The 56,617-nt window shown below is 46.5% G+C and overlaps 1 protein-coding gene and 1 pseudogene across 2 annotated transcripts; one reads left to right on the top strand and one right to left on the bottom strand.

Annotated features, from left to right (window-relative positions):
• Positions 1-21,141: 21,141 nt before the first annotated feature.
• On the top strand, positions 21,142-49,248 carry CDC25A (cell division cycle 25A). 2 transcript variants are annotated; one of them, XM_040246892.1, is made up of 15 exons: positions 21,142-21,776; positions 22,750-22,823; positions 25,072-25,114; positions 25,737-25,773; positions 26,211-26,309; positions 28,763-28,882; positions 31,156-31,287; positions 32,156-32,230; positions 34,198-34,374; positions 38,248-38,349; positions 40,160-40,222; positions 40,318-40,416; positions 41,314-41,444; positions 42,371-42,482; positions 42,701-49,248. In XM_040246892.1, the coding sequence occupies exons 1-15, from the start codon at positions 21,607-21,609 to the stop codon at positions 42,839-42,841; spliced, it is 1,575 nt and encodes a 524-aa protein (XP_040102826.1). In that variant the 5' UTR covers positions 21,142-21,606; the 3' UTR covers positions 42,842-49,248. The 2 variants fall into 2 exon arrangements, with proteins under 2 accessions (XP_040102826.1, XP_040102825.1); XM_040246891.1 differs by having other exon boundaries at positions 26,208-26,309.
• A 1,702-nt stretch (positions 49,249-50,950) lies between these two features.
• Positions 50,951-54,197, bottom strand: LOC120868461 (annotated as a pseudogene).
• Positions 54,198-56,617: the final 2,420 nt, after the last annotated feature.

Genomic DNA, 56,617 nt, shown 5'->3' with positions numbered 1-56,617 from the left:
CCTAGAGGGAAAAGTGCCTTCCTGACAGGAGGACCAGCCTGAGCGAAGGGGCGACAGTGTGGCCGAGGATGTCAGAATACAGATCCCCTTCCCAGCCCCCTCCCCAACTCACATCCTTGGGAGGCGGGTCTAGCTCCAGGAGGCGGTAGAGATTAGCTTCTGAGGACTTCTCATTGAGCTGATCCACAGCCCGAAGCACGGCCTCCCTGTAGCTGAGGGCCTGGGCGCTGGCTGAGGGCAGCGCTAGTCCCAGCAGCAGTAGCCACAGCGAACACCGTCCCAGGGAAAGGCTGGCCCTCTGGGTCTCCATGGTCCCCAGTCTGCCTCCTCCCAACCTGAGGGACCCTCCTTTATGCCCAGTCTGGGCTCTGATGCAAAAGTTCAACCGGGAGCCTTCCTGACCCTCCCCATTCCTGCCCTCCTCCCAGGGTGTGAGCTGGACTTGCCTCGGCCCCTGCTGTTGCCTCACAGGACTGCAGGGCAGCGAGTGAATTTTGTCTCCTGTGCAAGGTGAAGAAATGGTTTCTCCATCTCCTACAATACCTTGACCTCCCCTGGACCCCATGGGAAATGTCACAGGCAGGCTTGCTCAAGAGGGTTGAGTCCCCAGGAGATGCGGGGACCAGGCAGTGTCTACAACCCCTCTGCCTCCACACTCTGGTCTCCTCAGGATTCAGGGTAAAGGAGTGTATTCACCTTTCCACCTCCAGCTCTAGGCACTCCCTGGCACCCAGTAGACAATCACTTAACACTTGAAGAATGGATAACAGTACCGACCCCTTCTAGAAGTACCCCTTCTACTTACATTTCTTGCCTGTCGCTAGGCAGACATCCATCCCATACTATTCAGTCCTCTGGAACCATCCCTCAACCAGTCAGGGGTTTGGCTCCATTTGTCCCCTCTCCTGGGTTGTTCTCCACCTCCTTTGTCACTCTGAAAATGTCCCATCCCAAGTCCTTAGCAGATATGGCCTGTGTCCCTGATAGCTCCCATCCCAGTCTGAAGAAGAGTCATGTAGGTCACTGACTACACTTTTTTGCCCTCTCTCATGCTCAAGACCCCCCGCAGGCTTGCTTCTCCTTCCTTACTGGATCCAAAAGTCACACTCAAGCTTTGTCTTTATCTATACAGACTCTGGGCATCACTCTGTCCTCCTGAAATTCCCCCTTAGCCGATTCTCCCCAGTGTTGCTCTCCTGGGTCTCCTCCTCCTCCCTGCGGGTTCCTGCTGAGTCTCCTCCAAGGACTCTCCTCTTAGGAGGCGGGGCTGGCTCAGGTGCATGCCGGCTGCTTCTCCCCACCCCGTCCGTCCTCACACGTTCCCGGGGCGGCCCTTCTGAAGACACCAGTTCTCCTGGACCCGCATCACTGCTCTGTATCTCTGAGTTCAAGACACCTATGAACACCCCCAATTGTCCACATGGGACAGTTTGGTTGTGCCTCAGAAAGTGGTGACCCAGATGGATGGCACTGGCTGTGGAGCTTTTGTATTTGATCTTTCCCTGCATCAGTTTCTTTCCCAATGAGGCTTGCCGCCCTACTGTGTCTTCTGACTGTCTTTTAGCTATGGAAAACTTTAGTCAAAGGATAAATTTAATCTGAGAAGTGAGAAATGCTGAAACAAAGGAAAAACAGTCAAAGGAGACTAAATAATGTAGTCATTAAGCATAGTCAAGGACCTTTAGTTCTTTCCCAAGGGCTATAGATAATATTCTGAGTGTATCCTGTGAGCTGTCTTACAGATGCCAAAACCCCAGGTGGAAAAGTTAACTACGTGCTGAGCAGACTGTTCCCAGGACATGAGCTGCCACAGTTCCAAGAACTGACTGCAAAGAAATGGGAACAAATGGACTCTGGAACTGAAGATTAACTGTACCTAAAACAATCAGGATGATGCTGGTCAGACCACTGATGACCAATTTGAAGATGACTGTTAGAGATGACTGTGCTGTTTCTGCATGTAGCCCCCGACCCTTGACTCTATTAATGCTCTCACTGCCCCCCCCCAACCCCCTGCTTGTCTGGGTAGGTGGGGGGGGAGTCCGCCTTTGGACAGATGTCTGCCACCCTCCCCCCACAGTTGCCGGCACCTGAAATAAACCAAACTTTTCTTTCCACCAACCTGGCCTGTTAATTGACTTTTGAGCGGTGAGCAGCTGGAACCCACACACACATTCCTTTCAGTAACAGCTGCATATCAGCCTTGGGGAAAGAAGGAGAGAAATCACCATAACAACTCGTGTATGAACAATCTTCATGTCTGCTGTTACTTTGTGAACCACTCAGAAAGATCACCAGAGATATTCAAACTGCAATCCAAGAAAACCTATTAGATTGCCACTGTCTGCTCTCACTCCACTGGAAGAGGCTTTAAGCCCAACACCTACAAATCTGGAATTATAATCAGCTCCAATTGCTGCTGTTGTCCAGTCGCTAAATTGTGTCTGACCCTTTGCAACTCCATGGACTGCAGTATGCCAGGCTCCTCTGTCCTCCACTGTCTCCCAGAGTTTGTTCAAATTCATGTCCATTGAGTAGGTGATGCTATCTAGTCATCTCATCCTCTGCCTTCTCCTTTTGTCTTTAATCTTTCTTTCCCTGCATCAGGTTCTTTCCCAATGAATCAGCTCTTCACTGATCCAACTGCTGACCTTTGCTTTTTTAAATTTTTTTTGTTTTGATTGTTTCCATAGAAATGCCTCTAGTTGAATACCTGATTGCTTGCACTCTTTAGGCCTATTTGGTGAAGCCACTCGCATCACTGCCTCCTAAAATGAGACACAACCTTTTACCTAAACTGGTCTTTTCTCCAGACTAAGAGACTGTTTCAGTGAGATATGGAGGAATTTACCCTCTCTGGACAGACTCAAACCTGTTTCACAGGATGGCCCCAAATATAGGTCAGTGATCTTGAAGGCCCCGGGAATTTGTTCAAGGATTTACATAATATTGTGGAATATTTTCCTATTTTCATGGTTGAAACCTTCAAGTCCGGGACAACGGCTACAGAGTGGACTTCAGACTATTGCCTAATAATTATTATAAGATTTGTCTCTATAATCCTCTGTAGATGTGTGTTTCTGGGTTTTAACCCCTGCTCTTTACCATATCAACTATCCACCTAGTTAAGGTTCTCACCAACGGCTCTGAAGCCTGGGCATCCCTTGGTGGATTGTAGTGTAAACCCTGACTGTTGATCTTTCTTTTTCCTTTCTTTCTTTTCTTTTTTGTAATGCAAATGCCTACCTTAAGCTCTAACTGCCAGGCATCCACTTCAAAGTTTATCTTCAACAAACACTCTGTCAGCCAAGGAGGAGAATAAAAAAGCCAGGCCAACTCCCCCTACGGAGGCTCCTTTGTGTCTGATTTCTTTAACTGACCCTTTGGGCCACTTGTTTTTTCTCTTGCTGCACTTTAAATGCCTGCACTTGTATTATACATTTACAATAGAAAGTGAGCCCTTAGGACATGAGTTTGAGTAAGCTCTGGGAGTTGGTGATGGACCGGGAGGCCTGGCGTGCTACAGTCCATGGGGTCACAAAGAGTTGGACACAACTAAACTAAGAAACCCTAAGTCACCAGCCTCAACCCAAAAAAACGCAGGACCGCTGGCCCATACTCTCTTTGTCTCTGTAACCTTGATCTCTGTGTGTGGCCCTAGTCATGCCAAATAATTTCCAAGGCCCACAGTAATGAACCTTTTATATTTTTCCCCCAAAGTTCTCTGATGGAGATCGCTGAAGGGCTTCTTGCAGTCATAATCAGAACCCCAAGGGCTAGTCCTGTCCCAACACTGGCTGTTGATAGGCTGAGACCTGCACACAACTCTTGAGACACTTGAGAGTCCTGGGGAGAGTTGCCTTCCTGCAGAGACAGCCAGGCTCAGGCAGGAAAATGTCACAGATCCCCCTTCAGGGGCCTTGGCCAAGGAGGTGCTTTCACTATGCGCAGCTCAGTCCCAGACCCACTTCAGTTCTCCTTGAATGTCTGACCCTCCCAGAAGGCCCACTGCCCGACCCACATGGAGCTCCCATATCTTCCCACTAGCAAACCTGCCCCCTCCCACAACTGCTCCAGCCAGCCCCTTCCTTTTCCATCCTTCCTCCCTCCACAGCCCCTCCGAGAGCCAGAGCTGCATCCTGTCCCTCTGCCTCTGCAAGGCCCTCACTGCGTCCAGCTGTCCAGCTCAGGGGCCATCCCACCAGCCAACCGCAGGGTCCCTATGCAGCCAGCTCTCACCATGAGTTCTGGCCACTGGATCTGCTGAAGTCTGTAAGCCAGCCGACCTCCATGGGGCCTGCCTCAGTCTACTAGAGATGTCGTAACAACACTGACAGCATATTAAAAAGCAGAGACATCGCTTTGCCAACAAATGTCCGTCTCTAGTCATGTATGTATGTGAGAGTTGGACCATAAAAAAGGCTGAGCCCCAAAGAATTGATGCTTTTGAACTGTGGTGTTGGAGAAGACTCTTGAGAGTCCCTTGGATTGCAAGGAGATCCAACCAGTCCATCCTGAATATTCACTGGAAGACTTGATGCTGAGGCTGAAACTCTAAAACTTTGGCTACCTGATGCGAAGAACTGAGTCATTGGAAAATACCCTGATGCTGGGAAACATTGAGGGCAGGAGGAGAAGGGGATGACAGAGGATGAGATGGTTGGATGGCATCACTGACTCAATGGACATGAGTCTGAGCAAACTTCAGGCAACAGTAGGGACAGGGAAGTCTGGCGTGCTGCAGTCCATGGGGTCACAAAGAGTCAGACACGACTTAGTCACTAAATGGCAACAACACAATAACACTGACCTTCCCAAAGGGAAGGGTTCAGGGTCTCAACCAGAACTTTCTGTGATGAAGGAAATATTCTACACCCATGCTATCCAGTATGGCAGCCATTAAACACGGGTGACTACTGAGCACTTGAAATGTATCGCGTGTAACTGAGAAACTGACTTCCTAGTTTTATTTTCATCCCTCTCAATTTAAGTAGCCATCTGGGTATAGGACAGTAGTAAAGATCCTTTTTTCCTTGGTCTTCTTGCAAAATTTTTCTCCTCCTTTATAGCTCCATATTCCAAGGTGTTTATGGCAAAAGCATGGCCTTTGACAACCCCAAACTTTGTCTGGCCTTGCCCACTTAGCTCAGGACAAAAGGAACCTCTCAAGATTTGCAGAAATTGGCTGCTCTCCAGTCCACATGGACCAGAACAAAGCAACTTGCTCAAGACACCAAACTACCCACAGACAGCTGTCAAGCTGAGGTTCCAGCCTCTCCCAGCTTCAATTCACCCTCTCATCCCCCTCTTCTCCTGCAGATCATGGAAGGACAATCAGGAGCCATTTTGAAAAGGGCAAAAGCTATGACACTTACGGGGCTTCCCAGGTGGCTCACTGGTAAAGAATCCGTCTGTCAGTGCAAGAGATGCAGGTTCGATCCCTGGGTCGGGAAGATCCTCTGGAGGAGGAAATGGCAACCCACTCCAGGATTCTTGCCTGGAAAATCCCAAGGACAGACGAGCCTGGCAGACTACAGTCCATGGCGTTTCGAAGAGTCGGACACAACTGAGCACACACGCTCTGACACTAACGTAGATCCCAGAGATTTGGCATCTAGGTATTTACCCTCAAGAAATGAAAGCATTCTTGCATACAAAAACTTGTACAAGAATGTTGATGATAGTCAAAACCCAGGAACAGCCTAGACGTCCTTCAGCAAGTTCATCAACAGTGGACATTCTCATGATGAAATGCTGCCGCTGCTGCTGCTGCTAAGTCACTTCAGTCGTGTCCGACTCTGTGCGACCCCATAGACGGCAGCCCACCAGGCTCCCCCGTCCCTGGGACTCTCCAGGCAAGAACACTGGAGTGGGTTGCCATTTCCTTCTCCAATGCATGAACATGAGAAGTGAAAGTGAAGTCGCTCAGTTGTGTCTGACTCTGTGCGACCCCACCAGGCTCCTCCGTCCATGGGATTTTCCAGGCAAGAGTACTGGAGTGGGGTGCCATTGCCTTCTCCGATGAAATGCTACCTGCCAGTAAAAAAGGAATGAACTGTTGATACACACATCGCGAATGAACCTCATAAACATTATGCTAGATATTGTCATAAATGAAAGATGTCAGGTGCAAAAGACCTCATATTGCACGATTCTATTTATATGAAACCTCCAGAAAAGGCAAAAGGGTAGTGCAAAAAGTAGGAAATAGATCAGTGGCTGCCAGGGCCATGGGTTAGCAAAACGAGATTGATGGCAAAGGGAACGTGTGGGGTGATGAAAACGTTCTACCTCTTGATTTGGTGGTGGCTCAGATTTACATGGTGGCTCAGACAGTCAAGAGTCTGCCTGCAATGTGGGAGACCAGGGTTCGATCCCTGGGTTGGGAAGATCCCCTGGAGAAGAATATGGCAACCCATTCTAGTATTCTTGTCTGGAAAATCCCATGGATGGAGGAACCTGGTGGGCTACAGTTCAGGGGGTCTCAAAGAGTTGGACGGGACTGAGCGACTAACACACACACACACGATTGTATGTATTTGCTACAAGCGAAATAACTACACGTAAAATTGTGCATTTTATAAATGCTGTGCTTAGTCGTTCAGTCATATCTGATCTTTGCTTCCTCACAGACTGTAGCCACCAGGTTTTTCTGTCCATGGGGATTCTCCAAGCAAGCATACTGGAGTGGGTTGCCATGCCTTCCTCCAGATTTTATAAATAGGTAATTTATATCTCTAAGCGCTGGCGTTGGGGTGGGCACTGATCTCTCTCCTCAGCTCTCCATGACCGCAGAGCCCAAATTCACATGAGCTGGCCCTTGAGTCACTGGAAAGGGGTGAAGGTGAGGAAGAGCGGTGGTGCTGCGGCAGCCCCCTCCCTGCCCACTCAGGAAGGCTCTGGGTGTGCCCAGGGAAGGGAGGCCCCGGCCGCCTTCAGACCACTAACTTGGGGCTGGGGCAAGCACCTACCCTGCTGTATTTCCATTATCTCTGTGAAAGCAATTTGGGGCCTGCATTGGATTAAGTGGGTACTTCTCAGAGTATGTTCCATGGACCAGGGGTCAAGCAAGATTCCCAAGAAAAGGATCTTACATTCAAATAAGTCTGTGTAATCTCCCTTGCTGTTTCTTGAAAGTGTTGGTCACTCAGTCATGTCCGACTATTTGCAACTCCATGGACTGCAGCCCTCCAGGCTCCTTTGTCCACAAAATTCTCCAGGCCAAAATACTGGAGTGGGTAGCCATTCCCTCCTCCCGGGGATCTTCCCAACCCAGGAATCAAACTGGGGTCTCCTGCATTGGCAGGCAGGTTCTTTACCATCTGAGCCACCAGGAAGGAGACTCACAATACACATGAGCTTATTAAAGGCACTAATGAGTCCTGAACAAAAGGAACTTGTTTCACTCTGATTGATCCCTTTTCCTCAAATGTAGCCCTTTTTCCAGAGAACACACAAACACCCTACAAGGCCCAGGGCACACCTTGGAGTCTGGATTTTAGTCTCAGAAGATTGAAACTGGTCCATCCCCATCTCCTTCTAGGGCAGGTTTTGCTCAGGGCTGGAAAGGGCAAAGTCCTGGAAACTGTCAATGAAAAGAATCAATAAACAGTCATAAAAAAAATTTTTTTTAATCTATAATAAGAATAGAAAAGAGTTTTATTTGCGAACCAAGGACTACAGCCTGGAAGTCAGCTTCCCAGATTACTCTGAGAAACTGCCCCTGAGAAGCTTGGTTCTCAGCACAGTTTTATATCTTTTCAGAAAAAAAGACCATTAAAGAAGTCAGGAATATATTTCATCAAGGTTTCGAAAAACAAACAAACAAACAAAGAAAAAAAAAACAGACCAAATAAGAAACAAATAAAGCCAACTTTTTGCAAAAAGCAGACCAGCACTTGCACAGCAAGTCAGTATGGCCTTGGCAGGTGGAAGGGGCCTTATCATCAAAGGAGGAGTAAATGCATTGGTGTCCCAGGAAGCGAAGCATTTAAGATTTTGTGTTTTGTTTAGTTTTTTTTTTACCACTTGGCTTTGTGATCTCAGTTACCCCAGCTGCGGCAGTGAAAGCTCAGAGTCCTAACCACGAGGCCACCAGCGAACTCCTCTAAGCTTTATTTTTAACATGGACATTTATTACTTCTGGCTAATGTGCCTTTTTCTTCAATAATTAAAACGGATATACAATATATGTTTGAGAATCCACAAGCAGGCTGCTTTAGTTACCATAAAATTCAAGTTAATTCATGTATAAGTCAGAATGGCTTCCCCATACCTCAATATGTGAAAATTTATTTTATCAAAACCTTGAGCTCGGTGGTCTGGTGGTCCAGTGGCTAAGACTCCACCCTCCCAATGCAGGGCTCTCGGGTCCGATTCCTGGTCAGGGAACTAGATGCCATGTGCTGCAACTAAGATCTAGTACAGCCAAATAAATAAGATAAATAATAATAATAATAAACAATCATGAGCTCTTCCTCCATCTGCCACCCCTCCCCAACAAGGCACTTTGCCTAATGGGGGCATTTGTCAACCAGTCAGCAGCAGGATGGCACAAGAGGCCCTAACTCAACCAGGACAGAGGGAGCCCCAGGGACAATTTCACCTCCCAGAGGCCCAGGGATTGAGAAAGACTGGGACAAGGCAATGTTACCACAGGCCGAGGTTTCTGGTTTCCAGCCTCTTCTAGCCTCAACACAAATTGTTTCCTCTCCTCCCAGAAAATTCTGTTGGGGGATGGGGGTGAGGGGCACGGGTTGGGGAGCAGGGGGTGGTGGGGGGAGGTTGGTCATAGCACCCAGGTGCAAACTGTAAGGAGGTCCCAGCTGCTATCCAGGATCTCTAACATTCAGAGGGAGGGCCCCAGGAAATCTCACAAGGAAACTCTGGAATTGGAATGAAGTCATGCACCCTCACTCCAGAACATACTATGGCTCCCAACTGCCCTGGGGTCCTCCATTGCCTAGCAGCTGCCTCGGACCTAAATTTGGCCTCCCCACCTTCACCTGCCAGGGGTTACCTCTCTCAAAATATCCAGTGCTGGACACTCACTCACACAGTAGGACACTTGAGTGTAAGGTCACACACCCAACAGAACTACACTAGCCAGAGACAGGCTGGGACAATGAGGGTCAGCAATCCCGTTTATTTCCAACTTCTGAAAAGTGTTTTCTTGCTTTATTCTCTCTTGCTAATGCCACCTGTGTTGTACACTGCTCAGGAGTCATTCCTCCAATTTCCTTGAGGTGGTGCCACTGAGACCAAGAGTGATCAAGAGGCTGACTCATAAGGTATAGGGCCAGCTGAGACTAGCAACACAGGCTTGGGGCTCCTACCCCTGAGCTGGCTCCTACCCCTGAGCACGTCCCACCGTGAAAAGGGCTCTAGAAACATCCCCAGAGACTGGGGTGCCTTCAGTTTTTCACACGTGACAAGTCCCTCTAGCTGCCAATACTCATTAATTCTATTCCTAAGAATATTCTTCTGGGAAACAAGCGTCCTCCGGTGGCCTGCTTGAGTACTACACCAATGCTCAAAGGCCGAAAAAGTCAACCTTTTCTGAAGAGAAAAGGGGCCTCATCACCTTGGGCCATAAGTTCAGTTTACTTTCTTTGCGGGGAGAGAAGGGGAGAGGAATAATGGTGTCTCAGAGGCCCTTTCTAACCCTACTGCCTTCAGGATAACATTCACATTCTTAGTTTTCATTTACTCCACAAACATCTCCCCTTCTTTGTTTGAGCAAGGCTCTAAGCTGCTGCTCCTGCTAGGGACAAGAGGCTGCCATGTCTGTGAAGAACTTCAAGGCTTCAAAGCGTCAAGGCTCCCTGTGCCTGCCTCCCACTCCTGATGGGCCCAAATGACTTACTGCATCATGACCTCTTTAAAGCATTAAAAAAAAATTTTTTTTTATCGGAGTACTGCTGATTTACAATGTTGTTAAAGCATCATTTTTTGTTTTTTTGAGCAACTAGAGAGGTGGAAAATCTGGAGCAGGGTGTCCTGAAATCCAAGAGCAGCAAATATTTCTAGATGGGAGTAGTCAACTGTATCCAGGACTCTAACAGGTGACTGCCAGGTAGAGTAAGACAGGCATGCAAGTTGGTGCTGGGTTCAGCAAAGGAAGGTCCCCGGAGAACTTGCCAGACTCCATGTCCGTGAAATTGGGAGGGTGACTGTCTGGTTGGAGTGGGTTCAGGAAAAAATGGGAGGAGAGAGATTAGAGACAGCTTTTTTGCATTTTACTGTGAAGGGGAGGAATGTAGCTGGAGGGGAAAAGTGAAGTCAAGGAAAAGTTGTTTTATTACTAACAAGAAACATTTCATTCAAATATACTATTCATGAAGAAAAGTGAACAGATCTGGAGGAAAATTTCCACAGGGTGAGCACCTTCATGTACAAAGTCATCCTCATGGTCTTTTCCAGTCCCCACCACTCCCTAAAATCACCAGGACCCTTACTTCTATCACTAAGGATTAAAAAGCAGGAATTTCTTGTTCTTTTAAACTTTATGCCACAGAGCCAAAGAGTATGTTCTCTTCCATATCTGGCTTATGTTCATCGCCAATGGTAAGGCTTCACTGCTGTATGAAAGAACCTCTAGTTACCCACTCCATGGCTGACAGGCGCTTAGATTGCTGTCTGCTGGGGCTAAAATGAATAATGTAGCTTTGAATATTTGTGAACTGTACCATGCCTTCTGTGCCAACTCTCGCCTTCCCAAAGCCTTCCTGTGGCTGCTTCCTCACTTCCCTCCTCCACCGCTCACTCAGCAAGGTGAAGCTCTCCATGTGGCCCCGTTCACTGACTCCCTGCAGATACAGGACTGAACCAGGGACTGGCCACTCCTGCCTTGAGTGGCTTCTCCAGCCCCAGCTTCCTGGGCTTCTTCTGCATCCAAGCTACAGTGTTGATGCTTCATAGAACCAGTCTCCTAACACACTCCTCTCACACCCTCTGTGGACTTTACCATCCTTATGCTAATGAACCCCAAATCTATCTCCCCAGTACCAACCCCAGACAGTAGATAAGCCCAAAACTGAGCTCATCAAATTCCACCAAGAACTGGGCCTCCTATTGTTGAAATAATGCTCCCACCCCGCCCAGGTGCTTAAGTCCTTACCTAGAAGTCTTTCTAGACTCCTCCCGTTCCCTCCCCCATCTCAAGGATTCTGTTATCAAAACCCAATGAGCTCCATCTCCTTCCCCAGCTCCCAAGGTCACTCACTCCCCTCCTGCTATTGCAGAACCCCTCACCCCATTTCTGCCTGAATTTAGGATCTTGCCACTCCTCACTGGCTTCCCCTCTCCCCCACTGATCCACCCTGCAGCAATTCTGGTCCACCCTCCACACCCTTTACTGTCCAGAGGAAGAGGCTTCTTTCCTCTCCTTAAAATCACCCCACCTCATCCAACTCCAACTCCCCCCTTTTCCAACAACCTACACCCTCAAGTTTCAGTAGCTTTAATCTCCTTTGGGAAGTCCCTCCACACTCTCCCCTTCAGCCTTCCTCTTAGCTTCACCCCCTCAGCCAACATCCTTTATCATGTTAATGATTTCAAGGAATCCTCTGTGAGACTGCATTGGGCTGAGGTAAGCCTCCTGAGGGTAGTTCAGTTCAGTTCAGTTCAGTCACTCAGTCGTGTCCGACTCTTTGCGACCCCATGAGTCGCAGCACACCAGGCCTCCCTGTCCATCACTCCCGGAGTTCACTCAGACTCTCGTCCATCGAGTCCGTGATGCCATCCAGCCATCTCATCCTCGGTCGTCCCCTTCTCCTCCTGCCCCCAATCCCTCCCAGCATCAGAGTCTTTTCCAATGAGTCAACTCTTCACATGAGGTGGCCAAAGTACTGGTGCTTCAGCTTTAGCATCATTCCTTCCAAAGAAATCCCAGGGTTGATCTCCTTCAGAATGGCCTGGTTGGATTTCCTTGCAGTCCAAGGGACTCTCAAGAGTCTTCTCCAACACCACAGTTCAAAAGCATCAGTTCTTCAGCACCCAGCCTTCTTCACAGTCCAACTCTCACATCCATGCATGACTACTGGAAAAACCATAGCCTTGACTAGACAGACCTTAGTCGGCAAAGTAATGTAGGGATTGTGGCATTTTATTTCCAGCAAAAGGTTTGTCCCAGTAAGGAATGAATAAATGTTTGTTGAATGAATGAATGTGAGAATAGGGATGTTGAGTCAAGTAATAAGCGACACAAAACAAGAGAAGCAAGGAATTTTTCGGAGATTTAAGGTGGAAAATATTTGAAATAGTTAACTGGTTAGGGTAGCTCTCTAAGAGTGGAGTGCCTATGAAGGCAAAAGGAGATGTAGCCTGTTTTTTTTTTTTTTTTGACTATGCTGTGGGCAGTTTTGTGGAATCTTAGTTCCCTGACCTGGGGTTAAATCCAGGCCAAGGCAGTGAAAGCTCAAACTCCTAACAAATGGACCACCAGGGAATTCTGTTTTTTGGTTTTTGTTTTTTCCTTACTGCTTTTGAGATGAAAGGCACCATTATCAGCTTGCTGAGCCTGTCAGCCACTGCCTTTCAAACTGCAGGTCGCAGGCCATCATAACACATTTATTTTAGGGGTTTATCGCTAGGATTTAAAAATTTTTTTCATAGCTAAGATTCTTAAGTGACACAAAATAAAAGAGAAAACAGTGTATTGCAGGTACTATTGAGTACATGATACACTGAAAATTTTTTGATATGTGTGTTCTGGATCCTGGGTCCAACATGTATGGGGGCCCCTGCTTAAAGCAATGGGGTGGGTAGGACAGCTTCAAAGTGGTGGTGAAATGAGGAGATCACATTTGCATTTAGACAGAGCATTTTGGGGTTGAGGGTTTGGGAGTCTAGCCAGATCTGGTCAGCAGCAGGGGATAGGTGAACAGGCAGGGGAAGGTGCCAGGCCTGTTTCCTGCCAGGGGCACTTAGGGAGGGCCACAAGTTCCGTTAGGAAGGAAAGAGAGAAGTAAACAGACTTGAGGCAGGTCCAGCGTACGTTGCCGGTGGGCCATTCTAGGTTAATTCAGATGAGAGGCAGGAATTCAGGAGGGATATGCCTATCAGTAACAGGAATTTGGTAGTTCTCTGCGATAAGACAGGAGGCTGAAGAAGTACAGGAGGTGGGTGAAACTGTTCAGAAACACCCATGAACGAATGGGGGCGGGGCATACTTTCAGCTAGAAAAGTCTGTCAACCCAGAGCAAACATTTAACCAAGAGGCAGGACTCAGACTGTTCTCACAAAACCATCCTATAGGACTTGTTACCCAGCACATCGCAGGATAAACACAAATTATGTATTAGAACAATGTGTGAATTCAGTAGCCTTAGAAGTCATTTTAGAGAAGGAAATGGCAACCTACTCCAGTACTCTTGCCTGGAAAATCCTGTAGATGGAGGAGCCTGGTGGACTACAGTCCATGGGGTCGCAAAGAGTCGGACACGACTGAGCGACTAAACTTACACTTTTAGAAGTCATTTAGTTAAGTGGTTTCCAAACTTGCTTGTATTTCAGAACAATTCATAGAGTTTCCTAATTATACAGATTCCAGGAAGGGCTCCACAGCAAGCCTGCTGTTGCTGCTAAGTCGCTTCAGTCGTGTCTGACTCTGTGCGACCCCATAGATGGCAGCCCACCAGGCTCCCCCGCCCCGGGATTCTCCAGGCAAGAACATTGAAGTGGGTTGCCCCAATGCGTGAAAGTGAAAAGTGAAAGTGAAGATGCTCCATCGTGTCCGACTCTTTGCGACCCCATGAATTGCAGCACACCAGGCCTCCCTGTCCATCACCAACTCCCAGAGTTCACCCAAACTCTTGTCCATTGAGTCAGTGATGCCATCCAGCCATCCCATCCTTGGTCGTCCCCTTCTCCTCCTGCCTCCAATCCCTCCCAGCATCAGAGTCTTTTCCAATGAGTCAACTCTTCGCATGAGGTGGCCAAAGTACTGGAGTTCCAGCTTTAGCATCATTCTTTCCAAAGAACACCCAGGACTGATCTCCTTTAGAATGGACTGGTTGGATCTCCTTGCAGTCCAAGGGACTCTCAAGAGTCTTCTCCAACACCACAGTTCAAAAGCATCAATTCTTTGGTGTTCAGCTTTCTTCACAGTCCAACTCTCACATCCATACATGACCACAGGAAAAACCATAGCTTTTACTAGATGGACCTTTGTTGGCAAAGTAATATCTCTGCTTTTAAATATGCTACCTAGGTTGGTTATAACTTTCCTTCCAAGAAGTAAGCATCTTTTAATTTCATGGCTGCAGTCACCATCTGCAGTGATTTTGGAGCCCCCCAAAATAAAGTCTGACATTGTTTCCACTGTCTCCCCATCTATTTCCCATGAAGTGATGGGACCAGATGCCATGATCTTCGTTTTCTGAATGTTGAGCTTTAAGCCAACTTTTTCACTCTCCTCTTTCACTTTCATCAAGAGGCTTTCCAGTTCCTCTTCTCTTTCTGCCATAAGGGTGGTGTCATCTGCATATCTGAGGTTACTGATATTTCTCCCAGCAATCTTGATTCCAGGTTGTGCTTCTTCCAGCCCAGCATTTCTCATGATGTACTCTGAATATAAGTTAAATAAGCAAGGTGACAAGATACAGCCTTGACACACTCCTTTTCCTATTTTGAACCAGTCTGTTGTTCCATGTCCAGTTCTAACTGTTGCTTCTTGACCTGCATATAGGTTTCTCAAGAGGCAGGTGAGGTGGTCTGGTATTCCCATCTCTTTCAGAATTTTCCACAGTTTATTGTGATCCACACAGTCAAAGGCTTTGGCATAGTCAATAAAGCAGAAATGGATGTTTTTCTGGAACTCTCTTGCTTTTTTGATGATCCAGCAGATGTTGGCAATTTGATCTCTGGTTCCTCTGCCTTTTCTAAAACCAGCTTGAACATCTGGAAGTTCACAGTTCATGTATTGCTGAAGCCTGGCTTGGAGAATTTTGAGCATTACTTTACTAGTGTGTGAGATGAGTGCAATTGTGCAGTAGTTTGAGCTCTCTTTGGCATTGCCTTTCTTTTTTTTTTAATTTAAATTTATTTATTTTAATTGGAGGTTAATTACTTTAAAATATTATATTGGTTTTGCCATACATCAACATGAATCCGCCAAGGGTATACACGTGTTTCTAATCCTGAACCCCCCTCCCACCTCCCTCCCCGTACTATCCCTCGGGGTCATCCCAGCGCACCAGCCCCAAGCGTGCTGTATCCTGCATCAAACCTGGACTGGCGATTCGTTTCTTATATGATATTATACATGTTTCAATGGCACTGCCTGTCTTTGGGATTGGAATGAAAACTGACCTTTTCCAGTGCTGTGGCCACTGCTGAGTTTTCCAAATTTGCTGGCATACTGAGTGCAGCACTTTCACAGCATCATCTTTCAGGATTTGAAATAGCTCAACTGGAATTCCATCACCTCCACTTGGTTTGTTTGTAATGATGCTTTCTAAGGCCCACTTGACTTCACATTCCAGGATGTCTGGCTCTAGGTGAGTGATCACACCACTGTGAATCTCTTGGTTGGGAAGATCTTTTTTGTACAGTTCTTCTGTGTATTCTTGCTACCTCTTCTTATTATCTTCTGCTTCTGTTAGGTCCATACCATTTCTGTCTTTATAGAGCCCATCTTTGCATGAAATGTTCCCTTGGTATCTCTAATTTTCTTGAAGAGATCTCTAGTCTTTCCCATTCTGTTGTTTTCCTCTATTTCTTTGCATTGATCACTGAGGAAGGCTTTCGTATCTCTTCTTGCTATTCTTTGGAATTCTGAATTCAGATGCTTATATCTTTCCTTTTCTTCTTTGTTTTTTGCTATTCCGGGAAAATCCCACATCTTTCTCAGAGCAACTAAGCCTGTACTCCGCAACAAGAGAATCACCGCAATGAGAAGCCCAAGCACCACAATTGGAGAATAGCCCTCACTCAAAAAGCCTACACAGCAAGAAAGACCTAGTGCAGTCAAAATAAATAAAGACAAATTTTACTAATATATTCAAGGGAGACCAGAGACTCTGTATTTTTCAAACAAGCTCCTCAACTGGTAACCATTTAAAAAAAACAGGGGGGGGGACTTCATCTGTTAATATTGAACCAACTCCAACATACATGGAAGAGGAAAAAAGTAAGATTCAGGACAATGTTTATAACATGTTGTTGCCATCTGTGAAAACTGAAAAGTATATGTGGGAGAATATGTACAAGCACGTGTTAGCACAGACACAGGTTCTAGGAGACGCACACAAAAATCTGGCCGCGGTGATGACCAACAGGGAGGAAAACAGGGTACCTGGGGACAGGGATGGGAGGGAGGTTTGATCTAGGCCTTTTTTGGTATCATTTGAATTTATACCATGGAAATGGATTGCCAACTAACTAAGCAAATAAATACATGTCAAAGCTCCCCGGATAATTGTAATGTAGACCTGGGATTTGGGAATCCTTGATTCTAGGTACTCCTCATCTCCACACAGCATCTAAGACACTGCTTATACAGTTTCCTGTGGACTGCTCATTCCATCTTGGAAAACTGTTAGTTCTGATTTCCCTTTTTAGTGTTAAACTGAAACCTTGTCGCCTCCAGGGAGGCTCACTGCTGCCTCAGGTAACCAAGCAGAATAAATCCAATCTGGCTGACCCCACAGTTGGGTGAAAGGAGAATGGGCATATGTAAAACATTAAATCAGCTGGGATTATCTTTTTCAAATAAAATGTAAACCTTTCAATGATTTCCCATTGCCCTTGAGATAAAAGTTGCAGAATGTGGTGAGCCCCTGCAGAGTCTGGGCCCTCGCCATCATCCCCTCCCACTCCTTCTCTGCCACACACAGGGAGGGGACGTCTTCCAGCTTCAGAGCCTTTGCTTAGGGTCTGACCCTGCCTTGAGGGCTTCCGTAGTAGCTCAGATGGTAAAGCATCTGCCTGCAGTGCAGAAGACTGGGTTCAATCCCTGGTCAGGAAGGTCCCTGGTAGGGAAGGTCCCCTGGAGAAGGAAATGGCAACCCACTCCAGTATTCTTGCCTAGAGAATTCCACGGACAGAGGAGCCTGGTGAGCTAGAGTCCATGGGGTCATGAAGAGTCGGACACGACTGAGTGACTAACACACACACTCTGCCTTGAATACACTCTCTTCCCTTCCTAAAGGCTTATCTTCCTGGACATTTTCTCAAGGACTCCCTGATGGTACTATACCAGATCAAATTCCCTTCTTAAACACTCTCAAATCAGTCATACTTTTTCTCCACAGCCCGTATTCAACCTAGGTACTGAAGTGTTCCCAGAATCAAGCACAATAGTAAAGGAAATGGCGGGGGGGTCCCTACCCTTTAGAGTTTATACTCCTGTGAAGAAGGCTGAGTGCCGAAGAATTGATGCTTTTGAACTGTGGTGTTGGAGAAGACTCTTGAGAGTCCCTTGGACTGCAAGGAGATCCAACCAGTCCATCCTGAAGGAGATCAACCCTGGGATTTCTTTGGAGGGAATGATGCTGAAGCTGAAACTCCAGTACTTTGGCCACCTCATGCGAAGAGTTGACTCATTGGAAAAGACTCTGATGCTGGGAGGGATTGGGGGCAGGAGGAGAAGGGGACGACCGAGGATGGGATGGCTGGATGGCATCACGGACTCGATGGACATGAGTCTGGGTGAACTCCGGGAGATGGTGATGGACAGAGAGGCCTGGTGTGCTGCGATTCATGGGGTCGCAAAGAGTCGGACACGGCTGAGCGACTGAACTGAACTGAACTGAAGGAAAGGAGGAATGCACCCTGATCAAATTATCACAGAAACAAATGTAAACACTAGGTGCCTGGAGGGTGGATGGTTAACAGGGGAATGTATCAGTAAGGGTATCTGAGGGTGGAGCTTTCCTGAAAAGGTGAGCAGCAGCTGGGTGAAGAAGGGTATTCCAGGGAAGTCTCCAAGGAAGAATTAATCCTGTCTGTTTGGATCTGGAAAATTGGCAGGCGGTCAGTAGAGATTCAGTGAGTGAGCAAACATCGACTTGCCTCAAAGCAGAGCTGGATTAGAAATCAGACCTCTCAATTCACAGCAAGGTGTTCTTCCCGTCCCCCAGTGCTGCTCCAGGACTTTGGGGAGCATGCCTGAGAGAATGGGGAAAAGCATGTGGTTCAATTATTCTTTTCCTTTTGCTTTCATTTCACAATCCATGGACCCAAACATAATAAAATCACCCTCAACACTTCATCAGTCTTTTATTTATTTTTTTTCATCAGTCTTTTAAAAAGGAAAAAAAGAAAATGAATAGTTCTTTAACATTTCTGACACTGTTTTCATTCCAATATTTGGATTTGATCCCATTCAGGAAACGTCTGTCTGCTCAGCTAAGGTCTTTCCATTCCTTTACCCATGAAACAAATATTGATTGTAGAATAACAATGCATACCTATACAAAAAGTTCAAAATGTTGACCACTGTTCCTTTGAAGTTGGTAGAATTACAGACGATTTTTTGAAGTATAACTATTTGTATTTTCTAAGGCTGTAATTATTTTATAGTATTTGCATAATACAAACCTTTGAAACACAAAGCTTTTTGTTTTTTTAGTTGAAGTATAGTAGATTTACAAAGCTATGTTAGTTTCAGGTGTATAGCACAGTGATTCAGCTATTATATATGTGTGTGTGCATGTGTGTGTGTGTGTGTATTATATATATCCTTTTTCAGGTTATTACAAAACATTGAGTATAGTTCCCTGTGCTATACAGTAGGTCCTTGTTGGTAATCTATTTTATATATAGTAGTGTGTGTGTATGTTAATCCTATCGCTCTAATTTATCTCATGCCCCAAGGAAAAGCTTTTTTAAAAAATATTTGAGCTTATGGTAGGCCAAAAACAGAGGTAGTGGTCATCAGTTCAGTTTAGTTCAATGGCTCAGTTGTGTCCGACTCTTTGCGACCCCATGAATTGCAGCACACCAGGCCTCTCTGTCCATCACCAACTCCCAGAGTCCACCCAAACCCATGTCCAACGAGTCAGTGATGCCATCCAACCATCTCATCCTCTGTTGTCCCCTTCTCCTCCTGCCCTCAATCTTTCCCAGCATCAGGGTCTTTTCCAATGAGTCAGCTCTTTGCATCAGGTGGCCAAAGTACTGGAGTTCCAGCTTTAGCATCATTTTTTCCAATGAACACCCAGGACTGATCTCCTTTAGGATGGACTGGCTGGATCTCCTTGCAGTCCAAGGAACTCTCAAGAGTCTTCCCCAACACCACAGTTCAAAAGCATCAATTCTTCGGCGCTCAGCTTTCTTTATAATCCAACTCTCACATCCATACATGACCACTGGAAAAGCCATAGCCTTGACTAGATGGACCTTTGTTGACAAAGTAATGTCTCTGCTTTTTAATATGCTGTCTAGGTTGGTCATAACTTTCCTTCCAAGGAGTAAGCGTCTTTTAATTTCATGGCTGCAGTCACCATCTGCAGTGATTTTGGAGCCCCCCAAAAATAAAGTCTGACACTGTTTCCACTGTTTCCCCATCTATTTCCCATGAAGTGATGGGACTGGATGCCATGAACTTCGTTTTCTGAATGTTGAGCTTTAAGCCAACTTTTTCACTCTCCTCTTTCACTTTCATCAAGAGGCTTTTTAGTTCTTCACTTTCTGCCATAAGGGTGGTGTCATCTGCATATCTGAGGTTATTGATATTTCTCCCAGTAATCTTGATTCCAGCTTGTGCTTCTTCCAGCCCAGCATTGCTCATGATGTACTCTGCATGTAACTTAAATAAGCAGGGTGACAAGATACAGCCTTGACACACTCCTTTCCTATTTTGAACCAGTCTGTTGTTCCATGTCCAGTTCTAACTGTTGCTTCCTGACCTGCACATAGGTTTCTCAAGAGGCAGGTCAGGTGGTCTGGTATGCCCATCTCTTTCAGAATGGTCATAATCTTAACCAAACACCCAAAATATTTAAATACACAAGCTAAATAAACAGAGTATTTACTCTAAACATGCTACCTAAAGACAAGTGCTTTTCAGGACTGACAGCTGTACCCCTGCCTCTCTCATAAAATTATTCATTCTAGGAATCATTACTGGTGCAAGGGATATTGCAACAAATCTGGTCACCTATAAAGTGGGGATAATTTCTCTCTCATAGAACTGTTGTAAGAATTAAACGAATGAATAAAGGCCTTCTAACAGTGGGACGTAAGCACTAGATAAGTGTTTACTATTATTATATTTGTTGCTGTTTAGACACAAAGTGAAGTGAAGTATTAGTCGTATCTGACTCTGCGACTCCATGAATTGTAGCCCGCCAGGCTCCTCTGCCTCCTCCTGCCAGGCAAGAATACTGGAGTGGGTTGCCATTTTCTTCTCCAGGGGATCTTCTGGACCCAGACGTAGAATCCAAGCCTCCAGCATTAGCAAGCAGATTCTTTACCACTGAACCACCAGGTGTTGCTTATCCAGGCACTCCGAATGAAGCAAGAAAGGGTGCGAGAGAAGGAAATGGTTCTGAGAAAATATACCAAAGCTAAAATAGAGGTGAGCAAACAATGCCGAGGCCCACAACGCAGGCCATAGGGTTGTCTTGTAATCAGCAGCTCAAGGCCAGGACAGCCGGGTGGACAGGAGCCTCAGGGCTCAAGAATTGGGCCCTGTGTTCGTGAGGCAAGGCCCAGTCCTTGGGTCATCCGGTTCTCTCCCTCTCTCGTGATAAAACTGGGGCCTGGAGGCCCGGAGCGGAAGAGGGGACGGAACAGCTTTTTCTACCCTCCAGATTTCCTCAGCGTGTGGAACACAGAATAGAGGCCGATAGGGCTTTGGCCCAACGCGGTAAGGGCCGACTATCTGCCGGGGCGCTGTAGGAACTACGCTTCCCACCATGCAACGCGTCAAGAGGGGCCTTCCGGTCTCTCCCGGCATCTCGCAGGGTCAGCTGGGAGTTTTCATTGACCTCTTAGCTCCTCGGATTCGGAGGGCCCCTCTAGGCCCCGCCCCTTTCTGAGAGGGGGCCGACCTCACAGTGTCCCGAGAGCTGCTTCCTTCTTCCCCTCTCATTGGTCCAGCCTAGCTGCCATTCTTGTGCGAGGAGGAGAAGTTGGTTACTGATTGGTGGATTCCGTTTGGCGCCAACTAGGAAAGGGGGCGGGGGAGCGGCAGGCCGCAGTGAGCAGCTATTACCGCGAAAGGCCACCTTGGCAGCGACGGCCCGGGAGGGAGGTGAATGTCGGCCTGGTTGTCTGCACTCCCGGGCAAGAGAGTGAAAGAAAAGTGAAGAGAGTGTGAGCCCTGGTCGTTGCCTTGCAGCTCTAGCCGCTCTCCCTCCCCGACGCGCTCCGTTTGTTTGGATTTAATCTTCAGGTTGCCGGCGTCCCCCGCCCGCCAGCCTCGCGGAGTGAGGGGACGCACCCGCGCCTGTGGCTGGCGCCTGCCGAGTCTGGACACCCGCCTGTCCGCGCCTCTTGCCCGCGGCAGCCGCATCCCTGAACCGCGGGGTCGTGTTTGTGTTTGACCCGCGGGCGCCGGCTGCGGGGCGCGCGGCCGAGGCCAGTGCCAGCGGGGCGGGGCGGGCGCGGCGGAGGCGGAGGAAGAAGGAGCGGGATCCTAGGAGGCCCGGCGCCGCCATGGACCTGGGCCCGGAGCCCCCGCACCGCCGCCGCCTGCTCTTCGCCTGCAGCCCCCCGCCCGCACCGCAGCCCGTCGTGAAGGCGCTGTTCGGCACGCCAGCCGCCGGGGGCCTGTCGCCTGTCACCAACCTGACGGTCACCATGGACCAGCTGCAGGGACTGGGCAGGTGAGGAGGGACCGAGGAGCGGTGCCTCAGGCGTTTGGCCTCCGAGACGGCTCTCGGGTAGATCAGGCCAGAAAACCGGCCGCGAGGGTAGCGCTTGCGTCTCTGCCGCTCGGGGGCGGCCCCACCGACGGGGGCCCGCCATGTGCACCCTCCCCCCAGGCCGAATGTTGGGCGGGAGAGGCCGTTCGGACCCTCCGGGGCCGCCCTCAGCCCCGAGACGGGCCGGGTAGGGAGTGGGGTACGCCTGGGCTCCCCACCTTCGCCACCCCTTTTTAGATTGCTCTGTGCTCTTCTGTCCTTACCTCAAGAAGCTCTTTGAAATCTGCCTCCACGGGGAAAAACAGGCCCTCCTAGTCCTCACTTCTATCCTTTGCAGAACCACCTCCTAGTTATCTTTGCTTTCTGTGAGTTCTGTTTCCTTCTCAGCCAAGGGACGTGTCATTTTATTTCCTTGCGTTTGCAAAAATCGTCGCAATCCCTCTCCCCGTGCATATTTCTGCTTTGTGCCCCCACCCAGCCCCATGCTCTCCTAAGACCAGGTCTTTTAACTCAGCTTTCCACTCCTAAAATTTTCCTGCACTTTTTCCTTATTAAAAAAATGCATCCCACCTTTTTTTTGTTCTGTTTTGTTTTTGGTAAAGCTGCTTTCTCATCAGTCTTGGACGTCCCATTTTCTAAAGAAGCACATGTCTTTTCCAATCTCTGAAAAGCAGGAACTTGTCCTGTTCATCCCCGCTCCTAGCTCAGTACCTAGAACACATGCTCTCATTTCAGGAAATAGTCCAGTAGTCATTGTCCTCCTCCTATCTACAGTGTGACCAATGCCAACCTACTCTTTTCTCATCTCCTTTTATATGTAAGTGCTAACTGGGTGTTCTGGGTGGCCAAGTGTTTTGTGGTGTGGCCTAGAAGTAATGATGGCAACTTGCCATGTCATGGGCTATCTCCTGTGAGTTACTTTTCTTGGTTTCAGTGAGTATGAACAACCCATGGAGGTGAAAAACAGCAGTCTGCAAAGAATGGGCTCCTCCGAATCAACTGACTCAGGTATTCTTTTAGTCTTTATCATGTGTCTGCCTTGTGGGGAGCAGTGCTTGGAATTTGCTGGAACATTTGCTTTTACCTAGAAACTCAGTTTGGTGAGTTAAGGTAGCAAACAGAAGTCTGGCATTGAGTGACAGACAGCTGTTAGAACAGTACAAAGGAGCCCCTGTGGCAGTTGATGAAGAGAGGAAACTGTCAAGTGGCCGCACGGAGGTGGTTTATGCCTGGTGTTGAAGATGAGAAGTGGTATGAAATTAACCATACCACTCTTTAAGTGGCATTCGGGAAATCTTATTGGTTAAAATTCTGCATCAAGTTATTGGAAGTATAATGAAATTATTTCAGTGAGCCTGCTCTGGAGAAACTGCCAGTACGTCTTATTCTAACCATAAGTTCATGTTAGCTTCCCTGGTGGCTCAGTGTTAAAAAGAATTCGCCTGCTAGCGCATGAGATGTGGGTTCAATCCCTGGGTTGAGAAGATTCCCCTGGAGAAGAAAATGGCAACCCCATTCCAATATTCTTGCCTGGAAAATTCCATGGGCAGAGGACCCTGGTGGGCTGTAGTTCGTGGGGTTGCAAAAGAATCAGACATGACTTAACCACCAAACAATAACAAAGTGCATGTTGGGGCAAGGTTTATTTGCACAGATGCTTTAGAGTAAAGAACTATAGGAACAAAAGTATTAAGATGTAAGCTTCTTAAGAACCAGGGGTAGGATTGTTATTGTGGTAGTGTGGCAAGGAAGAGTGTCCTGCCAGGAGCAGTAACACCTAACTTTTTGTATGATTATTTAGACATCGTGGAGGAGAAGTGTGTGCTAGGCAGGCCCTGATGGCTCTGGACCATGCTAAGCAGCATCTCCTTTATTCTTTTGCCTTTGAGTTGAACACCTCACTTGGTGTTATCTTGTTGAAGGCAATCAATGCTTGCTTGTCAAAGGACATAATAATATTTTCCAACCCCCTGAATTATGTACATGATATGACAGGATATAAGATATTTTAAATAAAAAACTATTCCAGAAAACAAATATTCTCCTTTCCATGGTTGGAACACACAGAAAGTTAGCCTGGGTAACCTCTAACTGAATTAATAATCAGGATTTAAGACCTTTTTTTCTTTTTTTGAGGTGTAGTTGATTTACAGTGTTGTGGTAGATTTTGGTGTACAGCAAAGTGATTTAGTTATACATATATAGTTCTTTCTTATTGTAGGTTATTCCAAGATATCAAATATAGTTTCCTGTGCTATGTAGTAGAACCTTGTTGTTTTATCTATCTTATATATAGTAGTATTATACACCGCACTGTCCCCTTTACCCTTTGGTAACCGTAAGTTTATTTTCTAGTCTGTGAGTCTGCTTCTGTTTTGTAAATAAGTCATGAGGTTTGGTTTAATTCTGTCTCATATCCTATTGTCCAAGATGGTGTTTGCAAGGAGGAAAGCATGAGTAGATATACTATGAAAATGTTTAGACTTGTGCAAATATGAAGTTTTGGCAATCATGGAGATTAAGCTTCAATTCCGGCAAAAGTCCAAGCCATGAACCTTAGTTGACTGCCTTAAAGAAACAATACTAGTAGTTTTATGTACTTATTTTAATGAATAAGTGGTGTTAGAGTTACAGTTTAGTCGCTCAGTCATGTCCGACTCTTCGCGACTCCATGGGCTGCAGCACGCTAGGCCTCCCTGTCCATCACCAACTCTGGGAGTTTACTCAAACTCATGTCCATTGAATCGGTGATGCCATCCAACCATCTCATCCTCTGTCCCGCCTTTCTCCCGCCTTCAGTCTTTCCTAGCATCAGGGTCTTTTCAAATGAGTCAGCTCTTTGCATCAGGTAGCCAAAGTATTGGAGTTTCAGCTTCAGCATCAGTCCTTCCAATGAATATTCAGGACTGATTTTCTTTAGGGTAGACTGGTTGGATCTCCTCTCAGTCCAAGGGACTCTTAAGAATCTTCTCCAACACCACACTTCAAAAGCATCAATTCTTCAGCACTCAGTTTTCTTTATAGTCCAACTCTCACACCCATACATGACTATTGGAAAAAGCATAGCTTTGACTAGATGGACCTTTGTTGGCAAAGTAATGTCTCTGCTTTTGAATATGCTGTCTAGGTTGGTCATAACTTTTCTTCCAAGGAGCAAGAATCTTTTAATTTCATGGCTGCAGTCACCATCTGCAGTGATTTTGGAGCCCAAAACAATAAAGTCTAAGGTGATTTTTTTTTCCCCCCACACACACAGGCTTCTGTCTGGATTCTCCTGGGCCCTTGGATAGTAAAGAAAAGTATGTATTCACTGCCTTTAAATGTTTGTGCTTAGAAAAATAATTTTTCGAATGAAATTCTTCATGTTCTGGACTGAAGCTGTGGATGTAGTGATCCCGATTAAGGCTCCTGGATCCTATAAAGTCTGGTATCTTTTGAGATGAGTAGTTTGTGTCAGCAGTTTTTCAGAACTTCCCTCCCTTTATTTTAGCTGTAATTTTGGGGTTCTGTTCTAATATCACTCAAACCCTTGCTCTGTCTCCTGACATCATTGTCCTAAGAGAACTTTGGTTTGTTTTTTATTTTGTTTTGCCTCGCTTGTAGGATCTCAGTTTCCCAACCAAGGGATTAAACCCAAGCCATGGCAGTAAAAGTCTGGAATACTAACCCCTAGAAAACCAGGGAACTCCCTAGAAGGTGTATATTTTAAGAGAAGATCCATGCTTTTTCACTAGAAGCCCAGTTATGGGGCTGCTTGTGAAAACAGAACAGCTTCAGAAATCTATTCTTCCATCTTGCCTAAAACAGGAATATGTTTGATGCTCCCCTCACCCCATCAAACAGTAGTTTAGACACTATGTCTAATGTGAATACCACTTTCCTTGCTCGATTCTCATGATTTACTTTCTGATCTCATTGCAGCCTTGAAAATCCCATGAGGAGAATAAATTCCCTACCTGTAAGTTAGTTCCCTTGTTTATTTTGAGCTAATAACTGTTATCTGCCCCTTAGCTACCAGTAACCTTGATCATAAACCTTAATTTAGACAGTAATTTTCCTTACTTTGTCTCGTAAACATTCAAAACATTCTACCTAAAGCAGCTTCAATAATGGTTGCCTCTTGGGGGCTTTTCCAATCAGGAAGGGGGTTCTTTTTATGCAAATATGTTATTTGGGGGTTGATTTGGTACCTGAGTCCTTGCAGAGAGGGCTGTAGACCTTGTGAAGTTAGGTGTAAAGCCATAGAGTCCTAGTCACGTTGACTGGTTACCCACTGCACTGTGAGGAGCTAAGCCTCTCTAACCTACCACCACCATTTTGTTTTCCCTTTTACAACTGAGTTTCCATTCCGTTTTCATTGATGTACCCTAATTCCTTTTTTCACTTTGACAGCAGAAGCTCTTGGGGTGTAGCCCAGCTCTGAAGAGGAGCCATTCTGATTCTCTTGACCATGATGTCTTTCAGCTGATTGACCAGGATGAGAACAAGGAAAATGTGAGTGTAGCATTAACCTACTCACCTAGGGGCAGAGCTCACACCCACAAGTGGCTTATGAAGAGGAGACTAAACCTTTATCAAAGTCATGATGGTATTTGGAGTCAGAGAAACCTGGATTGGAATCCTGCAGCTTGCTAGCTGTGACCTTAGCTGCTTTTTTAGGCGTCTGTGTTTCTTTGTGAAATAGGAGTAGCACTCCCTTGTAGGACTATTGTTGGAATTAAATGAGATAATGTAGATAAAGCATTTAAAATGGTTCCTGGCAGGTAGGAGTTGCTCAAAAGGTGGCTCTTAGGGGGAATTACATCCAAGAACACTTTATGTGGAAGGGTCTGAGCAGGCCTTCCTTGCCTCTTTGTGCTGACCGTGGGATGAGTGAAAAGTTTGGGAAAAGGCTTCTTGACAGTGTTTTCAAGAACAAAGCCAATAAATCCCAGGGAATCTCGGGGTAACTGAAATGGTAGCTTAGAGGGTGAGTTGCAATTATGCAGCCAAAAGCCCAAGAACACCCTCGCCTGGGTTCTTTCAAACCTGCCAGGGTGCTGTGCACAGGGCAGAGTTCAGTGAATCAGCTCAGCTTTCCCTGTCTTCTTTCTCACTGTATTTCCACGTCTGTTTTCTCCCCTTCTTCATCCTCCACTACAATGCTACAACGCATACTTAGAATCTTCCGGACTTATTACTTACAGAACCTACTGCCTCCATGAACTTTCCTAATGATTCCTTTGGCAACAGGATGCCCTGAGGGAGGTAAAGAAAGAACAATTGAGTTCCTGTCTTGAGTACTTGGAACACTAAGTCTGCCTCTGTGTAGTGCTTTTAACCAAACAGTCCAAAGCTATTATTACACTGTTGCCTGGTCTCTTTCCCACATTCCCCATCCCCTTACCCCCCAGCTTGGCTTCTCCCAGGGTTGCCTGCTTATAGCTTCATTCTGAAGGGGAAATAGTATAGGTTAAAGAGCTCTTGCTCTGGAGTTGTCCCATCTGGGAAGCCAGACCTTAGGCACATCACTTAACCTACAGGCCTAGTTGCCTCATCTGTAAAATGCAGATGATTGGATGGATAAATGAGTTCATGCACTGAAAGTACTTAGTGCTGTGTGGGCAAATAAATACTCTGATATTAGCTGTGCTTGACAAGTTCTTAAGTGGATGTTTTAGGGAAGGGGAATTACGAGTGTTTCTAAACTTTTAAGTAAAATGAAATCATACAGTATGTGTTCTGTTACTTCTGGCTTTCACTCATCATTATGTGAGATTCATCCATGTTGTTGAATAAACTAAAAGGATCTTTTTTTCCCAATTTTATTGAGAAATAATTGACATATCACTATAGATTTAAGGCATACACCATGATGGTTTGATTTACATATATTGTGAAATGATTTCAGTAGGTTCAGCTAACATCCATCTTCTCATATATTGATAGATACAATAGAAGAAAAAGGAAAAAGGGGAAATTGTCTCCTTGTGTTGAGAACTCCTAGGATTTACCATCTTATCGTACAGCAGTGTTTGCTACAGTTATGTTGCCATTAGTTTTTTTCTTCATTGCTTTTATTATGGAAAACAATAACATTAAATGTTTTCCACTTCATTGTCTCCTATTGGTAGGAAGAAGATGGAAAATATAAAGTCCTCAAATACAAGTCTAGACTGAAAAGTTTAGATTCCTGTTCAATTATATTGAAATGAAAATGCTTAGGCTTCAGAAAAAAATTTTTTAAATTGAAGTATAATTGATAGAAAGCTGTTGATTTAGTTTGTTGTTGCTGTTGATTTAGTTTTAACTCTGTCTTGTGTACCTGGCAAATACTGTAGGAAATAAAGTGTCTGTGATAAGAGAAAAAAGTTCTGTTATTAGAAGTTAGCTTTTGTCTATGGCCGTACTACCCTGAACGTGCTTGATCTCATCTGGTCTCAGAAGCTAAGCAAGGTCAGACCTGGTTAGTACTTGGATGGGAGAAGTTAGCTTTTGACAGAATCTTTAAAATACTTGTTTTGGTTTGTTTTTGCTCGGCTGGGTCCTCGTTGCCGCCTGCAGGCTTTCTAGTTGCAGCCGGTGGGGGCTTCTCCTTGAGGCGGCTTCTCCTGTTGTGGAGCACGGGCTCTAGGCTTGTGGGCTTCAGCAGTTGCAGCTCGTGGGCTCTAGAGCGCAGGCTCAGTAGATGTGGCGCACGGCACAACTTTGTTGCTCCGTGGTATGTGGAATCTTCCCAGACCGGAGGACCCATGTCCCCTGCATTGGCAGTCCGGATTCTTATCCACTGCAACACCAAAGAAGTCCTGAAATTCTTAATTACACAGATCCAGTGAATTAGATGAGACATGGGTTTGGAGACAGGTGATCAGTACCCACGCTCTTGCCTGCCTTCCAGAGCTATAGCTGAGACTCTAGAGCTGGTTTTCACAGACAGTGGATGATGTCTCATCTATACTGTCTTGCAGGAAGTCTTTGAGTTTAAGAAGCCAATAAGACCTGCATCTCGAGGCTGCCTGCATGTTCACGGACTGGAGGAGGGTAAAGATCTCTTCACACAGAGGCAGAACTCCGCCCCGGCTCGGATGGTATGTGCTTTCATACTCCTGGGAGTTCCTGATGGGAAGATGAAAGCCTCCGCAATCTTGAGTTAAAGACCCTGCAGCAGCTCTAGCTGTCTTTACCTTGACTTTGTCTTTTGAAACTCACATGTTTTGAGACTCGCAAGTTCAGTGTTTCTGCTGTGTCTGGAGAGCAGACAGGCAGAAGCAGGGTGAGAGGTGGTGTGTTTGAAATACTGGACTCGAGCAAAGCGTATTTGACGTTGTCAGTCCTGGGTCATTCTTCTGAATGTGTGCATGGTGGGATTATCTGTCCTACTGAAAACTTTCTTTCTAAGTGCTGAGAGGTACTCCCCAGAGTGATTTTGTTTGGAGCGAGCACATGATTTCTACCAAACTTGGTTTAATAAGAACTCTTAGGTATTCCAGTGAACCCATTGCCTACAAGGCTGTTTGACTGTATTTGGGGCCACTTGTCCCAGGATTGTTTGTTGGTCAGAGATGGTCATTACTTCCAGATTTCCTACTGGTGATCTGATGGACAGACAGCTGTGGACTAGAGAGGCCCAACTTGAGCAAAATGACCATGTTCGGTTTCCACGTTTTCCCAGGAACTTGTATCTGAAAATACACCTTTCCAGTCTGGCTTAGGGCCTGAGGTTCGGGTTCAGCCAGTAAAGAGGCTACTCAGTAAACTTGAAGGTCACTTGAGGATTAATGCATTCATACCCCACCCCAAAGAGATTTACTGTTATGGAAGAGGAAAAAAATCTATCTCTGGACTTCTTTACTATCTTTGAAAAGTACCTAGAAAAGAATTCATTATTAACAGTGTTTGTCTCTAGATGGTAGATTTTTGAATGGATTTTATAAATTTTCTATATTAAATATTTTTTAAAGATTTTTATAATTTTCTGTATTTATTTTTGACTGTGCTGGGTATTTGCTGCTGGCCAGGCTTTCCTCTAGTTTCGGAGAGCAGGGGCTGTTCTTCATGGCAGTGTGCGGGCTTGTCATTGCGGCGGCTTCTCTTCTTGTAGACAGAGAAGATCGTGTCTATCAGTCACACGGGCTTCAGTGATTGGCATGTGGGCTCAGTAGTCGCAGTTCCCGGGCTCTAAAGCACAGGCTCACTAGTTGTGGCACATGGGCTTAGTTGCTCCCAGGCATGTGGGATCTTCCTGGATCAGAGATCAAACCTGTGTCTCCTGCATTGGCAGGTGAATTCTTTACCACTGAAACACCAGGGAGGCTCTGTAAATCATTTTATAATGGGAGTTTTACTGAAAAAACAAGATAGACTTGCCTAATGAGATATACTCTTATTTTGACTCCAGGAATGGTTTCTCCTAGGGAGAGTATAATGGGCAGAAAAGCTTGGACTTTGCCGTCAAACAAGTGAGCGGTGTAATCTTGGTAACCTTTCTGAAGCATTGGTTTCCTGATTTGTTAAATAAAAATGGAAAGTAGAGGATTAACTACCTTTAGTGTGTTGTGAGGCTTAAATGGGATTATACATAAAAGGTTATATCCTCTGAAAACAGGGCTTCCTTCATAGCTCTGTCAGTAAAGAGTCTGCCTGCAATGCAGGAGACCTGGGTTTGATTCCTGGGTCGGGAAGATCCCCTGGAGAAGGAAATGGCAACCCACTCCAGTATTCTTGCCTGGAGAATCCCATGGACAGAGGAGCCTGGCAGGCTACAGTCTACGGGGTCGAAAGAGTCGGACACGACTTAGCAAATAAGCACACAGCAGCACACCCAGTGTCTGGCCCAAGTAATTCCTCAGTTAGAACTAAGCAACTGTCATTTAAATTGTGAATCTAAAGAACAAGGATGGATTTTCTAGAACTTTCTAGATTTTATATCCCTCTGTCAGAACTGGAGTTACAGAAACATTTCTTTAGTCTGTTTTGTGGTCTCCATAGGGACTTGGTATCTTCTCACCCTTCCTCATTTTAGCAGATTATCACCTGTCACTACCCTCATGCTGATCCCTGTTCACCAGTAATAATCCTCAGAAAAAAACAAGCCTTGCCCTTCATTGGACGCTAGCCCCAGATCCCACTATGCGGTGAATTGCTCCTGGGGAGAGTTCTTTGTGAAGGCTACTTGGCCTGACTCGAATCAGAACTGTGTATGGATATCAGTTCATTTATAATCTTAGGTCTTATTTTTCCTTTGATTTGTAGCTGCTAAAACTTCTTAAAACGAATATGGTATATTTTCCTCATAAAAACTAGTAACCCATTCAGAGAACTCAAAGCTGATTATTAACAAGCCATGAATTCTGTCTTCTAGCTTTCCTCAAATGAGAGAGATGGCAATGAACCAGGGAATTCCATTCCTTTTATGCCCCAGTCACCTGTGACTCCCACTTTGTCTGATGAGGATGATGGCTTCATGGATCTTCTTGATGGAGACAGTTTGAAGGTATGGTGTGGGTATGTGCTTTCCAATCCATTTTTACTAACTTTCCCTGGAGAGCCGTCATCTGAAAAAGAACAGTGATTCCCCCAACTGGCTGATAATTTTTTAAGGTTTTATGTACTTATTTAATTCATTTTTTGGCTGTGTTTGCTCTTTGTTGCTGCACCTGGGCTTTCTCTAGTTGCAGTGAGCTGGGACTACACTCCCGTTGTGATGCACGGGTTTCTCACTGTGGCAGCATCTCCTGTTGTGGAGCACAGGCTCTAGGAGCACGGACTTCAACAGCTGCAGCTTGTGGGCCCCAGGGCACGGGCTCTGTAGTTGTGGTCCACAGGCTCAGCTGCTCCACAGCACGTGGAGTCTTCCCGTGCCAGGGGTGGAACCCGTGTCCCTTGCATTGCAAGGAGGATTCTTAACCACTGGACCACCAGGGGAAGCCCTGGCTGATGCTTTTATTCATCTGTTGGGAATTTATTGAGACTCTGCTTCTAGTCTGCTTAAACTCTATGGAGGTGTTCCAAAGAAAACTCCGATGTGATCCTTCTTCGCCTGCAGGAGCTGACAATCTTTTTTTTTTTTTCCCCTGGAAGGACATGAATCGGGGACTGAAAGAATAGCTGCCATGTGATGTAAAGCTGAGGAGACCAGCGGCTCCTCATGGCCCCTCAGGGGCATTCCCTTAGCTATGCTCAGATAGCATCACTCTTACTCTCTTGACCTTAAAATGTTGTGGAGAGGGGAGGCATTGACCCTTAGAAGACTTGCTGTTCACGTCTTTCTGGTATTCTGCAAGAAGAAATCTAACGCATTTAAACTAATGTTATTTCTACTGGACCTTTGGACCTTTATGACACAGTTTTTCTTTGTTTAGAATGATGAAGAGACCCCGTCCTGCATGGCCAGCCTCTGGACAGCTCCCCTTGTCATGAGAAGAACTAGCAACCTAGTAAGTTCCAATGTGTCTGGAGGGAGTGACAGGAATCCAAATTGTTTCTTTTGAGATTCTGCGTTTGAGCCTATGGGCCTGTTTGGCTGGTCACTAGTGTTTCCTGGTGTTAATGTATGCTGTTTTTTCAAGGGTGTTTTGTTTTGTTTTAATACCCACCTACTTGTGTAGACTATAGACATCTGTTTCCATCAGGGACACTTTCAAAAGCTGTGCCTGTAGAGGGACACATCCTCATGTATGTAAATATCCAGGGAAAGTGAGCTCTTATCATAGTACACATACAGTTACACACTCTTAGGTATATGTATAGATGCTGAGTACATCTTTAATCCATGCCCCTGAACTACAAATATGGAACAAATGAACTAGTCCAGTCTTGAAGCCACTTACCCATTATAGTAGATTAGTGTGCAAAGCTTTGAGAGATTAGACCACCCCAATAAAATGGTATGACCAGATTTACTAAGTCCTTTTGAAAGATAACATTATTAATATATACAGTGTGAGAATGCTTGGAAAATGGCTATCAGTTTTATAAGTTGGATGGAAAAACCATGAAACAGTATGTGTAGGCCCTTCACAACGGTGGAGTTTCACAAACACAGTAGACTCATCATAAGGGCCAGGGGCTGAGTCAGAACTGGGGTTTCTGTCCTTGAAGAGCTTACAAGTCCTCTGAGACCTTACAGAAAGCCATAGACCCTCTTTCCAAAAATGCTTCCAGCTCTTCTAGGTTAAAAACAAACATACAAAAAATAACCCCTGTGATCTTGCTTCTCTGAACAACATCCTATTAAAAGGAACTTCGGAAAAATAAGCGGAAAACCCTTGGTCTCTGGGAGAGGCAATGGGAGTGACACACTTGCTGCAAACTCTTAGGAACTTTTCCAAAGAAGAGGTGACACTGAAATGTTAGTATCAGCTTGAAAGGGAGTGCTTTACGGAGGAGGGGGGTGCAGGGTGTGTGTGGAAGGATACCAAGTTCAGAAGGAAAAGCCCAGCCAGAGAGCACTGAGTTGTGAACGGGCTGAGATGAGTTTAGGTTGCTGAAGTCAGACTGTCTCTACCAGTAGTCAGGTTGCCTGCTCTCAAAGCCCGAGAAAGTAGTCCTTAGAAGGAATACTATAGCACATCTTCCTGTATTTCCTTTGGCTTTGTAAGTCTTGAATTTAAAATGCTCTGCTACAGTCCAGAAAGAAAAACAGCCAAGCAGAGATAATGGCTTCTAAACAGTTTTGAAGGCACCCCTGCCCACTGCAAACTCAAACTTAATTGTTTTATCCCCTTAACTGGCTCTAATATATAGTATAATCCAGATGCCTCATACCTTCTGGATTTAGGGGGGCTGTTAAAACCTCTTCAAGCTGCTCGAGCAAGGTGCAAATAAAAAAGTAGAGAGGAAGAGGAAGCCAGAATTGTGGCCCTGGCTGGAAGGTAACACTTGCTGGGAACTCTATCAGGGACCCTTTGACTCTTGGGACCCTGTGCAGAATGTAGGCTTTTCAGGGCCTGGGTGGTCTTCCTCATTTGTATCCAGCGTCAGGTTTTGAACATGTTCACTGAACACCAGGCTCTCCGTGTCTACTGTGTGCCAAGGACTAGATGAATGGACAGTGTCTGCTTCTTAATTTAGGATGTGTGCTAAGTCCCTTTGGTCGTGTCCAACTCTGCGACCCTGTGGACTGTAGGCTACCAGATTCCGCTGTCCATGAGATTCTCCAGGCAAGAATACTGGATGGAGTGTGTTGCCATGCTCTCCTCCAGAGATCTTCCTGACCCAGAGATCGAACCCCAGTTTCTTTTGTCTCCTGCATTGGCAGACAGGTTCTTTACCACTAGCGCCACCTGGGAAGCCCAATTTAGAATGGCTTGATCTTAAATCATCCCAGGAACTCCTTGGTCTGTCCTTTTTACCATTCAAATCAGTGTATTTTAATGAAACATGAGTCTTTTTTTCCCCAAAGGGCAATCGCTGCAAGGTGTTTGACTCCCCTTCGGCGTCGTGTAGCTCTACCATCCGGTCAATGTTGAAAAGACCAGACCGATCACTAGAGGAGTCCCCAGGTGGAAGCAGGAAGCGGAGGAAAAGCGTGGCTGGGGCCAGTCCGGAAGAGGCAGCTAGTCCAGAGAAGCCCCAAGAGGTTAGTTCTGCAGCTTCTTTTTCGCTCAAGGATGTTGTATCTGTCAGTTCTAAAATGCACATTTGGTTCTTTTTCTTTGCTGAGACTGGCTGTTTTTATTTTTCATTTGTTTCAGTCTTGTTCAGAATTGCCTGTTGAAGCATTTTTATGATGGCTACTTTAAAATCCTAGTCAGGTAGTTCCAGCATCTGCGTCTGGTGTGGCTTTCTGTTGATTGTCTTTTCCTATTCAGGTTGAGATTTTTCCTGGTTCTTGATATGACAAGAGATTTTTTTCAGCTGTATCTGTGTACTTCGGATGTGATGAGGCTGTGTGACTGCTGTTTAGTAGTACTCCGATACTGCAGGGACAGAGGGACGGAAGTTCCGCCTCCCTTGATGTGCCGCTTAGGAAGGTCAGGCCTCATGGCTGCTGGGCAGGAGTGGGAAAGGAAGTTCAAGCTCCCTTCTAGACCTCCACCAGCACCATCCCAGTTAGGTCTAGATTGGGGCACTTAATTACAGCTGGGCAAGGGTGGAAGTCTAAGCTCCCCACTTGCTGTTGGGTCCTGGAATAGGGCCATAACTTTTTTCCCTTGGTTGGGTTTTTTGTTTGTTGTTTTTTTTTTTCATTTTTCTTGTGTCCTGACCTATTTAGGACTACTTTAGGTTTATGTCCTGACCTACTTAGACAACTTTAGGTTTGTCTCACAACTTTGATTATAGTGTTTTTCGTTGTCACTTAGTATTTTAGTTCTTTTTATTTCTCTGTGATGAGAACTCAAGATTTATTCTCTTCTCTGTGATGAGAACTCAAGATTTATTCTCAACTACTTTCGTATACACCATACATCCGACCTAACTATAGTCATCAGTTATCATGTTGTATATTACATCCCTGGTACTTGTCTCATAACTGGAAGTTGTACATTTTGATCGCGTTCATCCGGCCCCCCTCCTCCATTGCTTACCTCTGGTAACCCCACAACTTTGATCTCCTTTTCTATGAGTTTGATTTTTGTTTTGGTGGTTGTGGTAGTGGTTACCATTGTGTGTTTTCAGTTTTTTCATTCCCCGTACAAGTGATGTTATATACTTATTTGTCTTTCTCTGTCCGACTTACTTCAATTTCACTTAGCATAATGCCCTCAAGGTCCATCCATGACACTGCAAATAGCAGGATTTCCTTCTTTTTGTATGGCTGAATAATAATCCATTGTGTGAATGTGTATCCCAGCTTCCTCATCCATTCATCCGTCAGGGAACATTTTTTTCCATGTCGTGGCTGTTATAAGTAACACTGCTGTAATGTGAGTGCAGATGTCTCTTGACAGAGTGTTTTCGTTTCCTTAGAATATGTTCCCAGAGGTGGTATTGCTAGATCATATGTTTTGTGTTCAACTTTTTAAGGTACGTCCATACTGTTTTCCATAGCAGCCATCCCACTTTACAGCCCCACCAGTACTGTACAAGTGTTCCCTTGTCTTCACATCCTTATCAACACTTGTTTCTTGTCTTTTTTGTTTTTTTGGCCACTCCACGGGCTTGGGGGATCTTAGTTTCCTTACCAGGGATTGAACTCAGGCTCTCGGCAGTAAAAGTGTGGAATCCTAACAGTGGGCCACCAGGGAATTGCTCTTGTCTTTTCTTTTTTAAGTGACTCATTTTATAATCTGCTTTTTTTTTTTTCCTTGTTTGGCTGTGCTTGGTCTTCGTTGCTGCTCAGACTTCTAGTTGCGGTCAGCAGGGGCTATTTATTCTGCAGTTGTGGCGCGTGGACTTGTCATCGCAGTGGCTTCTCATTGCAGAGAACGGGCTCCAGGGCACTGGTTCTTCCATAGGTGCGGCATGTGGGCTCAGGAGTTGCAGCTCCCGGGCTCTAGAGCACAGGCTCAGTGGTTGCAGCACACACACTTAGTTGCTCCAAGGCACGTGAGATCTTCCCGGATTGGGGATCGCACCCACGTCTCCTGCATTGACAGGCGGATTCTTACCACTGAGCCTCCAGAGAAGCCGCATCTTGTCTTTCTGAAGATAGTCTTTCTTATAGGCCTGAGGTGATATTTCATTGTAGTCTGGATATTGATCATCTTTTCATGTCCCTGTTGGCCATTTGTGTACCTTTGGGAAAATGTCTATTCAGATCCTTTTCTGTTTGTAAAACTGGTTTATTTAAGAGGTTTTTTTTTGCGGGGGGAGGGATTATTAAGTCGTATGGATTCCTGACATTTTAGATATTAACCCCTTATCAGATAATGTGGTTTGCAGATATTTTTTCCAATTCTGTATGTAGGTTGTCTTTTCATTTTGTTGATCATTTCTTTTAATGGGTAGAAGCTTTTTAGTTTGATTTGCTGCTTGTATCTTAGGTGTCAGATCCAAAAAATTGCCAAGACCCACATCAAGGAACTTTTCTCTAGGAGTTTTCTTCTAGGAGTTTAACAGTTTTCTGTCTCAAATTTGTCTTTACTCCATCTTGAGTTATTTATTGTGAATAATGTAATATAGGGGCCTAATTTTCATTCTTTCACATGTGAATTTCCATTTGCCCGGCACCATTTATTGAAGACTTATCTTCTCTTCATCAGGCATTCTAGTTGATGGTATCTGTGCTGTTTCTCTTCTAAACATGCACTTTCATTTTTCCTGTGGACTCTCTGTGTCCTAGGCTAGGCTAGGCATGTGTTTCGCTTTAGTAGACACTGCCATATAACTTTCCAAAATGTTTGTCCAGTCAACCCTCTGTATCTGGAGTCTCCACATCCATGGATTCAACTAACTTTGGAACCCATGGCTACTAAGCACCACTGAGCACCAACTGTACTATGTGCCATAAGCATCCTTGGGCGTCCTCCAACCAATTTCAGGGATACCAAGGGCCAGCTGCACTCACAGCAGCGTGAGAGTTCAGCTCTTCCACATCCTTGCCAGTATCTGGCGGTGCTCATCCCTTTACTTTTACCCCTTCTGGGGAGTGTGGTGCATGGGCATGTGCATGCTCAGGTTGTGTCCAACTCTTATTGACCCCGTTGACTGTAACCCGCCAGCTCCATTGGATTTTCCAGGCAAGAATACTGGAGTGGGTTGCCATTTCCTCCTCCAAGGGATCTTCTTAACCCAGGGATCGAACCTGCGTCTCCTGTGTCTCCTGCATTGCAGGCAGATTCTTCACCACTTGAGCCATCAAAGGGAACCCTGTGTGGTATCTTATTTTGCATTTCTGTTAGTCATTTTTCTAGATTTTCCTATTACGCAACTGCCTTTCTAGCCCATATTTCTATTGGGTTATCTCTGACTTGTGAGATTGCTTTATGTATTAAGAAATGAATCTTTTATTGAGAGGAATTATTTATCTGCCCACTCTGGCTTGCCTGTTCTTACCTCACCTTGTTGTTTGGAGTAACAGAATTTCTTGATTTCTTTAAAACATGTTTTAATTTACCAGTCTTTTTATGTTTAGGGCTTGTTGTGTACTGTTTAAGATATCTCGACTTCCCCACAATTAGCCCTTTTGACATGCTCTTTGAAATATGAGCACTTCCTTGTTACTAATGACAGGGTGTTCCAGGTTTATCTTGTACGTTTCTTGTCCCAGCCTGGATTCAGTCAGAAAGCTCTGGTTTCAGTAAATACATGTTATGGTTCTGCATGATCTGTAGTTGGTTGAACTGGAGATGCGGAATGGTGGCCCTAACCTCTGTGTTCAGGGGTCAACTGTAGTATTTAGGGAACACATTGACAAAGGGGTACGTACTGCACCCCTGGAGCGTCTCAGTGGGTAGAGCTGAGAAATACTTTTTGTAGACGTAAAACTAATTTTAATCTTCCATTTTTAAAAAGGAGAAAGCCTTTATTCTAAAGCCTGGTCTCATTCTCAACCTTTGGTTTGTTACAGATTCTACATCATCAGTCTTTATCCCTAGCATATTCCCCAAAAGGGACCATTGAGAACATTTTGGATAATGACCCAAGGGACCTTATAGGAGACTTCTCCAAGGTAACTGCAAGCAGAACTACATTGTGGTGCAGAATGGGGGAGGCACCTAACACCCCCTCCAGCCTTCCTCCCCTGAAGTGGCTCCTGGGTTATGTAGCCTCCCCTCCAACCCCCACCGAGGGGACACAGTTTGAAATTTAAAAAAAATAAGGAAACACATAATCTGGTATACCTCCATTTCTTGGGGACTGTAGACCTTACTGGTGCTGATCAGAGGTTTCAAGTAGGGAGCCAGCCGCCTGGACACCAATCCAAAAACCAGTCTCTCTGGGAACTGTGTGATTATAAAAGTAGTGCTACAGAAGAGTGTAGAAATGAAAGCAGAAATGAAACTCTAGCTTTACTGTATATAAGTCTGTATGTCAAAAGGTCATCTTAGGGGACTTCCCTGGTGGTCCAGCAGCTGAGACTCCATGCTCCCAATGCAGGGGGCCTGAGTCCAATCCCTGGTCAAGGAACTAGATCCCACATACCACAACAACAAAATTCTGCATGCCAAAGATTGAAGATTCTATGTGCCCAAACGAAGAGTCAGTGCAGCTAAAATAATTAATTAATTTTAAAAAAAGAAAGTCATCTTAGAATGTCCCAGATGGAGACTGAATTTCTCCCTTGTCCAGAGGAGCATGGTCCTTGTGGGAAAATGCCCCCAGGGAGGTCCAGATGAAGGTCTGCTGATGGCCTGGTACAGATTATCTACCTTTGTGCTGTGGTGAAATGTGACACCTTGCTGTGTCAGTAGTAACTTGTTTAGCCATGTGTAACTTGAAGGTCCCCAGACCAGTCTTTTATATATTAATGTAGCTAACATCCACTGAAACACTTACTATGTGTAAGGCAAAGATTCCAAAACAAGACATAGTTCCTTCCCTCAAGACACTTAACGTGTGGTAAGACATCATGCCACGTGGACATGTACCACCTGGTAACTGAAGTAAACATCAGTGCAGTGTAAGCATTAGACTAAGGAATAAAAGAGTTATGTCAGCTAGGCAGTTGGGGAAGCTCTGGGTCTGTGCTAGACATTTCAGCCAGGTAGGAGAGATAAGTGGGTTAAAAATAGAAGACAGGACTTCCCCTAGGGGTCCAGCGGTTAAGACTCTGCACTTCCAACATTAGGGACACGGGTTCAATCTCTGGTCTGAGAGCTAAGGTACCACATGCCAGCACGGCCAAAAAGAATAGAAGACAGTTTTCTAGTCTGAAGGGAAGAGCAGGCCAAGACCTGGGTGTGGTGCGTCCTCGCTGGTAAAAGCTTGTGTCTGAATTGAAGCTATTGGTTGGTTGTCAAAATGACCCCACACATGACCACAGGGTTGGGTGAGCACTCGACTCTGCCAGTCACTCGTAATTGCTGGTTGTGCCCATCTTCCCCCCTGAAGGCTGGGTGGGTCTCACTTGTTCCGCCTCCAGTGTCTCCTCCAGCACCTGCTGCAAAAGTCAGGTGCTCAGTAAACAGTGAAGTCATTCCTCGCTGTGTCCTTTTTAAGTGCTGAGCACAGTCTGGCTGCTGACATGAGGGGTTCCCAACAAAAGCAGGTGATAAAGGAATTCACCTGAGGTTTCTGAATTCAGGTCTGACTTGCTTGCTGGCTGACTTTGGACAAGGGACCTAGTTTTGACATCTACAAGGGCCATAGGAATATTCAATCTCAGGATATTAATGAAGTACTTACACAAATAACCAGTATATTCTGTTAGATTCATGTTTGTTTGTTTTTTTAAGCTGACTTCTACCAGGAAGGCAAGTAATACAAATGTTGCCTTTATAAGCTTTCAGATTTGCTAAGTGTTTCTTTCTTTTATTAAGGGTTACCTCTTTCATACTGTTGCTGGAAAGCATCAGGATTTAAAATACATCTCTCCAGAAATTGTAAGTTATCCTTTGGGGACCTGCCACCCATGCGATACTGGGATCTAGTCATTCCTGGCAGCCAGAGTTGACTCTCCTTGGCTCTTTCTCCACAGATTACATCTGTTTTGAATGGCAAGTTTGCCAACCTCATTAAAGAGTTTGTCATCATCGACTGCCGCTACCCATATGAATACGAGGGAGGCCACATCAAGGTATAGACTCCTGGGGCTTGTGGGTAAGCTCTGCTACTGCGGGAGGTGCAGCAGGGGCCCTATAGACAGTGTCTGTGATTTATTTTTATTTTTAAAGGAGGGGGGTGATACCTGGCTGCTTGTTATAATGCTCACATGCTGCTTACGAGGATTGTAAAAAGAGGCAGTGGGTGTAAAAGGCATTTGGTTCCTGGTGCACTGAAAGAATGCTGCCTGGTGTGCACTGATCATACAGCAAACTGCTCCCTGTTTTGTCCCCCACGCCATCACCGTCAGGGGCATTTCGAGGTGGTACCCACTGACTTCTAAGCCATGCCTGGACATGAAGCCGTGAGGAGAAGCCAGTCTCTGGCAACATGGGCCAGGCCCAGTGATGCCTCTTAGGTTTATAGTTGAGTCAAGCTATCTGATGGAGTGGGTGTTGGAACAGTTCACGTGTAACTTGCCCAGGAAGAAAGCCATTGGGTTGAAATACATTATGTGTGTGTGTTAAGTTGCTTCATTGTGTCCGACTCTGAGCTCTGCATGAGGGGAGCCTAGCCTGCCAGGCTCCTCTGCCCATGGAATTCTCCAGGCAAGAATACTGGAGTGGGTTGCCATGTCCTCCTCCAGGGGACCTTCCCAACCCAGGGACTGAACCCATGTTTCTTATGTCTCCTGCATTGGCAGGCAGGTTCTTTACTACTAATGCCACCTGGAATGCCCGTTGAAATACACTAAGAGGTAATTTAAAGACAGTGTTTGAGTCTGCCACTCTTAAGGCCATGAAAGTCCCTACATTGACAAATACCACTCACACAGTGCAGTTATAACAGAATCTTGAGGTACCCATGTGAAGATCAGTCTCCAAGGATCATTAGCACCAGTGTGAGACCTAAGCCTCTGGCATCTTCACAGGGTGCAGTGAACTTGCACATGGAAGAGGAGGTTGAAGAGTTCTTACTCAAGAAGCCTATCGTACCCACGGATGGCAAGCGCGTTATCGTGGTGTTCCACTGCGAGTTTTCTTCTGAGCGAGGCCCTCGCATGTGAGTGGGCTAAGTATCGTTCATGTGTAACAGATGTTCTCTTAAATCCTTACCTGTTGGGCAGTCAGTTGATTTCATGCACTGCTTCCTGGAGTGTAGTTTTAGGCTCAACCTAATGGTTTCACCACAGCCGTTGTTAAGGGCTTGGAAGAGCTCTGTGGCCTCTCCAGTCCAGCCTATTACACTGGTGTTCCCTCTGCAGCATGCCCCAGGGATCGGGCATCTGCTTCTTCACCCCCACTCCTGGGTGAGTCCTGGCCACTGCTGGGCTTGGCCCATTGTTCGCCTGCCTTTCTCTTGAATTAAACTCTGGCTCTTTGGGCTCCCCCACTGCCCCTAGTCCTGCCTGTGGGGCTGCTGCTCTCGGGTGACGTCCTCCAGGGACAGTGTGGTGACTCCTTATGCAGATGCCAGGAAAGTGTGATGTCCTCTTGGCAAAACTTAACATGACGCTTTCAAACACTTGTCAAATCCATGTTCACAAAGAATGGGGTTATGTTACTTTCAGGTTATTGCCACACTAGAGGTGAAAAGAACTGCACCGTCTGCCCCCCATACACAAGCTTTTATGACTAAGGCCCTATTATAGTTCACTACAGAGATAAATTTTATACCAAAATAAGTGGAAGTATAGCTACAATAAAGCATCACTTCAGATTTAAAATAATCGGTGGTGGTGGTGGCAGAGAGGACGCTGGGTGGGAACCAAGACACTGTTTAACTTAGAAGGTGGGGAGGAGACATTCCACCTTCCAAGACAAGGCTGTGGAGCTGGCTGTGCACAGGGTCCCTGAGGGTCGTGGCAGCGGCGGAAATCACATCTGGCACTGTCTCCAGGAGTGCAGGCCAAGCTGGGGAGATGTGTAAGAGGCACTGCTTTCCCCGTGCAGAGCTGATCGGACTCTGGCTCTCCTTGCCCTTTACAGGTGCCGATATGTGAGAGAGAGGGATCGGCTCGGTAATGAGTACCCCAAACTCCACTACCCAGAGCTGTATGTCCTGAAGGGCGGATACAAGGAGTTCTTCCTGAAATGCCAGGTGAGAGGGACTCTCTGGAGGGCACAGGCCACCCCTCACCACCCCCTAGTTGGTGGTCATGGCTGTTTCCTACCCAGGGTCTGGGGGTTTGCCCTGAGCAAAGAAGGGGCCTGGAACCCCACCCCACCCCAGCAGAGTCTTGTGGCCCCCGGCAGGGAGGGAGCAGGAGTGTGCGTGGGAGGCCAGTGTGCCCAGATCTTGTCCTGTCTTTCCTCCAGTCTCACTGCGAGCCCCCCAGCTACCGGCCCATGCACCACGAGGACTTTAAAGAAGACCTGAAGAAATTCCGCACCAAGAGCCGGACCTGGGCCGGGGAGAAGAGCAAGAGGGAGATGTACAGCCGCCTGAAGAAGCTCTAAGGGTCTCGCGGCCAGGCGGCAGCAGCCTCCCAGCCCTCCCCACTCCCCTCTGCTGCAGAGAAACTTGAGCAAAGGGGCCAGCGGCGCGACACTTGGAGAGAAGGGCGGAGGCCTCCACGTCTTAAACCTACCTCCCACCCTCCCGAGGTTGGAGCCCGGAGCCCGGAGCCTCCCGCCACCTCTCCGTCCCTGGAAGACATCCTTCTTCAGCAGGGCGCTCAGCCAAGGCTGTCACGTGCCGCAGCAGCGTTCCGAGCAGCCAGTCAAGGCGTTCTGCCTCCTCCCCCGTGGTTGGATGGGCCCCCTGCGGCCTTGCTGGGCACTGGCCTTGTCTCCTGAGGGGAGAGAAGGAGAGAAGACTGCCAGACGCTGCTGGCCAGACACCAAAGACGGCCCGGGAAGCACAGGTCTTTGTGGGCTAGCCCACATCATTAAGTTATTCAGCTTCACCAATCACTTTTTTTTCTTTCTTTTTTTTTTTAAAAAAATCAACTCCTGGAGACTTTTATTTAATTGCTTCTTTCAGTTAGAATACTGCCATCCTAGGTAGGATTTTATCATCCCGGGGACTACCTCTGCCTTTCATTTTTTAAGAAAAAAAGAATAAAGGAGGGGGAAGAAGAGGGACATGAGTTGTGGGACAGAGAACAAGGGGCTCTGTCTCCCCCGGGAGGCGCTGCAGTACTGGGGCCGCTGCTATTTACAGCCAAGGACTGAGACACTGGTGGGAGCAGGCGCCGGACTCAGACTTGGCTTCAGGACATAAGCTAAATCTCCCAGACCTACCTCGAAAGGCCCCTGAGACCTACTGTGGGGGAGTGACCCTGCTCTTCCTCACCCCAGCTCCCTGTGCTGTCACTGGGCAAGAGTCATGATCAGGAAAGCACTGGAGGCAGCTTCCGTGGGGCCACTCCCAAGTCATTGTTGGAACGTATAGAATAGGTATCCCAGTGTCGGGGGGCAGGGATGGGGGGCTCTGTGGGATAAGGGAAGGGAGTATACTTTTGAGTGTCTTCCTTCATTACTCCGATACTCTTTGACAGCTTCTGTTTTTTTAAAAAAAAAACAGCCCTTTTATGAGTCAAGGAGTATGGAATTCATGTTGCCTGGGCCCCCCAAGGGTGGGGAGAGGGGCTGGAAGCCCTGGGCATTAGAAAGGAGTGGATGCTGGCAGAGATGACTACAGCGTGTGTTTCTCAGGAGGCAGCAGCATGGTGGGTTTTGAAGGTAAAACTTTGAGTTTATCATGTTTTAATTTGAGGGACAGGGAGAGATGTGTTATCACCAGTTGCCCCTCATCTCACCCCACAGAAGTGGGGATCTCAAAGGAACACCTCCCAAGGAGCTGGGGCTGAGTGGACTGATTCCGGACAGGGCTGTTTGGTGCCTGTTCATCCCTACCCTTAGGTGCTGGCTTCTTCACCATCTCTGCTCCACTGGGGTGTTGCCAAGTTTTTCTTATATTCAAGAGTCAGTCTCCCCTCTTGCCTCAGCTTCCTGTTCTGGGGGTGGGGAGGAAATCAGTGATACTGGAGATGACTGGTTGCTATGTTATGGGTTTGAGCTGCTTTTGACTATAAAACAATCTTGTTAGAAAAAGTATATGGGGAGGAGGGGCACAGGAGAAGGCCTCTACCCCCCACACACACTGAGACCCATCTGAATTGGTCTCCAGTCTTGTTTGTAGGGATTCTGTTGGTTGAATGCCTGAAAAGGGAGGTGGGATGGCCTTCAGATCATACCAGCTCAGCTAGCATTGCTAACCAACTGTTGCAGGCTCTGAAAATAAAAACAATCTTGAACCCATGCTCTCTGCCTGCTTCATGATGGATTTAAAGGGAACTGTGAGTCTCTAAAGACCTGGGACCACACCTGGCTAAAAGCACTGGCTAGAGGCAGTGACATTTTCTCAAGATGCCAAAGAGCTGTCATGTGGCCTGACATCAGGCTTGGCCAGATGACCTTCAGTTACTCCCCTGAGTCCAAAGGCAAACTTGTGATTCAGATTGATTTACAAGATGAAATGGGGATAGGAAAAGCCTGCCTGGACTTCTTGACATTCCCTGACAAGATGTATTAATTCATAGGATTGAGCAACAGGCCAGAGGAGGGACCAGTGTAAAGGAGATAGGAGTTTCAGTTGTGTTCTGAAGGAGCCAGAAAGGATACTGCAGAAGGAAATCAGGCAGATGGTGAGTCATGGGCCCACATGCAACCAGAGAAACTTGGATGTATAATGCTGGGGGCTACTGTCAGAGTGGATAACAGCTGGAGCAAAAGTCTATTACAAAATAGAGTGGAGCCTGGATAGCAGTGAATTTGTATTCCTTTATATTTCACCCATGGTCCCACCTCAGGCCACACCATTTTTGGGATCTTGCCCAATCAGCAGAGAAAGTGGAGTCCTAAACAATGGACCATTCCCTCAGTCTTCAGACACAAGTCCCTTCTGGTTTGCCTCTTTAGTAGAGGCCTGATCCCAGCCTTTAAAAAAAAAAAAAGATTATAAGACGATTTGTTAAGAAAGGAAATTTGTGATACCGAAGCCCAATGGGTATTACTGTTAATGTGCTCAAAGATGTGGAAGGGAGAGCACATCCCCAGAGTGAGCACTAGGCTCCCCACTGCCTCTCCCAGATGGTGTATTAACCCAGGCTTCCCTGGTGGCTCAGGGGATAAAGCGTCTGCCCGCAATGCAGGAGACCCGGGTTCAATCCCTGGGTTGGGAAGATCCCCTGGAGAAGGAAATGGCAACCCACTCCAGTATTCTTGCCCGGAGAATCCCATGGACAGATGAGCCTGGTGGGCTACAGTCCACGGGGTCACAGAGTCAAGACACGACCGAGCGACCGACTCTTGGTGACCCTATGGACTGACAGGCTCCTCTGTCCATGGGATTCTCCGGGCAAGAATACTGGGGTGGGCTGCCATACCCTCATATGTATGTATGTACATATACACATGTATTTAAAGAGAGTTATGTATATACAGGCAGGTGATTTTCAACCACATGTAAAATGACATGGCTGTAGTCAGTTTAACCCATCCCATACTGCAGTTCCTTCCCAAGACAAGACCCCATATTCCTAGTGAGAAGATTTGAACGTTCTGATTAGTTAGGCCACAAACTAAGTTGCATGGCAAAAATAGTTCAATATCCATAATATCTACAACTATATTATTTGTACACATTTAAAAGCATATAAAATACCCCCAAATATTGCAGCCTTGTTAATCTGCTATTCCCCAATACAAAGTAGAAAGTTACCCCCCCGCCAAAAAAAAACGGAAAAAAATGAAAGCATATTAAATGTTAATTTAGATGTGCTTTTTCTCAGTCTTTCACAATGAAATGTTACTAGAACTCTTCCACATCTATTTCTGTATCATTTGCTAGTTTCCGTGGACCTATCTTTTACCCAGTTTATATGACGTGACAGCACTTTATTCATTTATGAAAAACTATGCCAAGACAAAGTATCCATTCTGGTAATTAAGGTTTTTTTACTTGTCATGTCAGTGTATGTTAATGATTTCTATAAGATGCCTACCTTTTTTAATGAGAAATTTCAGACATATAAATGTAGACAGACTTTTCTGCCAGTCACACAGCTTCAATATCAACTCACCTCATACCACACATTGCTTTTTAAATTTACTTTGAGAGAATTCTTTGGCAGTCCAGTGGTTAGGACTGCACATTTCTACTGCAGGGGGCACAGGTTCAATCCCTGGTCAAGGAACTAAGATCCTGCATGCTATGTGGCACAACCAAAAATAAGGGAGCAGGTAGTACTTCTGGATTATTGCAAAAGCCAGCTGGTCTCCTGTCTGGCCTGTTGTCACAGTCACCTTGCTAAAATGAAGAATTAGTTCAAACTATTCTTCCTTGAGAATTTAATTGCCTATAAAATGATATCTGAACTGTAGCCCATGTGCTAAGATATAACCCCAGCCTTATCTACATTCATCTTACGCTTCCATCACAGGGTGGGATTCTGTTTTCACCCTGCCCTCTGAACTTTGCTTGTTAGAGCTGGAAGCACTCCATGGAGAAAGTTTACATGTAGTAAACAGTGGGCACCCACAAGTTTGAGGGCTGGTTAACTGAAAACCTTGGGCAAAAGAACACATTTTTTTTTAAAAAAAAAGGGCACCTGTGTGCCAGGCATGATGCTTTGGTTCAGGTAAGAATTTTCAGAGGACATAAGAATGTATAAAAAATAATTCAACACTCATATTCCACACACAGCTTAAGAATAAACAGCATGGCTGAAGTCCCCTGCCTATCCCAGCCCAGTTATAAACTCTCTAGTCTTCCCCCATCCTTCTTGAGCTAACCATTATCCTTCACCAGCATGACTTATTTCCTAAACAAGAGGTACATAATGGTTTTTCATGTTTAAAACTTGACCTAAGTCTCCATCTTGTGTGCATTCATCTGTAACTCTGGTTTTGACTACTCTGCTGCTCACACTGAACCACGTAAGGGCACTTGTCCAGGAAGGTCATGAGTTAGTAGTGACTCACCGGATCAACCTCTCCAGAAAGGAACCTGCAAGTAAGCCGCTTCTCTCTGGGGCCTGATCTCAGGGATCACAAAGGGCCATTGAGGTGCCCTGTGGCCACCTCTGTCCCAACATTTGGATACCCCGATACCCCCTTCAGGTCTACTGGGAAGGAGGACTTAGACGTGGGAGAAGAGCTGGGTGGTTTTGTTTCGTTTTTTACTGCACTGGGTACTTCTTGCTGTTTGAGGGCGGCAAATAGGGGCTTCTCATCACAGTGGCCTCTTGTTGCGGAGCATGGGCTCTAGGGCACTTGGGCTGAACAGCTGTGGTGTATGGGCTTAGTTACCTAGAGACGTGGGGTCTTCCTGGTTCAGGGATCAAACCCGTGTCCCCTGCATTGTCAAGGCGGATTCTAAGCCACTGGGCCACCAGGGAAGCCCACAAAGAGCTGTTTCTATTATGTGCTCATTCAACAGACATTCGAATTGTGCCAGGCCCTGGAGATAAGGAGGTGGATAAGATGCAGGTTCCCCTTCAGAAAGCTCACTGACTAATGAATGGAACAGTCACTTAAAGATCAGGAGCCTTTGGGAGTAACACTTGGGTATAACAAGCTACAATAAGAGACAGGTTCAGAGGAAATGGCACCCAAGAGGACTGACAGGAAGTGTACAGGAGGTGACCTTTAAGCCTCATCTTGAAGTCTCAGGAGAGGGCATTCCAGGAAGGAGTAAATGGCACAAAGGTGACAGCACGCATTCATTGAACGTAGGGAGGCAAGAATGAGGTCTAGGAGTCAGGGGCAGTGAAGAGGGACATTCCTTCAAGGTGGAGCTGGGGACTCTGTTTCAGGGATGTCTGACAGCAGGACTTCTCAAAGAAACGCAAGAGGAACAGGTTAAAAAGATTCTGACTCCGTAGGGCTGGGGCCTAAAGCCTGCATTTCTAACAAGCTGTCCTGATGCTGCAGGACAGCACTTTAAACAACCAGCTTGTGAGAAGCAGTCCAGTCGCTGAGGGCAGAGCAGAGGCTGGCTGGCTGGTGAGGAGAGATAAGGGCACTGGAGAGAAGGGCAGTAGGCGTGAGATCTGGTGAGGCTGGGAGGGCGGGGCCCACGCTCCTAAACTGAGGAACTGGGTAGACCCTTGGCATGTGTGCGACCCTGCAACCCTATGCACTGTAGCCCGCCAGGCTCTTCTGTCCATGGGATTTCCCAGGCAAGAATCCTGGCCTTCCCAACCCAGGGATCGAACCTGTGTCTCAGGTCTGCCTGCACTGGCAGGTGGGTTCTTTACCACTAGCATCACCTTGGGCTTCCCTGGTGGCTCAGCTGGTAAAGAATCCGCCTGCAATGCAAGAGACCCCGGTTCAATTCCTGGGTCAGGAAGATCCCCTGGAGAAGGGAACAGCTACCCACTCCAGTATTCTGACCTGGAGAATTCCATGGACTATTCCATGGGGTAAGAGACCGACTGAGTGCCTTTCACTTTCACCTGGGAAGACCTTTGGCACTTAGAGCAAAAAATACAGGAGAAAAGGAAGTATGTGCACTGAGGAACTTTATAAAATTACTGACCTGTATCCCTCATAAATATCAGTGTCACACACAATAGAGGCTAACTTTTCAGATTAAGGAGACTCAAGACATGACAAGTAAATGAAGTATGTGAACCTGAATTGAGTCTGGGACAAAACAGAAACAAAAAGTGCTAGATAGGACATTTTGGGGACAATTACCCAAGCACAGTATTGATTAGGTTAAAATATTGTCTCAATGTTACATTTTCTGAATTTTATAATTATATAAGGATATCCTTATTTTTAGGAAATGACCCTGAAGGTTAAGGACTATGATGTAACCTACTTCCAAATGGTTTAATAAACTCTAACTAAGAGTGTGTGTGTGTGTGATGGAAACAAAGGATAAGAAAGCAAATGGGGCAAATGTTAAAAATAAATGACTCTCAGTAAAGGGGGTACGGCTTCTCCCTCAGCTCAGTGGTAGCTCCGTAGGTAAGGAATCTGCCTGCAATGCAGGAATCCGCCTGCAATGCAGGAGACCGGGGTTCGATTCCTGGGTCCGGAATATCCCCTGGAGAAGGAAATGTCAACACATTCCAGCATTCTTGCCTGGGCAATCCCAAGGACAGAGGAGCCTGATGGGCTACAGTCCATGGGGTCCCAAGAGTCGGACATGACTTAGAGACTTAATCACCACCAAAGCGGGTAAGGGACTTCTTTGTACTATTTTTGCGACTTTTCTCGAAGTATGATGTTATTTCGAAAGAAAACGTAGGAGGAGACAGCACTGCTGAACACCGCCTACGTGGACAGGGCGGGTTAAGACAGTGGACTGTACAGATTCTGGGTGGTCAGGGGGTGAACGCGAGGGGATTGCCCCGGAGAAGTATCCAGACTGGGGACAGCAACTTGTCCCAGATGTGCAAACGGCAGTTGAAAGGACCGGTGTAGGACAGAGGTCTCGGTGGCGGCGGAGACCCGAGAGAAGGGGAGCCGGAGGCGGGAGGGAGGTCAGCTCCAGGGGGGAGAGGGAGGGAGAGGGCGTGGGTCCGAAGGCCCAGTGTCCCCAGGGAGGGCCACAGAGATAACGTAAACTCCGCCGCCTGGGGCCGGAATGTCGCTGAGACCTTGGTGAACAAAGGCTGCCCACATTGGGCGGGGGCGGAGGCGGAGGCGGGAACAGCAACTGGAGCTGGGTGATCTCGGGCAGTTCTCAGACCCTGTGACAGTGACCTAGCGGCAGGGATGGGGGGTGGGGATTACCTTGGTGATTCTAAGATCTCAAGACTGTGGTCTTTCTAATTTCCATGTGATGACGCCCGGAAGTCGTGTAAGGCCCAGGGCGCCCTGTTTGCACACTCTGAGAACCAAGAGATCAGCTCTTCGGAGGCTAGCACCTTCCAGGGAGGGACAAGGCGGTTCAGCAATTCTTGCAGCAAAGTCAAATCGCCCAGCGTGGTGCCTCCGCCCACATTTCCTTTGTTCTCTCCTTTCTCTGGGCTTGTAGGCGCGATCGCGGCAATAACCAGGCTACGCCACCAGGTGGCGACGGTGCCCCAAAGTTAACCTCCTCAAGCATCTGCCTTCCAGCCGCTCTTCCCGGAATCAGCGACTGGGAGGAGCTGCGGGTCTCCAGGAGCCCCCCATAGCTCCCTGGCTTCCAGCTGCATTCAAGACCGTCCTGCCTGCTGCAGTGCAGGCAAAGCTGTGGCTCCCTTTTCAGCCTGCAATTCCTAGTAGCCTAGTTTGAAAGTGTGCTTCATGTACCACAAAGCAGGGACACCAAAAGGGGAAACAAAAAGAGGATTCAGGTGGGTTATCAGTGTATACTTTTTAAATAAATACATCAAAGTAGTCATGGAAGAACAACTGATCTTTGTTGGGTCTCTCTATACTTCATTCGTAGTTTATTTTGGATGACACAGACCAGAATCCATCTCAGTCTTCAGTATCTAATCCCTTCCCTCTTGGATGGTCCTGACCAACTGCTAGGCCCTAACCAAGAAATAAGAAGATCTATGTTTCAATCCTGGCTCTGCCCCTAACTAGCTATGTGCCTTTCTGGACTTCAGAGGTCTATTTCCTTTCATTTGACCTAGACCTGCTAGGTCTAGAAAGATCTAGAAAGAACCAGCTTGTGATTTCTCTCCTGAGACAGTGATCTCTCTCTTCTCCTGTCTCTAGAAAGGGACCTGCTCTGGCTGCAGGAGAAGCATCTCCATCTTGGAGATGTGCACGGAGATGAAGGCTGTGAAGCTCGCTCAGTCGTGTCCAACTCTTTTGCGACCCCATGGACTGTAGCCTACCATGCTCCTCCGTCCGTGTGATTCTCCAGGCAAGAGTACTGGAGTGGGTTGCCATTTCCTTCTCCAGTGGAGATGAAGGACTCCTCTCGTAATCATCTGGAGGCCAACGACCCCAAGAAGGAGGTGGGCCATGATTTCTGCTTCTCTTTTTACCGTTTGAGAGTTCCGCTCTTCCTCGGCAGCCACAGTGTTCTGTCTAACTCTCAGACAGCATCAGCTGCATCTCCAGGATCTTCAAATTCAACAAAAGCCAAGCCAGGAGGGTCACACTTTGCAGTGGTCTATAATTAGCCAAAGTGAAAGTCACTCAGTCGTGTCTGACTCTTTGTGACCCCCATGGACTGTACAGTCCATAGAATTCTCCAGGCCAGAATACTGGAGTGGGTAGCCTTTCTTTCCCTTCTCCAGGAGATCTTCCAAACCCAGGGGTCGAAGCCAGGTCTTCCACATTGCAGGCGGATTCTTTACCAGCTGAGCCACAAGGGAAGCCCATAAGAGCCAGAAGCTTGTTCCAATTCTGTCTTGTTACCACTGTTTCCAAGATTACCTGCATTAACTTGACAGTCCAATGGACCAGAATTGCGAAGTCTTTTGAGACCTTGGGTTAAAAATGGGGAGGTTCAAATCCACACACCCTAGGCTGGGTCTTCCTGGTCCCCTCCCGCCTGGCACCCCTGGATGCTCTCACACACTAGGCATCCATGAAATTGGCAGCAGGTCTTATCTAATAAAGAATGGGCTTGGACAGCACCCCCATGCCTCTGACCCAGGACTCCTCTCTCTTTCTTGTGACCCTGTTCTCACCTCTGCTGACACCCCCGAGGAATGCCCTTCTTTTCCAGAGAATTCATTTATCCTGGTAAAAATGAATAATATAATTATTGAAATTTAAAACTCAATTGATGAGTTAAATTACAGATTAGACCCAACTGAAGAGACGAGGCACTGGAGAAATATTCCAGAAAATTCTTTAGAATGTAACAGTAAGACAGATGGTTATCGTGCTTATACTGATGAGGAGAGTAGGAAAGAGGTAGAAAGAGAGAAGAAACAGAATATAATGAAAAGGTCTCACTATAGCAAATTTGAGTCCCCAAAGGAAAGAATAGAGAAAATGGAAGAAAGTTACTTTTTAAACGAAGAGTGCCTGATGAAAAACTTGAATCCACAAAATCAAGAAAACCCATGAATCCTAAACAGAGTAAATGAGAAGAAAGCCACAGCTGGGCACATAATGTGGGCAGAATACCAACGATGGAGGATCTTAGGCTCATTCTGGATTGAAAGCCAGAGCATTTAACACAGGGACAATTTAACAGCTGTTCACCAGCAACAATGGGAGACTTAAGACCAGAGGAGGCTGTCCACAAATGGTAGATGGTCAAGTTAGAATGTGTAACTGGCAAAACCGCCTTGCAAGAATGAGAGTGAAAGGAAGAGAATTACAGATAAACAAGAACAGCGAGTTCCCTACCAAGAAAACCAAACTAGATGAACTTCCAAAGGATACGCTTCAAAAGCATGGGAAAGAATCCCAGAAGGTCAGTAATGCAACAGGGCCTGGGGACCAAGCACAGTGGTCAATACACAGATGTGAGTGTGGGAACAGGGTAGCTGGGCACTGCTGGCTCACACGCCCCCTCTGGGCTGTGTGCTCCGGATACCAGGGACCATGAACGCATAGCACACAGACAGACTCTGAGAGTGCCCCACAGCCTCACAAGACTTCCACTCAGAATCTGCACCATCTTGTTCCCTGGAGACTGTTAGGAGAGTTATTTTCAGAGAGAAGTCTGGTCAGGTTAATGAAGGTAGTTCTGACATCTTTCTTTCAATATAATTCTTGTAAGTGGCATGTTACACATTATTGCGATCTTTGGTATTTTTCAAATACAAACCAAAAAGAGTGATTTTTATATTGAAACCAAAAGCAATGAATCTTGGGATCCAATAGTCATTTGATGCTTATATTCATAACAAACACCCGTGGCTTCAGGTTACAAAAAAAACAAAGGCTTTGAGTTGGCTGCCAAAGCAAAGCCATCCTCCTCAGTCTAGTTTTAGTGGGTTTTTTTTTTTAAAAGACATCTTGGGACTTGCCTGGTGGTTCAGTGTTTAAGACTCCGTTCTTCCAGTGCAGGGGGCCCAGATTCGATCCTTCGTTGGAAAACTAAGATCCTCCATGCTGCATGACTTGGCCAAAAAAAAAAAAAAGACAATTTCATTACTGTTGAAATTGTTTCACTGTAAAAAATAAAAACAGGATGGTAATGCTGTTAAGTGTCATTCTCCTGCTCACCTTTCTTCCTAATCACACATGTCCCTCCAAAGACAGAGCCTCCGTTAAGTTTGTCATATCCTTTTCTGGATACTTTTCTATGTACTTATAGTATTGATATCAGGTACATATGAATATGGGTGTGTGTCATTTGTGTTTGTATTCATACACACACATATATCTTTGTATAAGTAGGTTGTATATATGTGTCTACCTATATAATATATGTATATATACATATTACACTAATAAATATATGCATAATACATGCATCATATCTGTAGGTCTACATTTATCTTTCTATATATACTATATATATAACATAAAATAACAAAATTTTTATAATTAAATTTTATTTATTATTAATTGAAGGATAATTGCTTACAATATTGTGTTGGTTTCTGCCAAGCATCAACATGAATTAATGTTTTTTTTGATATGGCAATTTCACTTCTAGGAATTTATTCCTCTGTAAATACTTACATGAGGTATATATACAAGAATGTTCACTGAAGTGTTACTTGAATATAAAAAATCAGACATATATATTATATGTGTGTGTGTGTGTGTGTATATATATATATACATATATATATATATAAAGAGACAGGAGAGAAAGTTCTTTTTCTGCGGAAGTGACATCTGGGAAGTCTTGCCCATCGGAGTGTACAGCCCCGCTGTATCCATGGTAACGGTCCAGGCTGCCATATGCATGGCTGCCGTAACCATAGACAGTCATCGCTCAAATGCTCCCCTAGGGCTGGATGTCTCGATTGTTCACTCCCCCCCTCCGTTTTTAGTATTTACACGTGATGCTTCAGTGAAGATTCTTGTACATACAGTTCAGTGCAAGCAGTTAGGCAGGATAAGTTCCTGCAGAGGATTTGTTCCTGGAGATCAAGCAGCGGAGACTTTGACATTTTAATTGGCCTGGCCCACCTGCCTTCAGTGCAGCCGTGTTCATGTCCACTTCCACCCACCAATGTAGGAGCGTGTTGAAGGCCCACCCGGCTTCCAGGCTGCTGCCACCCTTCTCTTAGTCGACTCCTCTCCCCCACGAAAGTGGACAACTTGCCCTTTTCCAAACGCCACAGCCACCTGATGTTTGCATACAGGGCACTCAGAGCACCACCCCCACAGAATGCTTCCTTCCTGGGCCAAGTTGGGGAAACCCAGCGTTAACTTCCACATACTTTCCTTGTTACAGGGCTTCTCCAAATCCTTCACCTGTGGGACACATTTCCAGAGAGGAGAGAGTGTTTTCCAAACCTATTTGCTCATAGGCCTTTTCCCGTGGAGCTGGGCTGCTGAGGACTGGTTTTGCGGTCGTTGCTGTCTCCTCTGTGGTCATCCTGGCTTGATTCTCACGCGGTGGGGTTGCTCCCATCTCAGGGATGAGGACACTCGTGCTCATCAATAGGTGAGTCACTTTTGCTTGCTTGGCCACCAACAGCAGAGGTGGGAGTTGATCTTTGCGCTTCAGTTTCCTTACTTAGTCCTCCCACGTCCAAGCCGCCTTCCTGACTGTCAGTTCTGGGTTTGGGCTTCAGCTCCCTGAGCCCAGAAGCCACTTCTAGGTGACTGAAATACCACTCAATTCTCATGAGACTTCACTTTCTAATTTATCTGGGGAAATTCTCCCTTGCCTTCTCTTCCTTGGGCTCATGCTCGGTTCTGAACAACTGGTTCAGGATAAGAGGAGAAGTTGGGAACACTTAAGTTCAGAGAGGGAAGTAAATTGTGCCCGCACCTGGGCAGAGGTGACACCTCCTGGCCACTCATGTTCCAGGGATGCTGGGTCTCTCCCCTGACACGCATAGGTGTTTGTTTTCCTGAGCCTCAGTCCTGGGCTTCCCTGGTGGCTCAGATGGTAAAGAATTTGCCCGCAGTGCGGTAGACCCGGGTTCTATCCCTCAGTTGGGAAGATCCCTTGGAGAAGGAAATGGCAGCCACTCTAGTATTCTTGCCTGGAGAATCCCAAGGACAGAGAAACCTGGCGGGCTACAGTCCATGGGGTCACAAAGAGTTGGACATGACTGAGCAACTGACACACACAGTTCTGGGTGAGTTGATGCTGTGATTCAGCTACAGTTCCGTCTCAGCAGTTCCCAGCCTGGGAGACACCCTGTCTCTCCCCTACTCCCTGCCCCACGCCTACCCTGCACCTTGAGGGCAAGGGCAGCTGGATTGATGGAAGCTGGAGCTGCTCGCCAGCCTGGCATTTGGCGGCACCCAAACAACTGGGTTGTGGAGGGGGGAAGCTTGACAAGCCTTGGCAGCCGCCAAGCTAGCCAGGCGAGTAGGGAAAGCAGCCAGGCGGGGCCGAAAGAGGGTGCGACGACAGATCTTGGAGCTGTGAGGCCTGCCCAGACATCTGGCTGGCTCGGGAAGCCAGGTGTGCTGACGAGTGTGGGCTGACCCGGAGCCCAGGCCACCAGGCATCTGATGAGCAGTGCTGGGTGAGGGAATGGGTGGATGGAAAGCTCACATTCATTATCTGCAAAACACAGCTAATAGCAGGGTGGTGTGAGAACGAAATGACAATACACGTAAGGAACTTAAGACTGTTCCAGTAAGTGCTCAAAAATGCCAGATCTGACTATTGTGAATCCAGCACAGAGGGTCCAGTGGGTTCATCTCTCAACCTCCACAGAACTCAGAAACAACAGACAAAATCCAAAGAGCAGCAAAAGTCACCTTCCACGGAGTCCTCAGAAAACCCCATTACTGAGCCCATTTTGCAGATGGGTAAATAGGCCTGGGGGCTTCCCAGGTGGTTCGGGAGTAAAGAATCCGGCTGCCAATGCAGGAGAGCTGAGTTTAACCTCTGGGTTGGAAAGATCTCCTGGAGGAGGAAATGGCAACCCACTCTAGCCTGGTGGGCTACAGTCCATGGGGTTTCAAAAGAGTTGGACACAACTTAGCCACTAAACAGCAACAACAAACAGCCCTGGATGGGCTGGAAGTTACCACAAGTAACAGCTGAGGCTGGCATGTGGCTCCAGAGGGCCTGATCCATACCCTGGCTCAGGGAGAGCTGGTTCCTTTGCTCCCTCCACCTTCTCTCAAGACCCACCACCTGGGGCAGGCAAGCCTGCTGAGGCAGCAGAAGCACAGGGGGAAACACAGCCTGAGAGGAGGGGTCACCTCCTTCCGGCC

This window comes from Oryx dammah, unplaced genomic scaffold (assembly GCF_014754425.2).
Source record: "Oryx dammah isolate SB20612 unplaced genomic scaffold, SCBI_Odam_1.1 HiC_scaffold_9, whole genome shotgun sequence".
NCBI lineage: Eukaryota > Metazoa > Chordata > Mammalia > Artiodactyla > Bovidae > Oryx > Oryx dammah.
The sequence above is the reverse complement of the archived record's forward strand: the minus strand, read 5'-3'. Positions and strand labels throughout refer to the sequence as shown.

Excerpts from the sequence above, each read along its gene's own strand:
- CDC25A (XM_040246891.1), top strand. The coding sequence starts at position 21,607 with ATGGACCTGGGCCCGGAGCCCCCGCACCGCCGCCGCCTGCTCTTCGCC. Across the intron at positions 26,310-28,762 it reads AGGATGAGAACAAGGAAAAT|GAAGTCTTTGAGTTTAAGAA; the intron begins GTGAGTGTAGCA and ends ACTGTCTTGCAG. Across the intron at positions 31,288-32,155 it reads TTGATGGAGACAGTTTGAAG|AATGATGAAGAGACCCCGTC; the intron begins GTATGGTGTGGG and ends TTCTTTGTTTAG.